Below are 71,554 nucleotides of genomic sequence, written 5' to 3'. Positions count from 1 at the left end.
CGTTTAGGTGCCTTTCGCCTTTCTCCTAGCGCTCGTTCTAGACTCCCTATATATATCTACGGACCGCGTTCGTTATAGCCTTCCGTTCTTCGCGTCCCTATCCCGCTCCTATTACTAGTATACTACTAGCTAGGGCCTATACTCGGAACCTTACTATTAGGGTTTATTACGTATCTAGCTACCGCTAGGCCTATAATCCTATCTTCTTTTTAGGCGCTATAGATCGAAGGCGTATCGTGATCGCCCGGTACGCCGCGCGGATATCGCCCCCTACCCTACTATTCGCCGTCTAGAGCGTATAGCCTATAGCGAGCTATTAGAGGTAAAGGTCTAGCGGCGCGATCTACGTATCCGCTTCTAGGACTTACGTCGGTATAGTACGGTATACCCCGGTCGCCCTACGTAAATATTCGTTCTATACGTTTTAAATCTACTTTATCTAGCTAGTCGTATAGGATAGATACTAGACTAGTACCCTAAAGGTGATCGCCGGTCGGACGATAGAGCTATATAGCTAGTATACCTTTACGAAGGCTACGCCCTATATAGAGGCCGCGAGGTATATAACTAAGGCTTTATTCTAGTCTCCCCGCTACCGGAGCTACTTTAGGTAGGCGTACTACCGGAGTTACGTATCTACTTAGAATCCTAGGACCCGGATAGATAGCTATAGAGTAATCTAGCTTACGCCGGTCCCGGCCTCGATCGTAGCTTAGAGGTTATACTTCTTCGGGGTCCTCGTAAGGTAGATTATCTAGTACTTCTTAGGTACGAAGACTACCCCGTATCGCGCCGCCTAGTCGTTATATACCTCGAGCGCCGCTTCGAGTTAGCGGTAATTAGTCTCGGTTAAGTCGCTATATATTAGGATATTCGTGTCGTCGACAAAGCCTATATAGGAGTTAGTACCGCCGGCGCTTCTCCTAAGTAGCGGGAGGAGCGTAGAGGCGAAGAAAAGGAAGAGGATCGGAGAGAGCGATAAGCCCTACGGGATCCCCGTTTCTATAGGCCGTATCTAAGGTTTACGCTACTCCCTTAGGACGAGCTACGTAGACCGGTTACTAAAAAAGGACTTGACGAACGCGACGAGCTAGCTAGGTAGACCTTTCGCCCGGAGGTTATAGAGTAGTCGGGCGTAGGAAACTTTATCGAACGCCCCCGAGATATCGAGGGATAGTAGGGTAGCGACCTATTATTAGCGTATTACCTAGATTATATAAACCTATTCTATAACGAGTTCTAGGGCGGTCGTCGTAGACCGCTCTAGTCGGGCTCCTATCTACTCGGCTAGGAGGAGCTAGTACTCCTCGGCTAGCTTAGAGATACGATTAGCTACGATACGCTCTAGCGCCTTACCGATCGTACTAAGTAGGGCTATCGGGCGGTAGGCCTTCCTAACGTCGTATCTAGCCTTATCCTCCTTACGGAGGACGACTATACTCGAGTACCGGAAGGGGGTCGGTACGTATAACTACTAGAGGTATACCGTAAATAGCCCCGCGAGGTACGGGGCGAGCGTCTAGCGGTAGTACTTAAGGAAACGGTTAGGGATCTTATCTAGTCCTAGGGCCTTATCTAGTAGCGCCGCTTTTAGTACTATTAGTACCTCCGCCTCCGTTACTTCTTAGCTAGTCTCGAGCTCCGTTAGGTATACGAAGCCTTCGATATCGTCGAGTCGGGAGGTAACCGGGGGAGAGAAGAACGCCTCTACTAGCGCGTTAGCTCTACCTTACTAGGCTTCCTAGAGGACCCCTTACCTATTACGGATAGGTAGGGACTATAGTAGTAGTAGTAGCGTCTCTAGCTTCCTTATACGCGCCTCCCTAGCGAGCTTCTAGACCTTACTTTAGTCTCCTATAACTTCGCGGACGGCGTTACGCTACGTAGTATTACCCTAGCGCCTAATAATCCTACCCTTCTCGTTATCTAGTCGGCGGTATCGGGCGTATATAGCGTCCTATTTTATCTCGTTCTACCGGCGCCGCGCCGCTACCGTTATACGGACTATATCTATACATTCCTACGACTAGGCTAGCGACGCGTACTTCGAGGGTCGGGTATAGGGGATCTTATCCCGGATTACTCTTACTATATACTACTATAGGCTCCTTACCGCCGCGTCGATTTCCGCCTCTAGGCGGAGGGGTGCCGGCGGTACGAGGGCCGTTTTTCGTTCTTATAGTACCTTATTAATCTCCTTCTAGTCTACTCTCTTCTACTAAGGCCGTAGTTCGAGGGCTAGTAGCGTCTATAGATATATTACGTCAAACGTCGTATAGATAGCTAGGTAGTCTAGATAGCCGGTATCGAGTTCTAGGTCCGTATCGTAGAAGATAGTCCGCTAGGCTATCTACTATATCGCGAAGGTTAGGTTAATCGTCTAGGTCGTATTTTTCTACTAATACGTAGCCGTACCTACGGGTAGTACTAGGCTAAGGCCGGATACCTCTACTAGACCGATAAGTACGTCTACGGCGCTATAGGCTAAGAGTACGCTATCGCCTCCCTATCTTAGGTAGTAGAGGTTAAGGTCGCCGACTAGGATATTTATATTAGCTTCCTCTTAGAGAGCTTCTTAGAGCTAGTAGAGGGTGGCCGACTAGCTATCGTCTTCTAACGAGCCCGGTACTAAGCACGGGTTATAGACGTTATAGATAGCTACTGTCTTACCGTCGGCGAGGCGTAGCCGTAGAGAGGCTATATCGCTAGAGTAGGTATAGGTCGTCTACGTTATTATCGCGATTTCTTTACTTACGTAGAAGTAGACCCGCGCTACCGGCTAGTTACCTTAGGGTACTATAAGGTAGTATCTCGGGTCTCCGAGTATCGTCTTCCCGTTCGTCTACTATTCCTAGATAGCGACTACGTAGTATTGGCTAGAGTATAGGAGGCTAAGTAGCGGCTTCTAGGCCTTATTCTTACTCTTAATAGCGTTATACTATACGATAGTTAGCTAGGTAAGCGTACTATATATAGTTAGACTATTATATTAGCTATAGTTCCCTATTCTATCTCTATAGGTTTACTACTATATTATCGTCCTCGTCGCCCTCGCCCTCGCCTTTATTATCCTATCGCGGGGCCGGCGTCGCTAGCGTAGCTATCGGTAGGGGCGCGCTACCTCCGTAAGGGCGGAATATCGTCGTATCGAGGCGCGTCTATCCGAGGCCCTAAGCCCGGGGGTCGGTAAGCGCTAGTCGACCCGATCCGTATATTAATCATCTATTACTATTTGGCCGCCTCCTTTTACTCCTATATATAACCGGCTAGAAGCCGTCGGCGTCGACTCTTAGATAGTATAGTACTATCGCTATTACTATCGCTATTCCTCCTCTTTCCTAGTATATACCTAGGCGCGCTCCTACCGCCTATTCCGCTACCTACCTCTTTACTCTATATCCGCCTATCTACGCTTTATAGTCCCCGCCGTAGTGAGCGTACTTACTTATCTTAGGTTAGGGGTATTCGCGGGTATTATATACCTTCGCGTAGTAGCCGTAGTAGGTCTCCTACTAATAATATTTTATAGTATACCCAAATCCCTAGTACCGGAAGTACTAGGTTACTTTATAGGTATAGTCGTGCTTTTTAACGTAGTAGTATAAGTAGGCTAGGACTAGTCCCTTCTCTATAGCCTAGATCCTCTAACTATTATTCTTAAATACGGGTACGAGCGACGAGTATTTCCGCTCTATTCGTTCCGGCTTCTTTAGCTAGTACGCCCGGGTAATAACGAGGCCTAGGATAGTGGCCTAGTTATCCTTTATAATAGCCTCTTCTATCGCTACCGGGCTAGTGTCTACTAGGAAGGTATTAACTCGGACACCGTATATAAGGGCCTAGTATACTAGCGCGACCGGCGCTACGCTCTTCGCGTTTAGTACCTCGACCGCCTAGGCTACGCTCTATAGTAGCGTCGGTCTCCCTACTATAGTTACGAGCGTATAGCGTACGTCTCTACTCTTTAGCTTTTAGGCTATAGTAATGTCTTATTTACTAGCCTAGCGCGCCTACTCTACGAGGCGTTAGTACAATAGTACCGCTACCCGCTCTCTTTCTTTAGGGTTGTCTATATATATCGTGACCTTGCGCTAAACTAGCCTAACGCGGTATATTAGTTACTCTACGGCTACTATAGCCGCTTAGGTATATATCGCCGGCCTAGCTCTTCCTAGCGCCTAGATCTCTCGTAGGAGGTCCGCGTTCGTCACTTCCTTTACTAGCGCTAGCGCCTTCGTCGCCCGTAGTAGCTCCTAGGCTACTTTAGCTAAGCTCTTAAGGAGGCTACGGATCGCGCGTTTATAGGGTAGATTAGCGCTCGCGACGGTAGCTATAATTTCGTATTTAATCGCGATATATTCTACCGTGTCTATACCGTGTTTCGTATACTAGTTCGTCTAGTTAGTAGCTTATAGTTTCTATAGCCGTTATAGTAGATAGTCTCTATATTCCGTTTCTCCCGGGCGCGTCGTCGCTCCGCGCGTTTCCCTTCGTTCGCCGCCTTTCGAGGGCGCTCTTTACTTTTACGACGCTATCGCCCCTTCGTTTATTATCGTGTTCCGTTTAATAGGTAGGTTCTACGCGGCCGATATAGTATAGTAGAGAGCTGCCTACCGATATTAGTATTCTACCGGGAGCTTAGACAGGTCGGCCGGCTTCTCTTTACGATCTAGCTTCTCTATAAATATATTGTAGTCTATAGCATTCATCGCGTATACCTCCGCCTAGTACTCCTATCGGCGCCGGAGGGCGTAATAATAGTCCTTCTTAACGTATATTATATAGGTAAAAACTAAGTTACCTATTATAACCTTACGAGCTATTATAGCGTATAGGCCGAGTACTTAGGCCGTAACCGGATCTACTATACTCTTTATAGCGTCAGGTTCTCGCGGGTTAATATATATTATATAGACCTCTATACCGCGCGTACGGTACTTCCTACGTAGCTAGTAGATATAAATCTACTCGATATTAGGTTCTCCCCCTCGGCTAACGTCTTTAAGCCCGACTCCTCTAATAGCTAAAGGAGACCGGTATGTTTAAAATATCTAGTCGCTTAAGCGTATCGTAGTCGGGTATTATAAGAAAGTCGGTAAGGCGTAGGGAGATAACTAGTAGTATAATATTGTTATAAAGGGAGTGCTCGCTATAACCGGAGTCGCTAAAGGTAATTCTAGACTTACGCTAGTCCTTATATAATATATATTTAGCGTGCTATATAAGGCTAAGTAGTATATTATACGTAGTATTAGAGACGAAGTATTAGATACGCTCTATATAACCGCTAAGATTTAGCTCGATATCTATAGCCTAGGTAATAATCGTAGGGACTTATAAGCTATCGCCGAGTCTAAGTATAGATAGTTCGACGTTATATATTAGAATGTTATATTTACGTATAAAGGAAGTGTTTATAATTTTAGTATTAGTACTATTATTAAGAAACGTGTTTATAGTATATCTATTTGCCCTACCCTTAACTATAAAGTGATATAAGATCTTAGGTCCTCTATCTACTACTACGGGAGAGGGTATGTTCGCTCGGGCTTATAGTCCTAGGCATAGTTTTTAAAACCCCTATTCTTCTACCTTTCCTTATTAGGAAGAATATATCTACTACTTAGCGTAGCTTACTACCTAGTATATCCTCTATTATTAGCTATTGCTACCTCGTAGCGCTCTCGTATACTCTTATATAGATAGATAGATAGATATTTTATTAAGCTATTATAGTGCCCTTTGGCCTATATAGCTATACTCTCTTGTTTTTATATATATAGAGGGAAAACCGTATTAGTAAAAACCCCTCCTCCTTCCCGCCTATCTTTTCCCCCTCGTTCTTATCTTAGATTTCCCTTATTAAGGGTACGCTAGTATTATAGGCCTACCCTAATAACTACCCTATCTATAACCCCTCTAGCTTCCGCCTCTTATCTATCTACTCCTCCGTCTTACTAGCTAGGCTAGACTACTAGAGGTATCCCTACTATAGTATCTACCGAGGGATTTGGCGAATATTACCTTTGTCCCTAATAATTGACTTATAGTCTCTCCTCTCTACTTAGTGCCTCTAATTTCCCCTACTACTTGCCTACTACGGGCATCGTAGTAGTATATATTCTAGGTTTTACGATAGGTAGCTATACTAGTAGGCTAGGCTTTAGATATCTAGTACGCGTCTCCTAAATAGATAGACCCTTAATCTAATATATTCGGACCTAATTTAGATCGCTATACTTACTTCGGCCCTTATTAGGTCCCTATATAGCTAGTAGTTATGTCTCTAGAAGGCTCGGAGTACTATCGGGCCTATTGTCTTAGGGGGCTTCCTTTTCTAGTCCTACTACTATAGGTAGCTCGCTATCTATTCCGCTAGGCTTTAGGTCTTAGCCTTACTCCCGCCGGCCTAGCGAGCCCTACGCTCCTCCTCTTTTCGTACTAGCCACTCGGTACTTATTTATACGGCCGTAAAGGTAGTAAGGTCATCCTCTTTTTAGCTTATCCGATGTCTGGCCCCTCTCTAGTAGCGGCTTTCTATCTTATTCTTTACCTCCTAGATCGTTCTAACGGTTTATAGTCGTATTGATTCAAAGTAGCTAGGTACGTAGGAAAAAGGAGCGCGAGGTACGCCGAGGCTATATATAAGCCGAGGTGTTACGCTAGTACGCGCGGTTACGTAACCTACGTACTAGCTATCTATTTACTAGGCCTAGGGCCGTAATACTACCCCCCCTCTCAAAATCGCGCTTAGTCTCTTAAGCTCGTATTATTACCTCTACAAATACGGCATTATCTTCTATATCGTCCTCTATATCTTCTATCTTATCCGTCTCTCTCGTTAGTCCGGTGTCTTACTAACCGTCGGTTATCTTTCTTAAAGTAGCCGCCTACGGGTCTTTATAATAGCCCTCCTATAGTTACTAGGTTAGACGTAGCTATTAACGAAGCGTTCACGACGTCTTCGGGTATATCCTTATTAGAAATCTACCCTAGTAGCGGCGTAAAGCCGGCTAGCCTATCCTTCGTAGGATAGTTATAGTAGAAGTCCGTAATAGAGGCGGCGGTAGTATCTATTAACTCCTTAGCGGGCTACTAAGTAGGCTTACTATAACCTACCTATTATACTAGGTATTTATATCTTCGCTCTTTCCTCCTACTACGAGGTACTAGGCCTAGCGGTAGCGAGCTCTTAACGTCTAGTACCTCGTCTAATACCTATTACGCGCTCTTATTACTATTATCGTCCTCTACTTTGATCGGGGTAGACGGTAGCTAAACTTGACTAGGGACTAGTTCGTAGGCTAGTTAGAGTAGATTAGTATAAAACCCGTTATAGAGATTACTAAGGGAGCGTAGTAGGTCTAGACGATACGTATCGTACGGTAGGACTTCTATAATCGCGTATAGCCCTACGTAGCGGTAGTCGAGCTTCTTTAATATCGCTTCGTTCGCTAGTTACGCGTACTAAGGTAGACTAGATTGCCGACCTCGTATCGTAGTATAATCGTATAGTAATCGTTAGTATAATCTACCTAGCTTACTTATACCATTTCTATTAAATCCCGAAGTCTATGTCTTAGGTTAGTTATACGGCGAGCGAATACGTTAGTAGATTATATATCGAGCCGTTACTTATATAGTAGTAATACTTATAGTAGATTAAGTTTAGTATTAGCGTATCGTAGGTTCTTACTAATATTTACTATAAACGGGCTTAATCCTATAGTCTTAGAGACGTAGTCGTTAGCGGTAAACTCTACGAGAGGTAACTAATCTAGCTAATCGTCCTATATATAGCTAATAAATACGCTTCAATATTGTTCTATTATCTTGTTTATATTTTCGCTTTAACTATTAGTCTCCGGATAGTAATCCGTTAAGATCTTATATTTAATCTATAGTAGCTTATAGAGCCGCCCCTAAAAGGCGGAGATCTACTAAGGCCCGCGGTCTAATATAATTGTCTTTAGTAGGCCGTAGCGTAAAAAGATATACTTAATATAGATATAGACGATATATTCGGCTATTATCTCGACGATAGGAATATAATGTCGCTCCTTCCCTAAGCGGTCCGTAACTATAAGTACGTTCTCGTAGATCTAGCTATCTACTATATACCTCGCTAGGAGTAGATCGACTATAAAGTCTATTACGATATCGTCCTAAGTATCGAATAGAACTAGTAGCGGTATAAGTAGCCCGTATTAAGGTTTATTAATACTACGGTTATTACGGTATGTCCTATAGGCGCGTACGAAAGACCTAATAAAACGAGTTATTCGAGGCTATATATAGTACCGTAATACTAATCTACTCGTAGTAGTCTTTCCTAGGTGTCCTACTACTAGCGTATCGTAGAAGGCTTTAATAATATGTATATAGACAGTGTTCTCTTTATTGTCTATAGGCGGGATAAAAAGGCTATATCCGCTATATCGGTTCTTAATATAGATTATGCTATCGATTAGTATTATATATTTGTCGTCGATCTTGTTCTTACGAAGGAGCGTAACGGGCTCACCAGCTACTAGCTAAGTCGTAGCCTCTATCGTATCTTCTTATTTATACAATTTGCTAATATCGGTAGCTAGTTGTTTATCTACGACTACTCCTACTTCTAAGGAAGACAGTCGGAGAATCGTACTTATAGAGACTAAAAGGAAGTGCTCTAGTTTTAGTAGGATCCGGTCCTATTAAGTATATCTCGGGTCGGACTTGTCTTATAGAGTTATATCCTAAGAGCGTCGTATAAGACTATCTAGCTTTGCCCCTTATACGCCTAGTCTATACACGATCTTAAAGAAAAATTATAATAGAAACTCGGCCTATCTCGCTTGTCGACAATTTAGCTATTTCGAACTTATAAAGTACTCGAGGTTCTTATAGTCGGTATATACGAGTATAGGGCGGCCGCTCGGGTCTTATAGGTTTTCGAAGTCGGATTCTTTATCGATATTACCTACTATAAGCTTAGGTCTCTATTCTTTAAAAGCTTTAATAATAGTAAGTAGCTCCTTATTATAGATGTCGTAATTATATTCTTACGGGCTTATTTTCTTAGACAAGTATATAATAGGTCTTAAGATGTTATCCTTATCGTATTAAGACAGTACTACCGTAGTAACGAAGTCGCTAGTATCTATTTTAAGGACGGTTCTACGCCGTAGAACGAACATTATAAGGACAGTACCTTCTATATCGGTAAACGCTTACTTTAGCCTATTAAAGGCCTTTTAATACCCTTCGGTCTACTACTAAGGTATGTCTTTCTTAGTTAGCTTTACTATACGTAGTACTATCTTGCTATAGTCCTTAATAAAGCGCCGATAAAAGCCGGAGAAGCTATTAAACGTAAGGATATCTTTAATATTAGCCGGTATACCCTATTCTTATATCGCTTACACCTTAGCCGGATCTATTAAGACTCCGTCCTTACTAATAATAAAACCTAAGTACTTAGTAGATTAGGTATAAAACTCGTACTTAGTAATGTCGAGTTATAGGCCGGCCTTGCCGTATTTCTAGAGCACCTTCTTTATATATTCGATATATTCTTCTAAGGTATTACTAAATATTAAGATGTTGTCGAGGTATACCGAGGCGAAGTTATCTAAGAACTCCCTTAGGGTATCGTTAATATAAGACTAAAACGTCCCTAGGGCGTTATATAGACCAGATAGTATTATAAGGTATTTAAACTACCTATATCTCGTAGTAAAAGCTATTAGCCATTCTAATCCTTTAGTAATCCGTATACGATTAAAGGCTACAATAACATCGAGTTTAGTAAAGTACTTCTTTCCTACGATACGGTTAAGAGTATCCTATATAAGGGGAATCCGTTATCTTGACTTAATAGTACGTTCGTTTATACTACGATAGTCGATATATACTCGTAGGCCTCTACTAGGTTTCTTAACGATAAGGACTAGTAAAGAGGCATCTACTCTGCCTTAGTATCGGCGTATACCCTTCTAGGCAAGCTGTTCGTTGACCTAATAGGCAATGATCTTATCTTCTTTGTTTAATATACGGTATAGTCTACTAAATAAAGGAGTCGCGCTAGGTTCGAGCTTAATCTTATAATCTATACCTAGCTAGTAAGGTAGAAGCTCCTTCGCGTCTTACTTTAAGAAGCAATACGCGAAGTTATAATAGATAGGTAGGAGGTGATCCTTTAGATCGATAACTTCCTCCTTCTTCTTTATAAACCTATCTATATCGAACTACGTATATATCTTATAGGCGGAAAGTATCGGACTAACGCGTTACGCTACTAGTATAAACGCCGCTATATATATATCTAGCCGTTCGATAGTCTTGTTATTAGATAGTATCCTATAGCCGGTATTAGGTATATAGGGTACGACATTACATATATTTCGAGTACTTATTATATAAGCTAGACGTATTGATATCTCGCGGAGGACTACCCATCTCGGGTACTAGGACGAGGACCATTCAATCGACAGCCCTTATCAAGACGAGCAATCTACTCAAGCAGTAGCGACCCGCCTGCGCTAGCGGCGGCGCAATTGTGATACAAAAAAACCCCAAAACCGAGGTCCCCTTCCCCTGAAGGCAGACCCTAGAATTGCGGAGTTGCGGAGGACAACTGCCCAATTAGGAAGCGCGACCCCGAACAACAGCGAAGGATGGCAACCAACGAGAGCCACAGCCTTGCGAACATTCTGCACCAAGAGTCAAACCGGGGAACAAACCAAGAAAAAACCCAGGACACAAGCCAAGGCCCACTATACAGAAAGCAGAGGCCAACGACAAACAACACAGCGTGGACGACCCTATATACGGAGGCGGAGAACTTACTAGGGGATGACGAACACCCAGCCCGGGCATATAAGAACACTATAGCACAGCTACTAGGAGCGCTAAAAGCGCTATCATACCAAATCCCGAAGACAATCCAACAAGTAACACAGAAGGCAGCCCAGAAACCAACTACATGGGCAACAGTAGCAGCAGGCAAGAATCAACCCCCTCCGAAGGCAAGTAAGGCGGTACGCCTATACATTACTGATCCGGCGGAGAAACAAGAAATCGCAGCCCTAACAAGCAAGGAGATTGTCGACAGAATCGGCCAAAAGGAGGTAGTTGGGGCGAGGGTAGAGGCAACAGGCGTAGTAAGACTCTTTACCGCACAAGAGTCTGATAGACGAAAGCTGGAGACCTATAAGGAGTGGACTACTAAAGTCGCGAAGTCGGCACGAGTCTCCCACCAACAGTATACCGTCATCGCCCACGGGGTCCCTAGGACATTCAAGGTCGAAGACCTTCCCCACCTCCAAGTACAGAACCAGAACACCTCCCTAGGAGTACGACTAACGAAGGCGGCATGGCTGCACAAGACAGTAGACCGAGAAAAGACGCATTCATCGCTTATCATTTGGGTAGAGACAGCGGAACAAGCTAACCAGATATTAGACAATGGGCTATTCTGGAACTGCGAGAGAATGGACACGGAGATCCATCAGAGCAGCCACAGGGTACTACAATGCTTCCAATGCCAACAGTACGGTCACATAGCCTCAAAATGCGGGGAGAAGACCCCAAGGTGTCCTCACTGCGCAGGCCCACACCAGGGAAGGGAATGCCCAAAAAAGGAGAGCAGGTGCGCATGCTGCGGCAGAAGGCACCCAGCGTATTCAAGCCAATGCCCGGCTAGAATAGCAGCACAAGAACGAGCGAGACAAGCAAGGATCTCTACACCAGCTAGGTACCCCCAACGACAGCAGGAGGGACCTACCGTGTACAAGGGCTTCGAGCCGAGCAAAAGGAAGAGGGCAGAAGAGACGAACAAGGGAACCCAACCGCAAACGCATCCACCTCCCGGTAGGCCTCGACACCTTAACCGGGCTGCCAACGAACTAGGCCAAATGCGAATCTTTGGGGCGCCCCAGCGGCCCCAGGGCCAGCCGGACAGCGAGATACAGGCTCAGGAGACACAGCAGATCAGCACGGAAATGGACCTCACGGATAACGAATGATACTATACGACGACATCACTATCGTACAGTACAACGTAAACAAAAGTAGGGACAAGGTCCAGCGCCACTTTCTACAAGAGCTAGACCCGCTACGGCACCACGTTATTGCGGTACAGGAACCATGGATCAACCCCTACGTAGGACTCCCAGCCACTTGTAATGACCGGAGATACCACACCGTAATCGCGGGCCAACGAGGCGTCATCCCGAGGACATGTATATACGTAAGCAAGACTATAGACCTTGAGTCGTGGAAGGTTATACTACCGCAGCAGGGCAACCTAGGAGACATAATATCAATCCAGATCGACACGACACAAGGCCCTATCCAGATCCATAACGTTTACAACCCGCCACCGCGGGGTCGGACGAGTAGGGAACTAGGAACCCTCGCCCACCTAGAGCGGACCCTAAGCCAAGACACGAAGCAAGTACTCCTCGGCGACTTCAACCTCCACCACCCACAGTGGGGACTCGAATTCACTCCCCCGCACGCATTTCTAGGGGGGAAGCTACTGGACATAACCGCACGCTACAAAATGGCCTTAGTAACACCAAAGGGAACAGAGACGTGGAAGGCCCGTACTAGTGCAAGCACGATCGACCTATGCTTTCTATCACGAGAACTTGAAGAGAGACTAGTCCAATGCCGACCGAACTACGCGCTAGAAGCCTCCTCAGACCATATCCCTATCCAAACGACGCTAGGGGTGAAGGCGATAGAGGAGCCAGCAAACGAACCACGCCGTAACTGGAAGAAGGCACGCTGGGACGACATAAGAGGCTTCCTAATAGCGAACCTACCACAGCATAGAGAACTCGAGACGACAGCTCAGCTAGATCAAGCAGCGGAACAGATTACCTCGGTCATATGGCAAGCAGCGGAACAATACACGCCGTTACTCCGGCCCTCAACGCAGTAGAAGGCCTTCTGGACCCCTGAATGCTCTACGAAGGTAAGGGAGGCTAGAAGGGCAAGGCGACAGTGGACGAAGGAGCACACCCAAGAGACGTGGGAGCAATACTGCCACGCGACACAAGAGAAGAAGGCACAGATAAGACGCGATAAGCTGCAGGACTGGAGAGCGACGATCGGGCTCGTTACAGAAAACCCGGAACAGATGTGGAGACTTGCTAAATGGGCACGACTACCTGAAGAGCAACAAGCCCCTCACTTCCCCCCAATCGTAGACCGCGAAGGGATTGCCCAGGCTACGCCCCGGGGCAAGGCAAAAGCGTTAGCCGACCATTTCTTTTCGACGCAAGTAGAGGCAGACCTTACGGACATCGACCCGAGCACATACCCGGAACCCCTGGACATGGATTGGGCGGTTAGCTCTAACACAGTAACAGGAGTCATAAGTAAGCTAAAGGGACGAAAAGCCCCAGGCCCAGACAGGATACCAAACGTACTGCTAAAAGAGTGTAGAGAAGAGATCGCGCCGAGCCTTGCAAACCTATTTACCGCGTGCCTACGGCAAGGGTATCACCCGAAGCCGTACAGAGAGTCTATGACAGTAGTGCTACGCAAGCCACAGAAGGAAGACTATACTTAGCCCAAGTCGTACAGACCAATAGCACTTCTAAATACGATAGGGAAGGTCCTAGAAAAGATAGTAGCCCAGAGACTTACGCAGCTTGCCGAGGACAACCACGTACTCCCAGCAACACAGATGGGGGGAAGAAGCCAGCGATCGACACTAACAGCAATGGAGCTAATTACGGAGCAAATTCAGACCCTCTGGCACTACGGCAGGAACCGAGCGGCGTCCTTACTATCCCTTGACATCGCAGGGGCCTTCGACAACGTCTCACACCAAAGGCTAATACATATCCTACAGCAGAAAGGCATCCCCCAGTGGGCAACGTCGTTCGTCTACTCCTTTCTCCAGGAACGGACGACATACCTAGTCCTAGGAAGGTACACGTCCGACCCGGTGAAGGCAGAGACTGGAATACCTCAGGGATCTACTCTCTCCCCTATCCTGTTTCTGATATTTATGTCGGATCTAATCCCCCTACTCACCTCTCCGCAAACTTCAGCATCGGGGTTCGTAGACGATACAAACATCCTAGCCTGGTCAGACTCGACAGAAGAGAACTGTCGCCTCCTTGAAGATAGGCACAAGAAATGCGAGGAGTGGGCAAAGAAGCATAGTGCCCGGTTCGCCCCTGAAAAGTACCAACTTATACACTTCAGTAAAGCGAGAACACACCATAATATGAAGGCGGCGGTAAGAATCCAAGGCTACGAGACCAAGCCATCAGCGGAGCTACGAGTACTAGGGATCTGGCTCGACCCGAAGCTAAGCTGGAATGTACAGATTAAGAAAGCCCAGAGTCGAGCGCAAGTCAATGAAGCCTCGATAAAGAGGCTTACGGCATCTACATGGGGAGCAACATTCGACAAGGCAAGAGTAATGTATAAGGCGATCGTCAGACCAGCTATGTTGTACGGGGCACAGATTTGGGGAACAGGAGGCGCAGGCAAGCCGATCCCGAAACGGATAGAGCAACCCCTAAACAGGACACAGGCAGGCAACCTACGTAGGGTACTAGGCGCATACAAGACAACGTCAACAAGCACGGTAGAAATGGAGACAGGAATACCACCAATCGGCCAGTACATCCGGGGAATGAGAATTCAATACGCGGCAAAGACGACAGGTTACCTAGCACAAACCACGATCCAGGAGGTAAAGAATAAGATAGAAAGCCGCTACCGGAGAGGGGCAGGATATAGGACAAGCCAAAAAGAGGATGACCTTACTACCTTTACGGCCGTACAGACAAGCACCGAATGGCTAGCACGAAAGGAGGAGGAGCGTAGGACTCGCCAGGCCGGCGGGAGCAAGGCTAAGACCCAAAACCTAGCGGAACAGATAGCGAGCTGCCTATGGGAGCAGGACTGGAAAAGGAAGCCCCCTAAGACAACAGGCCCGATAGCGCTCCGAGCCTTCCAGAGACACAATTACCAGCTATATAGGGACCTGACAAGGGCCGAAGCAAGCATAGCGATCCAAATCAGGTCCGAACACATTGGATTAAGGGCCTACCTGTTCAGGAGACGCGCACTAGACATCTATAGCCCAGCCTGCCAGTGTGGCTACCCATCGCAAAACCCAGAACATATGCTACTACGATGCCCGCAGTGGGCGAGAGGCAGGGGAAATTGGAGGCACCAAGCGGGAAGGAGAGACTACAAGTCAATTATTAGGGACAAAGGCAACATTCGCCGAATCCCTCGGTGGATACTACAGCAGGGATACCTCCAGCAGTTTAGCCTCGCGAGCGAGACGGAGGAGTGGATAGACAAGAGGCGGAAGCGAGGGGGGTTGCAGATAGGGTAGTCATCAGGGCAGGCCCATGACACTAGCGTACCCCTAACAAGGGAAATTTAAGACGTCAACGAGGAGGAAAAGACAGGCGGGAAGGAGGAGGGGTTTTCACCAACACGGTTTCCCCTCTATATATACAAAAACAAGATAGTATAGCTGCATAGGCCAAAGGGCACTACAACAGCTTAATGAAATATCTATCTATCTATATAAGCTATTAGAGAGTCTATTATACAAAGATCCCCTACTTACTAAGGTTCGTTCTTATCGAAGATAAACATTATATAGGCTTCGGCTCCCTATCGCTTAGCTATCTTCTCGATCGCTTCCGTACTAACTTCCTAGATATTAATATCTAGTAGTATCGGTATAGTTACTTTATTAGTAGTTAGCGTAGTCGTCGGCGATATTAAGTAAGTACCTAGGCGCGGACGCGGCTTTATGATTATGCCGGAGGTCATTATTTATACTAGATCTCCTTTATTATCTTCCTCTATAGTAGCTTAGAAGGGTAGTCGTGTAAGTAATATAGTCTCGAACTTCTACGTAGTAACTATAGGCTCTTATCCTTTATTATTAATACTCTAGGCCTAAACTAGCTTACTATCCTATAGGCAATATTCCTTATAGTGCTCCGAGTTAAGTATTATTATACTAGAGGCGAAGTGGATGCCTAGTTAGTATTTGTCGTACTAGGGCCTTCCGAGTACGATATCGTATTTAAGATAAGTTACCTAGAAAGTTCTTATCTCTACATAACCGTTACTAAGTATAAGTTCTAGTTTTATACGGTATTCTATTATTTCTTTAGCTATTAATCTATTTACTAACCCGAGAGCTAGTAGCTTATTAAGCTTGATTAGAGGTAGGTTATGTTTTTACGTATAGGAGAAGTCGATATATTTAGAGTTAGTACTATTATTAAGGAAAGTAAGTGTATATTGCCTATTAGCTATCCCTAGTATTATAAGGTATAAGCCGATAATAGGGTTATGTTCTATTTCTACTATCCTAAGAATATATAATAATAGCTTAAGCCCTTCTAGCGGCTCTAATAGTAGTACTTCCTCGTATCGTATCTTCTCCTCTTCGTATCTACTACTTATTACGCTTAAATAGCGGACTAGGCATTTTCCGCCGGTAGTATAACGGTAGTACCGCTAGCATTAGTACTAGGACGTACTAGTATCTCGTATTTAAAGAGTTTGTAAGTACGCTACTATAGACAGTAACCGGGCTTACGACACTTCTTATAGAGGCTCTTACGAATATAACGAGTATTCTTAGCTTCGTCTATAGTCTCGCCGAGATTACTCTTAAAAGGTTTAGGACGGGTAGACTAGGCCTTTATTACCGTACCGGCGTATATTTACTTAAACCCGCGGGTACGTACCTAGACCTCGCGCCCGCTAACTAATCCGACTAGCGGCTTAGCGCCTGTATATAACTCTCGCGCCCTCCGCGCCTCCCTTAGATAGAATATCTATTCGACTTATACCTTACCCGACTACGTACTTATACCTACTTATAACACTTCGAATAGATTATTACTAACGTATAGAGAGATACGAGAAGCTATATTCGGGAGATTATAGAGAAACCGCGATAGTATACAAGGAAGTACTAAGATTAGGTATCGTACTCGCTAAGTCGTACCTTAAAGTAAATTATAGCTAATATAGTAATAATAGCGAGACAGACCGGTACCGGCATACTAGGCGTAAGTATAGAGAACACTAATAGACGCGTTCATTGCGCGTCTATTAATAGATTATCCCTCTTTACCCTACTATCCGATCTACCCGATAGCGATAGCGCGAACCCGGCGACGTAGACTTAAGGACGTAAAGAGGATATCGTAAATAGGCTCCTCGACGAGAATAACTAGTACCGTAAGTAGTATAAGAAGGTGTTCGACTAACTTAAGGCGATTAAGGAAGAGGAGGTCGAGATAGAGCTGAACTTAGCTAACCTATATAGGGTGGAGTTTATCGAGGATAAGACAGAACATAAGGGTACTAAGGTACTAAGGAAGAGGAGGGTTACTATTGATAACTTCTAGGAAGCCTTCAACTCGTTAAACGGGTTAAATAAAGACAAGTTTAAGAAGACGGTTAATAACTATCCCTAGTAGATCTATAAGATCCTCTATAATATCGAGTCTAATTACCGACGTACGTATAAACTTAATACTACGCTCGATATAACTAACCGTATTAACCTCCGTAAGGGGTAAGATACTAAGGACTAGATAGACCGACTCGAGGATATAATCGATACGGAATAGGCGACTAGATAGTCCCTAGAAGAGGAGGTCACGCGACTAAAGGAGGAGATCGCTAAGCGCGATAATACTATCGTTATCGACCTAGACGAGCTTACGAGGGCTAAAGATATAAAGAAGGTATATTATACGTAGTGTAAGGTAGTGGAGAGCAAGCTAGTAGAGACCGAGACTAAGCTCGTAGTAGCCGAGAAGCGGATCACTAAGCTTAAGAAGTAAGAGAAGGATCGTAGCCGGTCTAAGGAAAAGTAAGACCTACTACCTTAGTAAACCGAGTCTAAAGAGTTACTAGAGCGTCGGCAAAATAGAGGTAAGCCTAATAAGAAGAAGTCGGACCCGGATTTATCGGACTTATTAGACGACGAGAACGACGGTAATAAGGGCCGTAAGAATAGCTATAAGGACGGTAGTTATAAGAGTAGGAAGAATCGCCCGAGTACCGACTTAGATAGTAACCCTATCTCCGTATATACGACTTACGACGCCGACATAACTACTAGTATCAAGTCCTCTAACGAGCTAAAGGCCCCTACTAAGTTCGATCTAAAGAGCGACGATATTAGATAGATAGATAGATTTGTCATTCCCCTGTTCTAGGACCCTATCCGGCCTATACAGGTATATATCTATTATTATGTACAAAGGGAAACCCGAATAGGTGAAAACCCTTCCCGCCCCCGACTACTCCTTATCTAGTTTAGCTTTCCCTCTAAACGTACGTAGTCTATGTCACTACCCCGTTAGCCCCCGCTCCTAGCCGGTCTCGTCGCGCTACGTCGTGTCCTCTCTTCCTACACTGCTCCTACTAGGCGGTACTATTCTAGCCAGCCCTTCTCTAGTATCCAGTTCGTAATGCGCCGTAGGTCCTTAGCGTTGTTAAGAAGTGCCCTAATCGTCCGGTTCCTCGCCTTTGCCATCCACTCCCCCCTTCCTAGCGACCACCTCGGACAGACGAGGAGTGCGTGCCGTACGTTCTAGGAGTAATAGCCGTAGGGGCAGCTAGTATTCGTGTATCCTAGAACCTTCCTCTATAATAGGTACCCCTAGAGGCCGATGTGTTCGCTTCGTAGTTAGGTTGCTATACTACTCTATGCCCTCGTAAGGCGGTAGTAGATAAGCTTCGGGGGGGTGCTTGACCGCGGATTTCGTAGCTAACTATTCCTTAGGTTGTCCCGCTGGCTAAGGGCGTCCACTATGCCCTATAACCTAGTTGTTCCACCTCTCTTTCTATAGTTGCTCTACAAACGATTTCTTACCTTCCTATTATGTTGCTAGCTGTTCGTCCCTTACCCGGTAGTTCGGCTCGTTTCCGGGTCGAATGCCCCTATACGCTAGTACTGATTCGCGGGCCCTTACGACTATACTAGCGATAACCTTCTATACTAGGTACTGTGCCGACTTGCCTAAGTAGGAGGTCCGTAGTCCCTAGATGTATAGGTCGATCGGCGGTATAGCGGTCTTATGCTTAAGTATCCTCGTTAGTGTCGACTTATATGCCCCGGTGACCTTCCTTAGGCATTGGTTTTGGATCTTCGCTAGCGGCGCGACGAGTCCCTTCGATAGGTAGGCCCTCTCGCCTAAGGACCACACTTGGCTACTATAGGTAAGGACTGGCCGTATAATAGCCGTATATAGAAGTCGTGACTGCCGGAAGTCCGCCCCCTATATAGACGTAGTGAGCCTCTGGCATAATGCTATATTCTGTTTAGCTTTCCGTAATATTGCCTATACGTACTTCCTCTACCGTAGCGCCGGGTCTACCTATAGTCCGAGGATCCTAAGCTGATTTGCCGGGTTAGTCGTATACCCCTATATCTAGATAGAAGCTTACATATTATAGAACCGTGGCCGGCGCGTAAAGTGTATTAGATTGTACTTTTCTAGGGCAAACCGAGCCCCGTGCCTCCTAGCCTAGTCCTCGCAGATCTTGTGCTTCTCTTCTAGTAGCCTATAGTTCTCCTTAGTCGAGGAAGACTACGCTAGGATGTTTATGTCGTCTACGAAGCCGCTCGCAGCGGTGTTCTGGGATTCTAGGGCTAGGAGCAGCGTCGCTATAAAGAAGAGGAATAGAATAGGTGCTAGCGTTAAGCCTTACGGGATTCTAGTATAGACTGCTTGAAATGGGCTTCTGTACTAGCCGACTAGGATCGACGTACTACGGTTTTGGAGGTAGGACCGTACGAAGTTGACAAGCTACTTAGGGAGTCCCTTCGACCTTAGGATATAGAGTAGCCGCGGGTGTGACACGTAGTCGAAGGCTCCCGATATGTCTAGGCTAAGTAAGGAAGCCACCTTGTCCCTATTCTTATACCAGATAGCCTTTACCTAAGAGGTAATAAGTTCTATCGCGGATAGCGTCGATCGCTATAGGCGCGCACCTATCTAGGTGTCCGGGAGTAGGGAGTGTTCCTCTACCGCCTCGGAGAGTCTCGTTATAACTAGCTTCTTAAGCGCCTTCCCAAGAGTGTTAAGGAGCGCAATTGGGCGGTACGACTTTACCTACGTATAGTCTTCCTTCTACGGCTTACGTAGGACTACTGTCGTCAATTGTTTAAAAGCTATCGGGTAGTACCCGGTCTATAGGCAGGCGTTAAAGATCGCTATAACTACTAGGGCTAGTTGATCTCTACACTTCTTTAGTAGCTCGTTTAGGATCCTATCCGGCCCCGGGGCTTTCTTCGCCGGCAACTTCCTTAGTATAGCGGCAACTTCTCCCTTAGACACCTCCTATTAGATCGCGATGCTAGGGGCTAGGGGAGTAGAGCTGTTTATGTCGCTTAGATTAGCCTCGACTAGGGGCGGAAAGAACTTGCTAGCTAGTAGACGCGCCTTGGCCTCGGGGTCGCTAACCGGGCCACTAGGCGATTGTAGCGCTAGGATAGAGAAGGAGGGGCCCTATGTAGGGTCCTGTCGGGCCCATTTCGCTAGCTTCCACATCCTCTCTAGCTTGCCGGCGATTTCTTCTACTATAGCCCTCCAGCCGACTGCTTTCTCCCTTCGTATTATAGCTTTCTTCTATTAGTATGCCTCCCTATATACGTTCTAGGCCTCCTCGCTATAGCTGCTCGTCTATACCCGGCGGGCTCTCCTTGCTTCTCTTACTACCGTAGTGTACTCCGGCGTCTAGTATAGTTTAGACTATGTCGTTAGTTAGGTAAGCGGAACGTGAAGTGAGGTCGCTTTTCTTATTTCGTCTGTTAACCCCTGGACTGCTTCGTCTATCTCGTCTTTACTATTGTATTGCTACTGCGCGATCTGGACTAGCCTCTTAGAGTCATCGAGGTACGCCTAGATGTTAGCCTAGTGGGCCTTTCCCTAGTTTAGCTTAGGAGTTCTCGCTAGTATACGTTATATCTGTGTCGCAATAGAGGTCCTGACTAGTATATAGTCTAACGACGCCTCGAGTTTATGTTCGATCCTATAGTAGGTTACCGTATAGTAGTAGCTATCTAAGATCTAGGAGAGGTCGATCGTGCCTTAGAGTCCCCCTCTCTTCTAGGTACCTAGGTCCTTCGGGGTATTAAGGGCAATTGCGTTGCTCGCTATCAAGTCGAGTACTTCGTCGGCTATAGGGTGCGGCTGTATAAGGCTTTCCTAGGAAGGGTAGTGTATATTGAAGTCTCCTACTACGATGTAGCACCCTTGTCTCTTAAGCGCACTGTCTAGGTGTCTGTAGACCCCTAGGTCGCGGCTAGACCTCGAGGCTAGCGGTTGTATATATAGGTTGTGTATCTAGGTGCTACCTACGTAGAGGGAGGTAATATCGCCCCCGCCTTCTTCGTCTACGTAGTACACTACCTCCCAGTCGGATTCTAGTATGTCCTTGCTAATATAGAAGCACGTACGGGGTCTGCCGTCGCCTCGTAGGCATGTCGTGTAGCCTAGTGACTTGTAGGTCGTTGGTCTCTTATAGTGCGGGTTAATCTATAGCTCCTAGATTATAAGGACGTGGTGGACGCGCGGGTCCGCCTCGTGTAGGAAATAGTTCTAGACTATATCCTTGCTATAGTTAACGTTATACTAGATGATACTAAGCGTATCGAGGCTAGTTATCGGCATCGACAATCATTTCCTCTATATCGTCCTATGTCCTACTGCCCTATACGTCCTAGTCTACGCCTATCGGCTATATACTAAAGGGGAGCCGGGCCTAGTTAGATTCCCTCGCCGTAGCTAGTAGAGCACGTGGCCTCCCGTACGCCCTAGGTTACGTATCCTTTATATCGTTCTCGGCCCTAGGGCGCTTATGCCCGACCGCCGCTAGTTAGTTCCGGTGTAGGCTAGCCTCACGGTCGCCGTAGAATCTTAGGGCGACGGTTCTATTTGTGATTGCCTTGTTTTTCGCTAGTTTCCGCTATAGGCATTCCGTACTATACGATAGGTAGTGCCCCGGACAGTTCGCGTACCGTCTCGTAGTCGATATATAGTCCCTAGACATATAGTCTCCTATATAGTTCGAGCAGGCCTACTTATTTATACACGTGTAGGTTTGGTGTCTATACTATTAGTATTTGAAGCATTGGAGGACACGAAAGGATAAGGAGTGCTTTTCTACTGTCTTGAGGCTATATTGCTAGACTAGGCCTTGTTCTATCGCTAGATCCGCCGCTTTCGCGTCTTATAGCTATACTATTAGCGCCGAGGCCTTCTTGCCTTCTAGCCATTTCCTATAGAGCCAAGTCGCCTTCTGGATTAGAGAGTTAAGAGTGACCGGGTTGTCCTCTTAGAGAGCGCGTAGGTAACCCTAGTTAGTTAGGTCAAACTCCTTAGGCATATCGTAGACTAGGATCGTGAATTGTTTCGTTAAGACCTTCGCTAATGCCGTAACCTTAGATGCCTACTATAGCTGTGCCTCTAGGTGCCTCCTAGTAGTAGCAGAGCTAGTATAGATCTATAGAGTGCCGTTAGACTATTAGTTCACTACGACCACCCCTAGTTAGTTGATTCGTTAGGCGAGCTCCTTGTTCGATAGCTTCGCAACTTCGGCCTAGTCTTCCTTTACTACAATGCGGATCGTAACTACATCGTACGTTAGGCGGGGGCCTAGTATCGATGCCGCGACCGATGCCTAGCTATAGGGGTGTTGATTCCGGGTGGCCTTACTAATCGCCTAGGACGTCGTCCTCATTTCTTATTGCCCTCGGTAATACGACAGTATAAGCGCCGTACGTAGCTAAGTGATCATTACCTAGAGAGACCGGTAAGGGAGCTGATCGTTAGTTTCTATACTTTTTAGGTCCTCTATAAGTTGCTGCTAGTTATCTTAGAGGGGCTTCGCCTATAGGGCCGTAGGCGCCGTTAGTGCCGTAGCCTAGGCTGCTATTGCCTAGGAGTTGCCTAATGTAGCTAGGCACCTCCGCGGCGTTTGGAGCTAAAGAAACAGGGTGAAGAGAGCTTCAAGCTGTCTAGATTAAATAAGGTAGAACTCCTTCAGTCCTAGGGGCAGTGGCCTGCTTTATATATCGTTAGAATGGCCTTGATAAGAGCTTTCGAATGTGTCTTGTTTTGGCGCAGAGATCGATGAGCGTTTTTTACTTCGACATATACGCCGCTATATTACCTACCGAGCGACGATATTAAGTTCTAAGAGTAGTAGTGTACTACCGAAGCTAAGCTCTAAGCCTCGAAGTACCGTACTATAAGGGACTCCCTTTAGAACGTCTAGAGCTAGTTAAAGAACGGTATATAGACCTATATCGACTTAAAGATCTCTAGTCTTACTAAGTCTACGGAAGGTACGACTACTTAGTATACTTCTATAGATAAGATAATAGAAGATCTAGCCCGGCGCTACGGTACCCGTAATACCTATACTAATACTATAACTAAGCTCAATAGTCTATAGTAGGGTGATAAGGAGAAGTTTGGTAACTTCTACCTATCCTTCCGTAAGAACGCCGACATTATTAACCTTAATAACGGCGCGAAGGAAAAGAAACTTAAGAAGGACTTCCTACTCCGTAAGTTAAACTCGCGGTACGACAACTATATTATAAACGAGGACATAGTTAATATGACCCTTAAGCAAGTCGTATCTACGCTATATAACTACGAGGACAAGTTTAAGGCGTTCGACCTTAAGTACGGTAAGACCGGTAATAGTAATAAGACCTAAGGTAATAAGAAGACTACTAAGGGTAACGACGATAAGAAGGATACGGCTTCGGGTAGTAGCGATAACAATACTAACCCGAACGCTAAGACTAAGTAGGCTAATCGACCTTAGGCATTTTAGTATATCTAACCTTTAGATACTACTCGCGCCTAGGAATATATCGATTAGAATCGGTGCTTAAAATACGAATAAGAAGGTTACCGCCGTATCGATACCGGTTAGTACCCCCTTCGAGATATCGCCCGCCGTCTATTTACGCTAGACTATAACCTTAGTAATAACCGCCGTAACGGTAGTAATAGTAGTAACGCTAATAATACCGGCGGCGTAGGAAACGCCTAGTCCACTCCGTAAGCGCAATACGTAGTAGACCGTACGAGTTAGAGTTACGAGAAAACGAGAAAAAGTATAAACATAAATATAGGCCTCCTAAGAGAGGCAAGGTTTTAAGTATATTGGTATACTCTCTACTAGCTATAAACTACTCTATAGATAAATATAATCCGGTAATAGCTTCTTATCTAGTTATACTATATATAGTGAATAGAAAGATCCCTACTTAAACCCTTTATAATAATAGTACTAACTCTACGTACTTTAATATCGACTTTACGTATAAGAATAACCTTAATATAATATAGCTACCTAATCCGTGAGGGCTAATATTAGTAGATAGCCGACCTACTAGTGACCTTATTACTTATAGAACAACGGTATAGATTCAGATCGGTAACTACGTAGAGACTAGGTCTAGCTACTACGTATTACTAGAATACGATATAGTCCTCGGCCGTCCCTAGTATAACGAGCATTAACCTACGTTCTACTATACGTTAGGAACTATAACCCTATTCTTACTATATTGTTAATAGAACTATATACTCGTAACTGAACTAGTATACGTATAGTCTATTAACGATAAGGGTATTATACTAAGAGGCGTTCTTTAGACCGAGATACTAGTACTAGAGAGTTCGCGACCTTAAGCTCTATCTAATTACGTCAAACCCTACGTAGAGGATAAAGACGAACCTATAGTAGTATAGGAGACGTATACGACGAAGGTAGTAATGCGACATACCGTCGATATCTACGATAAACCGGAACCGTCTTATTACGTCCGCTAGCTACTACCCGCCGATAGGGTTAAAATACTTAAGCGCCTAGCGCGTCGAACAAAGAAAGAACTAAAGGTCGAGACTGAGCCGGAGATCGATATCAAGCCTATTAATGTAGAAGCACTTCGGCGTATAAGCCGGAGGAAGGGCTATAAAGTATATATAATATAGATATTTAACCCGGAAGAAAATCTTAATAAGCAAGTCGCGCGAGACCCGCTATCCGCGTATATACTAAAGGCTTTCGATATAAGAGCGAAGCTAGTACTAGGAGGCAGCGCGGCAATGTTAGTAGATACTAACACTTAAGAAAACATAGATAGATAGGAGAAGCCCCGGGGTGACTATACCTAGCGGTAACTTAACGTCTCTACTATATTAGCTAACGACTATTAACGTTTTATAAACGGTAAGGACAAAGACTAGGATCCTATCCCTTTGTTACTAGTAGAGTTTAGGGAAATAGCTAGGCTATTTAGCCGTAAGGAAGTAGATAAGTTCCTACCGCGACGGCCTAGCGTAGACTATAAGATCAGGCTAAAGAATAGTTAGACACCGCTATTTCGAAGACTATACTCCTTCTCTATACGAGAGAATAAGGTGATTAAGAAGTAGATTAACGACTGACTTAAGAAAGGTTTTATTTAGAGAAGCGTATTACTAGTAGTAGTACCTGTTCTAATAGTTAAAAAGCCGGGTAGAGGGCTACGAGTATACGTAGACTATAAAGCTCTAAACGCGCTTACGACGAAGAGTCGCTACCCGATTCTACTATTTTAAGAGACCTTAGATCGCATTACTAGCGCGTAATAGTTCACTTAGCTAGATATTATCGCGTCGTTTAATCGTATCCGTATTATAGTAGGAGACGAGTAGAAAACGGCCTTTACTACTAGATATAGGCAGTTTAAGTACGTAGTTATACCTTTTAGACTATATAATATACTAGGAACGTTTTAGTTATTTATAAACGATATACTAAGGGAGTTTCTTGATAACTTCGTGATATATTACCTTGATAACATACTTGTCTTTAGTAAGATAAGAGAAGAGTATATCTAATATATCCTAAAGGTTCTACGAAAGCTAGATACCGCCGGGCTCTAGTTAGATATTAACAAATACGAGTTCTTTAGATACGAGACTCCTTATCTAGGTGTTATCAGTATAAATAAGGGCATTAAGATAGACCTAGCTAAGATTAAATACGTTAAGAATTGGCCTATACCCGTAAATATTACCGATATCTTGTTATTTATAGGGTTTACTAACTTCTACCGTAGGTTTATTAAGGATTTTAGTAAGATCTACTTGCCTATAACGAAGCTTACGAGGAAGAATGTCCTATAGGATTAGTCTCTAGCATATTAATAGGCGTTCGAGGTATTAAAGTAAGTATTTATCGATACGCCTACCTTAAAACACTTCTACCTAGGGCGAGAGACTATTCTAGAAACAGATGCCTTAGATTACATAACAGTAGTAGTACTCTTATAACGTAACGAGCGAGGAGTATTCTATCCTATCGCTTATATATCTAAGAAGATGGATCCCTAGTAATATAACTACGATATCTATAATAAGGAGCTCCTAGCTATTATATAAGCTTTTGAGGAATAGCGACTAGAGCTAACTATTAACAAATACGGTACCGACGATTATAAGAATCTACTAGACCCGGAATCTAAGGACAAGCCGACGCTTATATACTCCGATTATTAGAACCTCGAATAGTTTATAAGCACGAAGCAATTGAACCGTAGACAAGCTCGCTAGGCCGAGTTTATCTCGTAGTTCTTCTTTTAGATCGTCTATAGGCTAGGAGTTTAAGGTACTAAGCTAGATAGCTTAACCCGACGTTTATAGGACTTACCGAAGCCTAGAGACCTAGATAACCTACGAAACCAATAGTAGCATTAGGTATTACTAGGCCTAGATCGTATCCTAAACCTATCGTCTACTAGAGTATTATCGGTATATACTAATAACGTTATAACCCCCCTTACGACCGCTATTCGAGGACTCTATACGTAACTAGAGGCTAAGGAAGCCGTTTAATAGCTAGAACGAGATGATCGATACACCTTACTAAGGAAGTACCGTATCGATAACCGTTATATAGTCCTAGTCGGAGGCATAATATATATTAAGATGTAAGGGCGCGCGTACCATAGGGTCCGAATGAGATAGTTGTTGTTCTACGAAGCTACGAAAGAGGAGCGCGAGGCGCGGCGAAGTTATAAAGTAAAGCCAAGCCGCGCTAACCCGATGCAGAAGGTCCGCGGTTCAGCCGGGCCGACGCAGCTACAGTGAGGGGTCGCGGGCTGCCCGTGACAGTACCCCCCCTCCCAAAACACGCCTCAGTCCTCTAAGCGTTATTCACCTTGTGAGGCCACTTGCCTGTCGAGCTCCATAATCGCGCGAACGCCGAATCATCCTCTAGTGCCCTGTCGTCATCCGATAACATCGCATTCGCTCTATCAAGACTATCCTCGACCGGCTTCCTTCGAGAAACATGTTGCCTAGTTAGCTAGCTTGCCCCAGATCTAAGTCTGTCTTCGGCTCGCACTCGCGTATGATCCTTATGACCAAAGTTGGGTATCATTGCAGGCTCTGTAGGCTCCACTCGAGTATCGAATATGTGCGGAGTAGATTCTATTAGAGGCAAGGCTCGAGGCGACTCATTCGTGACGGTGTCTTTCGGAATGACCCTGATCGAGTTGAGCCCGAGTATCTCAGTGGCTGGTAGGGACCAGTCAGATGGAGCTGCGAAGCCTACAGGCGTAGACAACTCCGGCCGGTTATGGTGAAAGTCTGCAACAGCGGCGGCTGCGTGTTCAAGCATGTCCTCTGCAGGTTGCCAGGTCTCACCATCCTCTTCGTTCTGATATCCAGCCCATTTCACCTTGTACCATGTATCTACTTTGCGCTTGTGCCCCTTCTTCACCTTGCCTGCCCGCTTACGGGTGTACATGTCAAGGATCTTTTCCACCTCGTACATGTGCGTAGGTGCTGCCACTACATCGGCTGCTGCATCAGCCTCGGTGGTGTCAGGTTCGATAGTTATCGGTGGTGGCGGCGCCAGATGCTGCCCTTCAAGTGGTGGGAAATCGGGGTGGTCGGCTCGTTGTAGTAGTGAGGTGTGGAAGCAGTTATCAAGTCCTACTAGAGCGTCTGATAGTTTCAGTCGATAAGAGAGTCTGGCCGGCATAACTTCCGTGATCTGGTAAGGGCCGGCATATCTCCTGTCCAGCTTCTTAGATGGTCGAGTCGTGCGGATGTTCTTGGTGCTAAGATACACCCAATCACCCACCTTGTAGTCTGGAGGAATGCTTCGGTGGCGGTTTGCTGCCTCTGCTTGGAGAGCTTGTGACATTCGCATATTCTCTTGAAGGTGTTTGTGAAGCTCGCAAATTCGACGCACAAAGGTTTCTGCTGATCGCGCGTCCAGTCGCTGGAGAGTGGTCAGTCCTCCCTCCTTTCCAGCGTTCAGGTCAACTCGCTCTATGAACTCAGGGTTGTATCCTAAGGTGGCGTAGAACGGCGACACACCAGTAGTCTCAGACAGGTGATTGTTGATCGCGAACTGAGCAAGGCACAGCCATTCTGCCCAGTCATCCTGTGCCTCGTTGGTGAACATGCGGAGATACTGTTCCATCGCCTGGTTAGTGCGTTCTGACTGTCCATCAGTTTCTGGGTGATACGAAGAACTCAGCTTGCGATTTGTGCGGAGCATCTTGCAGAGTTTCTTCCAGAAGGTAGCAACCCACTGCTTGCCACGGTCTGATGTAATGGTGTCAGGAAACCCGCGCCGACAGAACACATGTTTGAGGAAAAGCCTTGCCGTATTCTGTGCTGTCATTGCGCCAATAGGGATCAGCTCGACTTCCTTAGTGAGCCTGTCAGTGACGGTCATAATGTTGTTGTAGACCATGCCGTCAAGAGTGCTGTCTGGGAGTCCGACAACGAAGTCGACTGCAATGTGTTTCCAAGGCCGATCTGGAACAGGAAGTGGCTGTAGTAATCCTAGTGGCTGGGAGTGCAGAGATTTTGTTGTACGGCAGGTGCGGCAATTCGCGGTGTATCTGCGCACGGATCTCGCTAATCCAGGCCAGTAGAATTCACGTGCTACGAGTTCATAAGTGCGAGCTCGTCCTGGATGGCCTGCTGCTGGAGCGTCATGGTTTATCTTGATTATCCTGGTCTGTAAAGCTTGGTCATTTGGTACCCATAAGCTCCAGCCGTCGTATTGGTTTCGAACATATAGCAGGTCGCCATCCACTTTGCAGTGTGCTGGGTGAATCTTCGCTCTCTGTAGCAGTGTAGGAGTGCGGTCTTTCTGCAGGTCCTTAATCGCGGTCTTGAGCTCGTTATCGGTTACGTACGCCGTCGACATTCGATACTCGAGTTCGGCTTCCCGCTGACTTTCACGCGTCGCCGGTTGTTCAGTAGGCGCATCTCGTTCTGTAGGCATAAACTCTTCAGCTTCAGGGTTTAGCGGTACTGGTTCCTCTTCTTCCGGCGCATCTTCTACTGTTGCCTGTAGTGAGGCGATCTTAAGGAATCGCTTAGGAGGCAGCAATGTCTGATGCTGATGCTGGTTCCGAGGGTCGTCCACCCCCTGCGGAAGGTCCTGGCTGCGTCTCGTCAGGCTGTCTGGCTTTGTACCTTGAAGTCCTGGACGGTATATTATCTTGAAGTTGAACTGTGACAAGAACTCAGCCCAACGCGCTTGTCGCCGATTTAGCTGCTTTGTCGTCATGAAGTATTCCAGGTTCTTGTGGTCGGTGTAAATCTTGACTGGCTGTGAGTCCTCATCATCTGCCTCGCAGGCGAGCTCGGGTCTCCATTCCTCAAAAGCCTTGATGATGGCTAACAGTTCCTTATCATAGATTTCATAATTGCACTCCTGTGGACTCAACTTCTTCGAGTAGAAGGCCACAGGATGTAGCACACCATTCTCGTCATACTGCGAAAGCACGCCGGCGTTCACAAAATCTGAAGAATCTGTCTCTATTACTGTTTCCCTGCCTGGCACGTAATGTGCGAGCATGCCGGCTTTGCTGAACGCAGCTTTCAAATTGTCAAAGGCTCGTTGGCAATCTAGTGACCATTGAATCCTTCTGTTCTTGTGATTGCTTGGTCCGTCCGACTTGGTCAGGTTTGTGAGAGGAGCAGCTATGCGCGAAAATGCTTCGATGAATCGCCTGTAGAAGTTGGCAAATCCAAGGAAGGCCTGGACATCCTTCAGGTTCTCAGGAGCTTCCCATGTCTGAATACATTCGAGTTTCTCGGGGTCCATCTCGATGCCGTCAGGGGTTATGATTAGCCCAAGATACTTCACCTTCTGTTGGTGGAATTCGCTTTTGTCGATGTCCACTGTAAGTCCTGCATCGCGTAGCTTGGTGAGAACCTTCCGCACTTGTTCAATGTGCTCCTCCAAGGTGTCACTGAAGATAAGTACGTCATCCAGGTAGGCCGACACAAAGTCGTCTAGGTGTTCTTGCAAGACCTTGTTGATGTATGATTGGAACGATGCTGGTCCGTTGCACAAGCCGAATGGCAACACTAGACACTCGTAGATGCCGTATCGTGTCGCAAACGCTGTCAACCACTCGTGCCCTTCAGCTATCCGTAACTTGTTGAAGGCTGCTACAATGTCCAGCTTTGTGAAGTACTTCTTGCCGTGCATGCGGTTGAGCGTCTCTTGTATCAAGGGAATCGGATACCGGTTCTTGATAGTGATCGCATTCAATCCTCTGTAGTCGATACAAACACGCAGCCCACCTCCAGGCTTACGTACCACTAGCACTGGTGCAGGAGACTGGTTCGTCTTTTGCCCTGCTTTCCGCACCTTCCCTTCAGATGTTTGCTCGTCTAGCCATTTTTTAACTGCCTCGTTCTCCTTCTCAGCTAGGCCGTAGGGCTTGCGGTATGGTGGCTCTTGTGGACCATCAGGCTTAATGTGAATCTCATGATCTACGCCTAGTCGGTGAGGTGGGAGTCCTTCATGATCCTTAGCTGAGAAAGCGTCCGCAATATCGTGGTACATTGGCGGCAACTTCTCCTTCGGGTTGTGATTGAACTGCTTGTTCAAGAATTGGTCCAGATCATCAGCAGCCATTGCACTCAGCTTAAGCTCTCCGCCGTCGCTCTCACGCCTAGTGGGCATGATGTAGAAGCACTCAGCCCCAGGCCGGTGCGCGTACATCCCCCACGCGCGTTGAGAAACGCCCTGGCAGTCCACTTCTTCATCGTCTATGTCTTCCAGGTCATATGATGAGGCATTCAGCTCTGCTCCTCCTGCTGTGAAGCTCGCTACATCTCCAGTGAAGGGCTCTGGTCCGTACCGTACTGGTGCCTGCTTCTTCTTCTCGCGGTGGTTCAGGGATTGCACTGTTGTCGGTGTCTTATTCTGTAGACAGTGACCAAAGCAGTAATCCGACCTGAATGCCACCTCGCCTGTCTCCCAGAAGATGTTTGGGTTGTGCGCTGTAAGCCACGGCAGGCCAAAGACGATGTCGTATTCGAGGTCGGTGACGTAGCATAACATTTGCTCGTGATGATCGCCTATGACTACGTCTACAGGGGCCGCGTGTGTAATCTGCCGCGCAGTGGCCGTTCCATCTCCCAGTGTTAGTCGTCGGCTTTGCGTCAAAGGGATCAGGGGTATTGTGTATTTGCGTGTGAATTTCCAGTCAAGAAAGAGAGAGGTGGAAGCAGAATCTACAAGGCCTCGAGCCTTTCTCTGTTGTATCATTACGGGTAACACTATGTGAGGGTACACAGCTGGCTGTTGCTTATCCAGTGCGCATGCCGATATCTTAAGCTCCTCACTATAGTCTGTTACCGTCTCTTGCGTTCCGTGTCTCTCAATCTCATGCTCTTTCTGTCCTAGGAAGTTCGGGTGACCGCTGTCTACCACGCTTAGGCAGCGGTCGTGCCATTTCCCTGCCGCGGATCGGCGGCTAGGGAACTGAGGTTCGCGTTCGGATTCGGCGTGGTATTGCGTGGACGCGGTGGGCGATAGTCGCCATCGTACCCATACATTGGGCATTCAGGGTTGGTCGACACGTGAGAACCTGTACGGCAGCGGTAGCACTTACCCTGCTTCTTAAGGTCTTCGCGCTGCTCACGGTTGAGCGTAGGCAGGTTCTGTAGATGTGTCGGCAGATCCTCCTTCTTCTTGGTACCAGCGTACTGTAGTGGGCGCTGTACCAAGGCACCTGCTACACCGGCAGCGGCACTAGCAACTGCGTTGCCGTTGTTCTGGTTGTTCTGGCCGCCATTGCTGTTCGAGTTGCCATTGCCCCGGGGGCGCTCCTTCTGCGGGTATAGTCGATCTGTCTCGTAGAAACTCTCGTCCAGTGCGGTGCACTCCTCGATAACGTCTTGCATGCTGTCTAGGCGGCGGTCGACTTCGCGGTCGCCGAAGGTCTTGATGAAGTACTTGCGGTTCAGTCGGTTACGGAACAGCATGAGCTCGGTCTCATCGGTCCATGACATCCAGGCGCGCAACTTCGAGTAGCGGGCATGGAAGGCTACAAAGGTTTCGCCTTGTTCTTGCTTGCAGGTAGCAATGTCAACCATAGCCTTGGTTCCCTCATTGCGTGTGCCATATTGGCGTGTCATCCAGTCTAATAACTCTTCTCCAGTCTTGAACTCGTTGAAGGACTGCTGTCCAGGCACAGGGATCCTCGGCTTGATGCTTCGCTGAGGATCACCTTGTGTCCACCCATACACGAAGCGCAGACCATCTGCCTCAGTGCGGAAGGTTGCTACAGTCAGCTTTAGGAGAACACTGCTGTACCAGCTGTCGAAATTGGGGTCGTCATCGTTCTTGAAGTGCTTAGGGTCGGGCACACCCTTGCCGATCTCCATGCCGCGAGTGAGGGTGCGGTCAATGGTGAAGAGACGTTCTGGAAGGTCAACCAGTGGTGTCTGGGTGCGGGTGTTGCGCATTCTCGAGTCACGACTGTTGTTGGGTCCTGGTCGCGGACGGTCGTTGTCACGTCCTCGGCCATTGTCGCCACGGTCATCGTCGTCTCCATCGTTATCGTTATCACCACCACCGCCACCGCCCCCTCCACCAGCAGCTTCGCGATACCTACGCAATAGCTGCTCGAGTGAGGTCTCGCGTGGGCGGGAACGAGAGGGTCGGCGGCCTGAGCGGCCCCTACCTCCGTTCTGTGTGGTGTCTCCTGCCTCAAGCCGAGCCTTCAGGTCATCGACTTCTTGTTGTAGGGCCTGGTTCTTCGCCTCAGCATCTTGTGCCTTCTTCTTCTCCTTCTCGCAGATCTCGCTGAACTGCTTGCACAGGTTGTTGGCTTCCTTGTATTTCTTCCCCAGCTCTTGCAACTTAGCTGGGTCGCAATCCTTCTTGCTCTTGAGATCTGCTGCCATTTTCTGTGTGACAAGCTCTTCACTTCGCAGCATCTTGTAGATGCGGTCGTATTCGGTGTACAGCGTGGTGTACTGGGTGTTCTGGAGGTCGTTGGCTCGCTCCATTACATCGAGTTGTCTGCCCTTAGTAATTGCCGTGTTGACTGCTTGTAGCACGAAGTCGTGGGTGGTCTTCGGGTGTTGGGATGCAAGGGTCGTGAGGTTGTCTGGGGTGACATTCTGGTATTCGGATGCGAGAATGTGTTCTGCCTCGTCGAGTGATAGATACACCTCGTCTGGGTCGCCGCCTGGGTTCTCTTCGAGCTTGAACTCGAACAGTTCTGTAAAGTCAATCTCACCACCTTCTTCTCGCTCGAAGGCCTTCTGGTAAGCTTTATCAATCTCTTGTTGTAGCGCGACACCGGTGTCTACTGTGACCCGCCGGTTGTCGTCCTGTGTCTGACTCTGAGGAAAAGAGGAGAGGTCGGGGAAAAGAGATGTGCGCTGCTTGCTTTTGCCCTTAGGCTTAGGTGGCGGTCGCATGCCGCCGTTCGCTGTTTGTGAAGTCATGTTGTCTGGGTTCGGGGGAGGCGTGACGGTGCCTGTATCCTGACTGTCTACGAGCGCGCGACCACCTGCTGATGGTGTCGCCGCGTTGCGTTCTCTAGGCATCTGCGCGCTGTGCGCCTTACCGTGTTCTGTGTTCTGATGCGGCTCTGCGCGTTCTCGAGTTCTGCGGTTCTGTCTGTTCCTGTTGTTACGCGTCCCTTACCTAGATCCGCGATCTGGGTAGTAAGGTAGAACAAACTGTAAGGGCGCGCGTACCATAGGGTCCGAATGAGATAGTTGTTGTTCTACGAAGCTACGAAAGAGGAGCGCGAGGCGCGGCGAAGTTATAAAGTAAAGCCAAGCCGCGCTAACCCGATGCAGAAGGTCCGCGGTTCAGCCGGGCCGACGCAGCTACAGTGAGGGGTCGCGGGCTGCCCGTGACATAAGAATATATATAGTAGTTATAGCCTATTCGTTCCTCCGGAGTTAGAAGACAATCTAGATAAAGGTGAAATCCCGGTACGTACTCGTATCGTATAGGCTTTCTACGACTATATAGTAGCTAGTTACTTAGGGGACGAGAAGACGTATAAATTAGTAGCTCGTAACTATACCTAGCTAGGTATCGTACGATTTATTAAGAGCTATATACGTGCCTACCGCGCTTACCGTACGAATAAGAACACTAATATCTAGTACCTAGGGCTATTAAGACCGCTACTAGTACTATTTAGTACTTAGGAGGATATCTCTATTGACTTCGTAGTTAAACTACCGAAGGGAATAAGCGTAGTCGACGGATAAACATACGAGAACATTATAACCGTTATATACCGCCTAACTAAGGAGCGATATATCATTCCTATCACCTCGATAATAGTAGAGCATTACGTACTAGTATTCCTTAAGTACGTGTTTAGTAGACATAGGCTCCCGAAGTCTATTATCTCGGATCGTAGTACGTAATAGGTTTCTATATTCTAGCGTAGGATATACGCGCTACTTAGTATTAATCGAAAGCTATCTTCGTCGTTCTACCTAGAAATAGATAGATAGTCGGAGAACACGAATAAAGTAATAGAGCAATACCTACGTATCTTTCTTAACTATACCTAGGACGACTAGCTAGATTAGACTCTATTAGCTAAGTTTATAGCAAACAATATAGTGTCCGTAATAATAGGCGTCTCGCCGTTCTATACTAATACTAGGCGTAATCTAAGGTTCTCTAAGTTCGACTTAGACTTGCCTATACTACTAATGCTATATAAATAGCGACTAGACGCCGAGTCCGCGGACAAGTTTACGGCTAAGATATAAGAGATATACTAATACTTACGGTAGTAGATAGCCTTAGTATAAGTAGTCTAAGCTAAGTACGTAAACTAGACGCGTACACCTATACTACGGTACGCCGAAGGCGACGAAGTATAGGTAAGTACTAAGAACTAGACGATAGAGAGACCTTCTCGTAAGATAGACGTAAAGTAGTCTAGACCGTACGTAATTACGGAGGTACTACCGGGCAATACTTATAAAGTAGAGCTCCTACCTACTTTAAATATCGATAATCGCTTCTACTTATACCTTCTTATACTAGTTTATCCGCCGGTTATAGGACAGACATAACCCGTACTACTACCGATCCGAATTGTCGACGACGAACAATATAAAGCCGATCCTACCGAACCCGATTAATTAGAAGTTAAGCGGATTCTAGGCTATAAGAAGAGATAGCCGCGAGGACTAATACCGGTAGGAGGTAAGTAGCTATATTAGGGATACTTAGTAAAATATATAAGATATAATAGGCTATCCTATAAAGCTACGGACTAGGTTATCGAGACTACCGCCGCCTCCGTAGCCGACTTTTACTATAAGTACCCGAGAGCGACTAAGCTACCTAGTTTTTAACTACCTATAGACTAGATACCGAATAAGAATACTATAGGTATACGTATAGCGCGCTAACTAGTATAAGTAGCGATAGCTCTAATACCGGTAGAACGAGGCCTCCGGGCTTATAAGAAAGAGAGCGATACGTATAGTCTATAGATAATAAGGTGTTTACGAAGGTAATAAGAGATGTAATAGATACGATAGATATAAGAGGAGAGGAGAGTGCTCCGGAGCGCACTCTAAGAGGGGGGAGGTAGTGTTACCGTACCGGCGTATATTTACTTAAACCCGCGGGTACGTACCTAGACCTCGCGCCCGCTAACTAATCCGACTAGCGGCTTAGCGCCCGTATATAACTCTCGCGCCCTCCGCGCCTCCCTTAGATAGAACATCTATTCGACTTATACCTTACCCGACTACGTACTTATACCTACTTGTAATAGCCTTACGGGTTAGCTTATTAGAGCCTAAGCCCTAGCCTAGGCCTACTAGCTTATCGTCCTTATCCTTACCGTCCTTATTCTTACTATCCTTCTTATTGTTCTTTAGCTTCTCGGAGCGCGGGTATAGAGCGTTAAGGATCTTAAAGTCTTCGTCTACTTAATAGAGGTTATCGATTATCTTAGTTATCGTTAAGGGTCGGAAGTTAAGATACTTATTAAGGTAGCGGATAGTTAGCGTACGTTATAGATTATCTATTACATCTTTACCCTTAAGGCCTAGGATATTAGTATTCTAGCGCTACTTAGAGAAGAAGGTCTAGAAGCTATCCTTATTATCTATCTTAAGATTATTTAGGCGGTTACGAGCCCTACTAACTAGGTTACGGTCTCTATATCGCTTAGTAAGTTCCTTAATTAGGTCGTTAATGCCCTTATACGTCTTCTTACTACTAGTTAGGCTTCCTAAGATAGTAGGGATCTTAGGTCTAACTAACTCCTAGGCGTTATCTAGCGAGGCTAGTAAGTCGTATACGAACTTAAGTACTACCTTCTTATTACGGAAGACTATATAGTCGATAATAGTCTCTAACTCGGAGAAGAACTTCTCGAGGGTAGGTCTAGATAGCTTACTATTAATAGTACCGACAAACTTCTTAGGCTTATCTATACTACGCTAAGTCTTAAAGGGCTAGCTAAGGTCCGGATTGTACTTAACTAGAGACTCGAAGTCGTAGACTAGCTTCTTCTTAGAAGAGCGGTAATAAGTACGAGTATCGCTATCCGACTCCGAGGCCTCCTCTAACTTATTAGATAATAGATCGAAGTCGTTACTATTATCTAGCTTACGTATAGACTTCTTAGCTTTCTTTCTAGTAGTACGGCGAGCTGCCTTATCCTTGTACTTATTACCGCGGTCCTTATTACTAGCTCTACTAGCTCTACTATTATTATTCTTATCCTTAGATAGGGTTCGGCCGTTTTATATAGTACGGCGCTATAATATAGCGCGAGATAGTAAGGATCGTACTCGAGAGCGGCCTCGGCGGTCGTCGAGTTACTTCTTAAGGTTATCTACCTAAGTTTACTACGACTTATTAAGCTACTCGATTTCGCTCTAATAGGTCTAGGCTTCTATATTATATATATTAAGGTCAAATTCGAGGGCCTTAATCTTCGAGTCGTTATTAGATAACTACTAAAGTACCTCCTTTACTTACTTCTTTAGGATGTCGTTCTTTATAGTAAGCGAGCTAATCTTAGCGGTCATTACTATACTTAAGGATGCTCTAGGCTAGGCCTTTAGGTTATTAAGTTCTTACTAGACCTAAGTAAACTATTACTTAGCCTAATCTATTTCTCCTCGTACCGTACCTAGGTCCTTCTAGAAAGCGTCGCGGTACTTAATAGTATCCTCCTTCTATATCTTCTATATATCGCGATCCTTAACTAGTATATCGTACTCGTTACGTATCTACTAATCGTGACTCTTCTATCTCCTAAGCTCTTGCCCGGCTTTACCTAATTGCTCTTAGAGTATAGTTACTATTTATATTACATTCTTATACTCTTACTCCCTACGTCGTAGGATAAAGTAGATAGCCGCGGCCGTCTCGGGCTTCTATACGAGCTTAACGAGTTAATTAGTATCGAGTTATAGGAGGTCGTTAACGGGGATTCGGAGGGTCTTCGCGACTTATTATTATGTCTTACCTTCCTCTCCTTCGCCTTCTTCGGTAGCGCCGTCGTCGTCGTAGTTAACTACCGCCGTAGCTATACTATCGATATTCTAGATCTCGTTATTAGAAAGAAGGTCGTATAGGTTAAACTTAGGCGGTAGGTCGGTGACTAGTCGCTATAAGCTCTCGAGTTTATACTATAAGGCGTCGTCGGTAGTCTACTACTACTACTATATCTATCCTTAAGTCTATATATTATATATAGACTCGCGCTATACTACTAGTTATATAGCTAGTAGCGAGCCTCGCTATCTTTAAGGGCGTACTATATTAGGTACTACTTAGCCTAAGGTAGTAGTCTCTTATACCGAGTCGTACGTTTTTTCTAACGTACGCCGTAATATCTTATTACGGTTATTAATAATCTATACTCTTATAGATCCCGTCGTAGTTCTTCTACGGATAAAGAGACCTAGCTAAGTATAACGGTTTATAATCGTATTAATACAAAGTAGCTAGATACGTAGGAAAAAGGAGCGCGAGGTACGCCGAGGCTATATATAAGCCGAGGTGTTACGCTAGTGCGCGCGGTCACGTGACCTACGTACTAGCTATCTATTTACTAGGCCTAGGGCCGTAATAATCGTAGTTTATACTAGGTAATCTATTGTCTTTACCGCGTATTAAATTCTTATTCCCCGGATATATTAGCTAATTAGTAGTATTCCCCTCTCTATTTCTACCGTACTTATTAAGGTTATCTTATATACCCCTAGTATTCTACGTAGGTTACCTACCTATACCCTATTTAGGAGTTACTCTATCCGTTTCGAGATCGGCTTACCTACGCCTCCTATAACCTAAATCTATACCCCGTATAATATAGCTAGTTAGACAATCGCCTTATATATTACCCTTACCTTATCGAATATTACTCTCTATATAGACGCCGTAAGCCTCTTTATCGAGGCTTCGTTAACTTACGCTCGACTCTAGGCTTTCTTAATCTATACGTTCTAGCTTAGCTTCGGGTCGAGCTAGATCTCTAGTACTCGTAGCTCCGCTAATAGCTTAGTCTCGTAGCCTTAGATTCTTACCGCCGCCTTTATATTATAGTACGTTCTTGCTTTACTAAAGTATATAAGCTAGTACTTTTTAGGGGCGAACCGGGTACTATACTTCTTTACCTACTCCTCGTATTTCTTATACCTATTCTTAAGGAGGCAATAGTTCTTCTCTATAGAGTCTAACTAGGCTAGAATGTTTATATCGTCTACGAATCCTAATACTAAGGTTTAGGGAGAGGTAAGTAGGGGAATTAGATCAGACATAAATATTAGAAATAGAATAGGGGAGAGAGTAGATCCCTAAGGTATTCTAGCCTCTACCTTTACCGGGTTAGACGTATACCTCCCTAGGACTAGGTATATTGTCCGTTCCTAGAGAAAGGAGTAGACGAACTTTGTTACCTACTAAGGGATGCCTTTCTATTATAGGATATATAATAGCCTTTAGTATAAGACGTTATTGAAGGCTCCTACGATTTAGGGATAGTAAGGACGCCGCTCGGTTCTTACCGTAGTACTAGAGAGTCTCAATTCGCTCCGTAATTAGCTCTATTACTATTAGTATCGATCGCTAGCTTCTTCTCCCTATCTGTGTTACTAGGAGTACGTAGTTATCCTCGGCTAGCTACGTAAGTCTCTAGGCTACTATCTTCTCTAGGACCTTCTCTATTGTATTTAGGAGTACGATTAGCCTCTACGATTTAAGCTAAGTATAGTCCTCCTTTTATAGTTTACGTAGCACTACTATTATCGACTCTCTATACGGCTATAGGTAATACCCTAGCCGTAGGTACGCGGTAAATAGGTTTATAAGGCTCGGCGCAATCTCTTCTCTATACTCTTTTAGTAGTATATTTAGTATCCTATCTAGGCCTAGGGCTTTTCGTCCTTTTAGCTTACTTATAACTCCTATTTCTATATTAGAGCCAACCGCCTAATCTATATCTAGGGGTTCCGGGTATATACTCGGGTCGATATCCGTAAGGTCTACCTCTACTTACGTTAAAAAGAAATAGTCGGCTAATACTTTTGTCTTACCCCGGAGCGTAGTCTAGGCAACCCCTTTGCGGTCTACGATTAGAGGGAAGTGAGGGGTTTGTTACTCTTTAGGTAGTCGTACCTATTTAGCTAGTCTCTATATCTATTCCGGGTTTTTTATAACGAGCCCGATCGTCGCTCTCTAGTCCTATAGCTTATTACGTCTAATCTATGCCTTCTTCTCTTATGTCGCGCGATAGTATTGCTCTTACGTCTCTTAGGTATATTCCTTCGTCTACTATCGCCTTGCCCTTCTAGCCTCCTTTACCTTCGTAGAGTATTTAGGGGTCTAGAAGGCCTTCTACTACGTTAAGGACCGGAGTAACGGCGTATATTATTCCGCTACTTACTATATAACCGAGGTAATCTGTTCTACTACTTAATCTAGCTAAGCTGTCGTCTCGAGTTCCCTATACTACGGTAGGTTCGCTATTAGGAAGTCTCTTATATCGTCCTAGCGTGCCTTCTTCTAGTTACGGCGTAGTTCGCTTACTAGCTCCTCTATCGCCTTTACCTCTAGCGTTGTTTAAATAGAGATATAGTCTAAGGAGGCCTCTAGCGCGTAGTTCGGTCGGCATTAGACTAGTCTCTCTTTAAGTTCTCGTAATAGAAAGTATAGGTCGATTATACTTATATATATACGGGCCTTCTACGTCTCTATTCCCTTTAGGGTTACTAAGGCCATTCCGTAGCGTACGGTTATATCTAGTAGCTTCCCCCCTAGAAACGCGTACGGGGGAGTAAAGTCGAGTCCCTACTATAGGTAATAGAGGTTAAAGTCGCCGAGGAGTACTTGCTTCGCGTCTTAGCTTAGGGTCCGCTCTAGGTAGGCGAGGGTTCCTAGTTCCCTACTCGTTCGACCCTATAGTAGCGGGTTATAGACGTTATAGATCTAGATAGAGCCTTATATCATATCGATCTAGATTAATATTATATCTCCTAGGTTACCCTACTACGGTAGTATAACCTCCTACGACTTAAGGTCTATAGTCTTACTTACGTATATATATATCCTCGGGATAACGCCTCGTTTACCCGCGATTACGGTATAGTATCTCCGGTTATTATAAGTAGCTAGGAGTCCTACGTAGGAGTTGATCTATAGTTCCTATACCGTAATAACGTAATACCGTAGCGGGTCTAGCTCTTATAGAAAGTAGCGCTAGACTTTGTTCCTACTTTTATTTACGTTATACTATACGATAGTAATATCGTCGTATAGTATTATTTGTTATCCGTAAGGTCTATTTCTATGCTAACCTACTATATCTCCTAAGCCTATATCCCGCTGTCCGGCTAGCCCTAGGACCGCTAGGGCGCCCTAAAGATTTGTATTTAGCCTAGTTTATTAGTAGCCCGGTTAAGGTGTCTAGGCCTACCGGGAGGTAGATACGTTTAAGGTTAGGTTCCCTTATTCGTCTCTTCTACCCTATTCCTCTTACTCGGCTCGAAGCCCTTATATAAGGTAAGTCCCTCCTACTATCGTTAGGGTCACCTAGCTAGTATAGAGATCCTTACTTATCTCGCTCGTTCTTATACTACTATTCTAGCTAGGTATTAGTTTAAATACGCTAAGTACCTTCGGCCGTAGTATATATACCTACTCTCCTTTTTTAGGCATTCCCTTTCCTAGTATAGGCCTACGTAGTAAGGGCACTTTAGGGTCTTCTCTCTATATTTAAGGGCTATATAACCGTACTAATAGATAAGGAGGACACGATGATAGCGATCGCAGGAGACGACCAGGAGCAGGAGAGTAACGAGTGGAAGGAGGTCTGCAGGAAGGCAGAAACAATGGCAATGGCAGGAGATGGCGAGCACCTAGAAAGAGCACTTAAGGGGATGATTTTGGAGCTCCTTGGAGGGCTAAAGGCTCTAAGGAGCCAAACAGGACAGATCATTAACAGGACAGTAGCAGCAGCAGCAAAGAAGAGGACACAGGAAGGCCAGAAACTAAGCTAACCAACCTGAGCAGCAGTTGCATCCCAAAACCCTCCCCCTAGAAAACAGCTATCAAGGTCTACATTTCCGACCAGCAAGAGCAGAAAGAGATTAAGGGCCTATCAGGCAAGGAGATTATACAGAAGATTGGGATACAAGGCATCATTAGAGCCAGGAAAGAGAAGGGAGGTGTCCTTAAGCTATTTACAGTACAGGAGCAAGACAGGAAGAGGCTAGAGACACAGAAGGAGTGGACAGTCAAACTAGGCAAGACGGCTAAGGTCTCACACCAACAAAATATGGTTATTGCCTATAGGATGACCACAAAGTTTGACATTGAAGGAGACCTTAAGAGGCTGCAGGACCAGAACCAGGCTATATACCTAGGGCTACAGATCACAAAAGCAGCATAGGTCAACAGAAAGACAAAGGACACAAAGAGAGAGTCTTCTCTAGTGCTCTAGATAGGCACTATAGAACAGGCAAATACCGTGCTTAATAAGGGCATCTTCTAGGAATGTGAAAGAATGGACACAGAAATCTATAGAAGCACCTACAGACTACTACAATGTTTCAAGTGCTAACAGTATGGTCATATCTCTACTAGATGCCCAAGCCAAAAGGACACTTGTTCCTACTGTGCTAGTAGCCACAAAGTACAGAATTGCACAGCCCTAAAGAGTGAAGCCAGATGTGCATGCTGTGGAAAGAAACACCCTTCCTGGTCCTAAGACTGCACAGCCAGGATTGAGGCAAAGAGGAGGGCAAGAGAAGCCAGGATCAACACCCCTATCAGATTCTAGACAGGGACAATCACCCAAGAACCCCTAAGGACTGTCTACAACCCTCTAAAAAGAGGCAGAACAGAAGAGACCACACAGGCCTAAGGCCACCCTGCCATAGGTAGACCAAAATCAATTATAGTTGCAGGAAGAGACCCGTCACAAAGCAGGCTCAACCTTACCACAATCCCAAATAGCAGCCAGCAGCAGGAAGCACGAGAAGACCAGCAGGAGACTAGCATAGATAAGTCATAATTGAGACACCCAATCTTACCACTATCTAGTATAATGTCAACAAAAGCCAGCACAAGGTCTAGAGAAGCTTTCTCTAAGCACTGGACCTAAAGAAACACCTAGTCATTGCAGTCTAGGAACCTTAGATCAACAGCAAATCTAACAGACCATCTACTACTAACGACCCAAGGTATCACACACTCCTAGCCAAACAAGGCACCCCTAGAACATGTATATACATCAGTAAAGAGATGGCAACAGACAGCTGGGAACAAATCCAACAGGAAGGGGAAGACATCACCTTAGTCAGACTCAACACCAACTAAGGCAGCATCCACATCTACAGTGTATACAACCCACCCCCAGCTCTAGAAGCAGCACCTAGCTAGGCACACTACAACAGCTGCCAGACATCTTGCAGAGTGACTCCCAACACATCGTGCTGGGAGACTTCAACTTGCACCATCCTACATGGGGATCAGACTTTGCACCTGCCCATCACTTCCTAGCTAACAGACTCCTCTCCACTACCCAAAGCAACAACATGCACCTAGTTACCCCAAAGGGCCTAACTACCTGGTCACAGAGAGCAAGCTCAAGCACTATTGACCTGTGCTTTGCATCACATGACCTGCAGCAGAAGGTCACCAGATGCTGGGTTAACCAGGACTTGGAGTCCTCATCAGATCACCTCCCAATTCAGGTGGAGTTTGAAACACAGACACAGCAGGAAGGAGACCTAGAACCTCAGCTGGCCTAGAAGGCAGCCAACTAGGAACAGATCAGACAAGACCTGGAACAGAAGCTAGCTGGACTAGAGACCAGGAGACTGGAAACAGCCTTAGACATAGACCAAGCAGTGGCAGAACTGGTTAGAACAATGCAGGAAACTGCAGCAGCCCACACTAGAGAAAAGAAACAGTCACTGTACCAGAAGCCATTCTGGACAAAGGAATGCTCAGAGAAGGTCAAGGCAGCCAGGCAGGCCAGGAGAGCCCTTACCCAGAGTCACTCCCAGGAAGCATGGGACAGATACAACCAGGCAACCAGAGACAAGAAGGCCCAGATCAAGAGGGACAAGATGCTGGAGTGGAGGTCAACAGTTGGATCCATTACCTAGAATCCTGAGAAGATATAGAAACTAGCAAAGTGGGCAAGACAACCTATATAGGACAGAAACATGCTGCCCTAGTTTCCAAACATTGAAGACCAGGAAGGAGTAACCTAACACACTCTCCTAGGAAAGGCATAGGCATTAGGGAAACATTTCTTTAGTACACAGGTAGAAGCTGACCTGCAGGATCTGGAGGGCAGTGTGTATCTAACACTACTAGAGCAATCCTGCACAGTGGGAGAGGGAGAGATCAAGAGCATCATTAAGACACTTTCAGGAAACAAGGCCCCAGGACCAGATGGGATTCCAAACTTGTTTATTAAGACATGCAAGGACTAGATCTCCCCTGCACTGTCAAACATCTTTTTATAGTGCATAGCCTAAGGACACTGCCCTAAACACTTCAAGGAGTCACTGACTGTGGTCTTGAGAAAACCACAGAAAGAGGACTATACAAAGCTAAAGGCATACAGACCTATTGCCTTACTCAACACACTAGGCAAACTCCTAGAAAAGATTATAGCAGAAAGGCTGACAAACCTAGCTGAAGAACATAGAATCCTTCCCGAAGAACAGATAGGAGGTAGGAAACAAAGATCAACACTAACAGCTATAGAACTTATCACAGAGCAGATCAAGACCCTATAGTACTTTAGGAACAACAAAGCAGCCACACTCCTCTCACTAGACATATTAGGAGCCTTTGACAATGTCTTATACTAGAGGCTGATCCACATCCTGAAACAGAAGGCTATCCCTAACTAGACAGTCTAGTTCATCTAGTCCTTCCTTAGAGGCAGAACCACAAGACTAAGACTAGGTAGATACAAATCTGACAGCATGCCTATAGAGACAGGAATCCCACAGGGATCAACAATGTCTCCAAGCCTGTTTCTCCTCTTTATAGCAGACCTGCTAGCAAAGCTAAACTCCAGAAACATATCAGCCTTAGGGTTTGTAGATGACACAAACATCCTAGCCTGGTCAGACAGCACAGAAGAGAACTGCAGAATCTTGCAGAAGAAACATAAGGAATATGAGGAATGGGCTAGGAAACATAGAGCCAGATTTGCCCTAGAGAAGTATCAACTCATCCACTTCAGTAGAGCCAGAAACAGACACAATATACAATCCCTAATCACTATTCAGGGACACACAACAGAACCCTCAAGTGAATTAAGGGTGCTAGGAATATGGCTGGATCTAAAGCTCAGCTAGGGACTATAGGTCAAGAAAGCACAGACAAGAGCAGACAACAACAGGCAATCAATTAATAGGCTTATAGCCTCTATATAGGGAGCCACATTTGCGAAAGTAAAGGTTATGTACAAGGCCATTGTGAAGCCAGCTATGCTATATAGAGCCCAGATCTGGTCAGCCTAAGACAAGATCCCAAAGAGAATTACAGATCCCATCAGCAGAGCCCAAGCCTCCTGTCTGAAAAAGGTGCTTAGAGTATACAAGTCAACTCTAATAAGGGTGGTCGAAATGGAGTCTAGCTCCCCACCAGCCAAGCTCTACCTTCAAGGGTTGAGATACCAGTATGCAGGAAAGACGTCTGCATACCCAGCCTAGCTAGTAATCCAGAAGGCAGTCAACAAAATTAGGAGCCAGTGCATAAGAAGGCACAGACAAGCAAGACCCAACCCAGCCCTACAGAAGTAGCAGGACCTGCAGAAGTTCAAAGAACTAACAGAACAGCTGCACCTAGCCTAGCAGGAACGGGACAGAAGGGCTCAAGGGAGAGGATCAGCAGCCAGCTAAGGGAAGAAGCAACAGTCTCTAGCTGAAAGGATGGCAGGACTCCTCTGGAAGACTGAATGGACAAGAACCCTACAGAGGCTAGGAACCCTAAAGGCACTCCAACAGTTTGGTAGCCACAACTACCTACTGTACTCAGACCTGACCAGGTCAGAAGCAAGCATAGCAATACAAATCCGCTCTGAACATATCGGAGTCAGGGCATACCTGCATCAGAGAAAAGTCCCAGGTATCGAAGACAAGAGTTGCCTATACGGCTACCTGTCCCAGAATGTCGAACATAGACTTCTGGTTTGCAAAGAATGGAGTATAGGGAGAGGTGAATGGAGGGCAAGGGCAAGGAACAGAAACTTCGAAGCCATGATCAGCAATAAGGGAGACCTCTAGAGAGTTACAAGGTGGATCATCTGCCAAGGATTTTTGGAGCAGTTCTCTCTTACTAGGGAAACAGAGAGATGGATTGAGGAGAGAAAGAAGGAGGAGGAGAGCAGGAAGAGGGGGACAACTCCAGGGTTGCAGACAAGGGAGTCAGAGGCTAACCACCATGACACTAGTGCACCCTAATAAAAGGAAAACTGAGAACTTATGGCAAGGAAGCTATTAGAGAAGGAGAGGAGGTTTTTGCCTAGGAACAGGTTTCCTACCTTATGCAGCAACATATATAGACATAAACCCGCATGGGCCGGAGGGCACCACAACGGGTAAATGAATCATCTATCTATCTATATAAGCCCGTAAAATGACTTCCTATATAAATAACGTAATAATCGAGCTCTAGTGATATCTACCTTAATATATATACTAAGCTTCAGAAGAGAGCTATTAATACGGAAGCTAGTAAGTTAGTAAGAATACGGTATAATTAGATACTAGATATAGAGCGAAAGTTAGCTTACTATAGCCTATAGTAGAAGATAATAATAGTAAGGTTTATAGTAAAGTTAGCGATAGTAAGGTACTCAAAGTTTGTTAGATTACGTCTATAACGGCGGGATAGATTAGCTAATATTATAGTAGAGATAAGTAACGTGTCCTAAGGCTATAGGGCACGCTAAAGTGTTGTCCAACTCAAGGGCTACTTTCACGAAGGTTAGCGTAGCCTATCACAGCCTCGCTGAGTAGTAGTGTTAGATAGTCACAAGCACGCGCAGCGCCGGCAGTTCGTTACGCCATCTCCACAGCACCAACAGCCTCTGCACCTCTGCTGACCCTTTCCCGAGGTTGTCCTTTGTGGGTCGATCGTCGATTAGAAGCAATGACCAACGTCTAGAACCGCCGCCTTGCGATTTGGAAATTTCGCAGCGGCAACGCTCGGCGTCCTATTTGGCGCCTGCAAAATCTGACACGCCCGAGGACGAATAAGCAGGTGGGTACTAGTGATGGTTCGTGGGTCCCCCTCCTCCACCTCCTACCTCCCTTCTCGCCGACGGGTGGTTCATGTTCCGTCATCGATCGTGAAAATGTCTAGAAATCGGCTTCGATTGCTGTGATGACTGTTGGATGGATTTGCAGCGGAGTGCTGGTTCCGCCGAAGCGTTGGAAAGAGATTGGTATGGAATTTGCGGGATGTTGTGGTTCAATTGCGGGCGAGCTGCGGGTGTTATGCGATTGTCATGCGATTGTCATGGATGAGGATGTTCTTTCGGCTTCTGGGTCGTGATTGCGACTTCCTGACGTCGGTGTCATTATTGTGACAGAGAGCTGGTTGTTGGATGCGAAGTCTTCTCCACTCAAGAGGTGTTCGTGCAAGTTGGCTGTGAGACATTTGGGTCAGCGTTTTCGAGGGTATCACAAGCAGGTGGCAGCGCGGTGAGGATTGGTTAGACCATGTTCTCTTCATCGCTGTCAGGTAAGACCATTTTGTGTCATGTTTCACAGAGTTTCACAGAGTTTCATAGCATGAGGACGCTTTGAGATGTGGCTGGTGAAGCACCCAACGATCAGCGCAAAGGGTCAGACCAGGATCTTCATGAGACCCTGCATCCAAAACCGACTTCACGTAATCTGGAGAAGAAACGACAGAGACGTAGGGCGCGTGGTAAGTTGTTTCATTTGTTGCTAGTTGCTGTAGTCAGAGCCAGCTCTCGTCGCGTTTTCGCTTGCTGGCTTCTTTGAGCCCATTTGCTGAATCACCCAGTGATCATCATCAATCGACAGATCGTTCTTTGCGACTGTCAATTTGCTCCCAGCCTAATCGTGGCAAGAATGCGCATCATAACATATAACAAATCGGCTGTGTTCAGGCCGCGACGGCGGTATGGCGTCTCTGTATCGTTGGAATGCTCGAGGCTTTTCCAAGCCTCTCCCTGTTGCTCCGTTCCCGCCAAAACAATTCTGGGTATATACGCTTCGCTCTAAAACAGTCCGTTACTCGATGGTAGAATTAGTTCTAATGAGGGAGTCGAGGTGTGTAGTGGCGATCATGGAGTTTCGTGTTGCGGCGATTCTGATGAAGGACTTCGGGACGATTGTGACTTGTCCGACATCCGACGGCTGTGTTCGCTCGCTGCCAACGCCAGGCTATTCAGTCCGTTAGACAGGCCTGGTGACGGGTAGCTGTAGTGGAGTGTGTCGGGATCCATCATTGGTGCAGCTGGTGGAACAAATTCGAGCGAATTTGCGAAGCTGGATCGATGGAGTTGTGGTCGGATCGCGTTGAGCTCTGGCATTGCCATTGGGAGTGCTGGCACTGGGCCTGGATCCATGGTGTTGAGGAAGTATGGCCCGCTTTGAGGCAGGCCTCCCAGCATGGCGGCCTCTGCTGCTTGCTGCTGCTGTTGCTGGACTTGTTGGGCTTGCACCGCCTGTGCGACAGATTGCACCTGAGCGGCTTGTGCTTGATCTGCTAGTTGCTGCTCTACAGCCGCCTCAAGCTGTGGCTCAACCTTCGCAGCAGTCTTCTTGGCAGGCTTCGCGGGCTTCTTCACCTTCGAGTCGTCGGCCGTCCGAGATGATCCGCGGCCGTTCTGATGCGTTCGTCGGTGCTGCTCCATGTTGTCCTTCCTCGTGAATGCCTTGTTGCATTCAGGACAGAAAGCGTCCTTCTTACCAGTGTGCTTCTTCGCGTGTCGTGCTGCGTGGCCTGATGTCGTAAAGAAGTCGGTGCACCCCACTTGCTTCGCCATTGGACACGGGTACTGGTTCTTCTTCGGCTGGTTCTTGCTGTTCGACTGCTGCGACACGGTGGACACGCGCGATGGCTCAGAGGATGGTGAATTGGAGCCGCGGTAGACTGCATGTTGCGGCGCTTGCTGCTGTGGCAGTGGTTGTTGTGCCAGATGCGCGGGCATCGGGTACGCTGTGGGCATCGCAACTGTCGGATCTGGGATTGGCGGGTACATGGACGGGTTCTGGTCGTCCATTTTGGCGTAGTGGTTGTTGGTTAGGTAGTATTGCTGGTGGTGCTGCTGTTGGTGTTTTGGAGGGAGTGCGCGCGTCGCCTGACCGAAGCTTTCCTCAAAGTTGGGTGTCAGCGGAGACGGAGTCGAAAAGGCGCGCGAGTCGCTGGAATCCGAGCGCGACAGCTGTGGCGTTTGCGGAGAAAGCGATGGCGTCGAGGTGCACGATGTTGTTCGCGAGTGTGCTGTCAGCTGTGGAAGCTGGACTTTGGTAGGCACAGCGGCTACGTCACCACTGTCGTTGAGTAGTGATATCTTGCGTCCCGTTGCGTTATAACCGTCCATCATGTGATAGCCAGATTTGTGACGATGTGTCAGCGAGTGAATGAGAACAGCGTCGAGTCGGAAGCGGGCTGTTGGTAAGAGACTCTGGTGGAGACGAGACGCGGACAGGATTGTATTGACGCGTCGTTGGGAGTAGGGCTGTTTGGGTGGTGGTGTTTTTGTTTCGTTTCCTGTGCTGCAGAGGCGTGCTGAGGGCTGGCAGAGGTGTTTGGGCACAAGAGTATCTGCTGTGGGCTCAAGAGAGGGACGGGCGGTACTTGAGACCTGCGCGTGGGAGCTGGTACAGTTTAAGAGCACAATGCGGGACGAAGGTTACAGGCCAGCGGCAGGATAGTAGTGAGCAGAGCGTGCATCATATCCCAGCGCGTGCCGACGGGACATGAAGGTAGCTGAGGCGAGCACGAGATGGTCCAAAGCAGAGACCCTGGCGGATATATGCAACATCGAACCGCGTGCTTCCGTGGCAGTGGAGTGGCTGCTGCCAGGCCGTGGAACAGGGCAGCAGCCAAGTCCAGTGCGCCGAATGCCTCTCTGCAGCAGCGCTAACGCACAACCTTATTCCTCAACACATCCTGGCGCTGCTCCCCACTTCAATCGGCGATGAGCAAACCATGTCAGGGCAATAATTGTGGCATGTGGCTAGTATGTACGTAGGTAAGACGTGCGTGCGGCTCTGTGCGGCGGGGCAACTACATCACATGAAAGGGACGACAGCAGCGTGAATGCGCAGGCCAGGCTCGCACACCTACATTGAAAAGTTGTTGTAGATTCCCAATCGTGCTTCCAGCAGTCTGCGGTGCTTGCAGCTTCGATCGCTGCGTCTGCGGACAGCCGCTGCGGTGAAACAGGTCCGCCCTGGTCGTGGTCCACTCTGGCCTGTCGTCTCCAGATCGAGATCGTAACCGCCAACACTCGCCATCACGGACTCGCTGTCTCGCAGCAAATTTCCTTCCATCCTGCCAAGTGGTCGCGCACGAGAAGCTGGTGACAGACCCGACGAACCTGAGTCGGAACACATGCGATTACTGCACTCACGTTGCAAGGCAGCGTGTTGTCGACATGGCAACATTGCGATCCTCAATCGACATCCACGTTGATGCTTGTTCTAACTCATGCAGCGTTTGCAGCCACGATGAGAACCTCAGCCGTCCCGCTCGTGGTGGCTTGACGAGTTTAATGTCTCTGGCACTTGTGACACCTGCGTTGCGGATCCATTGCTTCCCCTTCATCTTTCACCAGCCATGCACGTCCTGCTTCATCCAGAGTCGGTGGCTTGCCTCACTACTGATTCGAAGCGCATGCACCGGGAGTTTTGTAGCATTCCGCGAAACCTTCTCCGTCCGAGCACACGTCACAACAACTCGTCCGGCGTCGGTGCCGTGCTGCCAGAGTTGAGCCATTCTCTGTTCCTGGCGAGGAGGATGCCAGTCGTTCGGGTCTGCCTTGCGCTTGAGGATCCATCATCACCGACTTTTCCCGTCTCGGCTCCGCCAAATGTCGTCGAGCTCCATGCCGTACCTTAGCGGCCGCGACACATGGACGTTGGTCCGAGGGGTCTGCAACTCCCGATCCCTCTGCGCTTTATCGATCGAGCTTGTGTTTCTTAGCTGCGCGTGCGAGCTCGACGCCCCTGTCACATTTGAGAAGTCGCCGGCCACATCTCCGCGCATCCCAAGACTCTGCTGGCATCTACGATGCCCAGCATGACCCTCCGCGGACCTGGCGCCCATGCCTGCTTTGCAGCTCGCCACTGGCTCTTCACAGCGTTCGCCAGTGCTCAGCACCCTTGCTGGACGCGTGGTTGGCACATCCCAGAGTCGGCAAAGCCCGAAGAGACAGGGGACTCGTGAGTAGCGTCAGCCACAGTGACAGTGGCTCTCCCACGTTTGCCCCGAGCTGCGCCTAACGTCATCTCCAACGGCTCATCTGAGAAACTGCTGATGCTTGGTCAAGATGATATCATTGCCATTATTGACTGTACCGACAATCGTTTTGGCGCGCAGCCAGAGTTTTTGCGCGGATGTGCACGCTCGACTCGGGGCTGTCCAGCACTTGCAACGACCAGCAGCAACAGCGAGTCACGCATTGGAATCCTGACTCGGGCCGTACCAGCTCATCACAGACAGAGTCTCAAAGCGAAGGAGCTGTTTCACACAGCTGTCCCCCTCCTCGTTATCACGGCGACCTATCAACACCAGTGAAGTAATAAAATCCTGTTGCGACTACACACCAATGAGACTACCAACATCCGCGTATTGACGAAGTAGCTCATATTTGCATTGCAGTTCCTACCGTGCAGCGTGCCCGAGAAAACATATACTGTAGCTCGTTCTGGCGCAGTGTCTGTCGAACTCAATTCTGCCCGGCCACGACCCTTTGCGGCGCATTCTCTTCATGACCGGCTGCGACAACGGCAGCGCTGCATCGACGATGGAACTCCCTTTAGTCCATGGGTCCTTTTTGGTAACGAGCATGTATCGTTCTTCGCAGTTGCACTACTGGCATATGATCATCACTGATTTCATGCTCATATGGCGTGTCCCAGTCTTCGTATGGCGATAGTGTGGCCAGGAACGACCTTATCATTCGCCAGACACAGATCTGAGATCTTGTATGAACGCAATCCAGGAGGATTCCATGCTGAAGACCGGCGCTATCGGAAGACCGTCGGGTTACCGTGCTTGTGCTGTGGAACGGGTCCTTGCACTGGCCAGAGAAAGCAGCAGTGCTGTTTCCTATATGGTCGTCGCACCGGAGTAGAGAGCATACTTCGAGGTATCACTCACACACAAAAGGTCTGTTCGCGCACAGGAGTCTACTCTACTCGGACGACCGCTTGAGCTAGGAGCAGCACCACGGTGAGCAGTACTGGTCAGCATAATTACCGATACCTGATGTTGGATCTTTGCATGCCAGCGCACCTTGCATGCACATGTTATGCTTTGTAAGATGACGGACTTTCTCCGTACAAGGGTTCACCTTCACGAAGGCAGGGACATCCAGCAGACACCCAGAGTGGTGGGTTGTCGCTTACGCGCAGTAGCGGTGGCTCATCCCAAGGGTCATCTCAAGGCTTCAAACGGGCTTTTCTCCGCGAGCTGCACATCTGCAGATCCCTTTACACAGCATCACCGATTTGTGCAAGACAACAGGCCGAGCCACTCCAGCGAACGCAATGACCATTTGCAGTGGCGCAGGCACTTTCTCGCAGTCGGCGATATCATGACAGAAGAACACCACTAGTCCTGTGAAGCAAGAGTGATGGGCCGGCAGTGGCGCTGTGATTGCTTCGGGTTAGGGATTAGAACGGGAAGAAGTGGATGTTGCGCTCAATCTCCCAGCCTTCTGACTTGACTCAGGAGTGTATGGCCTGCCTCGAAAACTGGACCACTCGATTTGTGAAACACTGGTATGCGAACAGACACGAGGGCTATGCCATACATCAGTGATGGACTGTTCCTGGACTACCTCGTGTTTCGAACTATCCGAGGACTGAGTCTGTTAGACGTCCAAGCTATGTGCTTGATGGTACCTATAAGTCGGCGTTGTTATTTGGCGGCGTGCTGTAGTCGGGATGCATGTTGACTCGTAGCAGTGTGCAAGCGGTGTCGCTATGTAACGGCCTAGATCATTGCTGCTCGGCGCATGGTTCGTGAATTTCGTGTTTGGAGTCTGTTTGAACATGCTTCAGGGTTAGAGTGAAAGCCAGAACCACGTAGCTTTCGTGCGTCTCGCTGGTAGCCTGAAACTGGCGCTGTAGCGAGAGCTTTCGTTTCGTATCACTGGCAGTGAGAGAAGTTGGATGTGACCGAGGTCTTTCTAGCTACTGGGCAACTGCAAATATATCTTCCGGCAAATGGTAGCTGGCATGTTCAGACAGCATGTGAAACATAACAGCTGTGTTGGAAAGATCTCAGCCGGTCTAGCAAGCTGTCTATCGTTCCCGTCAAGACTGCCTCTTTCTATGGCAAGCCTCCGCCCGAATTGATGGCCTCCCGTACTTGTGATGTATTTGGCCTGTTTTCAGCGTACCTCTCGTAGCTGTCCAAATACAGCTCATCGTCACTCGTCGTTTTCTTCACAGGCTCGCTGTCTTCAACAGCACGAACCCACTTCTCCCAGCGGCTACCAGGCTCCGGATCTGGCCAGCTGCGATATGGTTTGAGCACTTTGTCCAGCCGTACTATCCACGGTGCAAGTTGAACGTCAACAAATGACATCTCGGAGCCGAGGAAGAATGGCCCCTGAGGATCTGCTGCATCTACAGCTTTCGAAATATGCTCCTTGAGGTTGCCAGCGAACTTGATTTGATCATCGGGATCTTGTGCTTGGAGGTACTTGTAGAAAGCTGGAATGATGTTGCGGTTGATGTGGTCTGACCACAACCTCGAAGAAGCTCGTAGCTTAGCGTCCTTCGGCAGGAGTGCTTGCCCTTGCTGGAGATCTTCAAGATACTCCATCAGGACTGTGCTCTCGTAGCAACCCCAATCCCCATGCCTGAGCGCCGGAACCAGTCCTCGTGGGTTGATGTCTAGCAGCAACTTTGGCTTACGATATACATCGACCTCGATGTACTGGTAGTCGAGGCGTTTGAGCTCGAGCGAGATCCATACCCTATGCACGAATGGGCAAAAGCAACTTCCGTAGAGCTTAAGATCGTGGTCCGCGGAATGGGCTTGAACAGTCTTCCAGGCCTCTCCGGTGGCTTGCTTGTGATACGTCTTCTTCGTGCCATCGCCGCCTTGGTTTGGGTCGAGATCCTTCCCGCCTCCACTGGTGGACATCTTGGCTCTGGAACTGATTGGAGCAAGTATACTGTGAAGCGTGAAGCTGTGAAGGTCTGAAAGACGTGCTGGTGCTCCTCGCTGTAAGACAAAGCTGGTGGATAGTCTGAAGCTCGCTGCTGTCAGCCTCTTGGTCAGTAGCATTGAGAGCAGCGTCACGATCACGATGTTGCTTTAACAGCAACATGAAGAAGTACGTGTGCTGGGTGAGAGATGATGCAATACTGGCCCCGCGATCTGCCGACAACGCTGTGCTCACGAGACAGGCGCGTACTGTATAGCCGATATGGCGGGAGGTGAGAGCGTTACTATGCATGTGAAGCATGTCGCGCTGGCCGTGCGCTGATATCATGTGTGTGTGTGTGTGTGTGTTCGACATGTGATGCCTCGAGATTCGATGAAACAGCAAGGCGTGCGTGCTGAATGCAAAGTCGCAACCCGCGCCAAGTCCGAGGGGCTCCTTCCTTGGGGAGAGAACAATCCGCACTCGGGTGAATTGCGGGGCGACCTTTCGAAATTCTGAACTTCACGCGCCGTTCATGTGCAGCCAGCGACCAGACACGCCTCCCCATCCATCGCCCTAAATCCACCGAGAGCGATCGCAGAACACGACGAGATCGTCAATAACATCAACCACACACGATACTGCAATCATGGCGGAGATATCGGTCAAGGACACTCCCATCGCAGAGGTGAGGATAGAGGCACTGGTGGTTATGCGCATCATCAAGCACGCCTCGCAGACATTCCCAACACCAACGACTGGCTTCCTGGTCGGTATGGACCATGGGTCGCAGCTCCAAGTCACCAACTCGTTCCCGTACCCAGCCGCCGTCGCAGAGGCGCAGGCAAACACAGATCCATACCACCAACAAGACGCAGCGGCGCTCGCAGCAGCAGCCCCCCGTGCAAAGAGCAACGTCGCATATCAGGCCGAGATGGTCAAGTTCCTGCGGGAAATCAACACAGACGCGCAGAGTGTGGGGTGGTACATCAGCACGAGCATGGGCAACTTTGTCAACCAGAACTTCATCGAGAACCAGTCCTTCTTCCAGCGCGCCACAGACGAAAAGACCGTGGCACTTGTTTTTGACGTATCTAGGAGCAGCCAGGGCAGCTTGTGCTTGAAGGCATACAGATTGTCACCAAGCTTCATGGCTGCATACAAGGAGGGCAAGTTCACCACCGAGAGGTATGTGCCGAACTTCTGCAAATTTGTCATCGGGATCACTTTCTAACATCTTGAACAGCATCCAGAAGTCCAAGCTACGATACCAAGATATCCTTGTGGAGCTGCCACTTCAAGTCCACAACTCTCACCTCCTGACTGCATTCCTCCACCAACTACCACAGCAGCCACCACAAAAGTCCGAGCTCGAATTCCCATCATCTCTTGCCGAGCTTTCCCGGGACCCCAGCATCACATCCACGCCACTTGCACCAAACCTCGAAAGCCTGGATCTTTCGATCGATCCATTCCTCGAGAAGACTTGCGATCTCCTCCTTGAGAGCATCGAGAACCACCAAACCGAGAACAACAACGCACAGTACTATCAGCGATCCTTGGCGAGAGAGCAGGCCAAGATCCAGCAATGGCAACAGAAGCGCAAGTCCGAGAACGCTCTTCGTGCGCAACAGAAGCAACCACCTCTCCCAGAAGATGAGTGGCAAAAGCTGTTCAAGCTTCCACAAGAACCGTCACGCCTTGAGTCTCTGCTTGTTGGCAGGCAGGTCGAGCAGTATGCCAGACAAGTCGATGGCTTCTCGGCAACTGTCAGCGCAAAGATGTTTGGCGTGAAAGGCAACCTTCTTCCTGGCGAGACTGCTTAAGCTTGTCGGTGTTGTGTGAAGGCATGGGTAGGTATTGCATAGCGAGGCGTTCGAGGGGTAGAATTGCCGAGTGACGGCATCATGGTCAATGGAAAGGGGGCTGATGGTACCGGCTAGCGATACTCTCACTGCAGTGAGAATGAAGTCGAGGCCTACAGCTGGCCACGCTATGGAAAGCACGATTAGACGTTCGAATCGACCCTGTACTCGAGGACATTTTGTACTTTCGTCCCGTTGCACTGATGCTTCTGGCCAATGATGCTCCCACCATAGCAAGAAGGAGCGAGGAATACAGCCGGACCCGGCATGAGAGCACGATTGAATGTTCAAGTGGATTTCACAAACCAGTAGCTTTCTTCTCTCACCCCGTCAATTATTCTACTCACGCTGGTCAGAGCTGCTCTCGTTGCCTGCAAAGGAAAGAGGAGCCCACAGCTGGCTCACTATGGAAAGCGCGATCACATGTGTAAGCCACCCTTGGAAACGAAGACCTTTCGTCTGCCCCTTTCGTATCTCACTACGCACCACACTTTCGACATCACTGCTGGACCACCACATAGCACGTTGAAGCCATTGTCCACCACCAATACTACACCAAAAGCAACGTCCTTACCTCTTTCCATCGACTGTCACCACCATGTCGACTCTCTCGAAGCAGCAAGAGCAGGGCGGAGATGAGCCAGAGTTGAGTGAGTCGGAGCTTGGTAAGGACCTTCCAGAAAGATCAATGGAAGCTCCTAGCTGATAATTGATACAGACAGCTACATCATCTCTGTTCCAGACCTGAACAAGTCAAAGAAGTCCAGCAAGCCAAGCAAACTGCCCGCCACTCCAAAGAAGGGCAATAAGAAGGTCCAGCCCGTCGTTGATGCCAGTACTCCGAGCACCGTCAACTATAGCAGTCCCGCAAAGTCCTACACAAGTACATCCACCCCAGAGAAAGAAGGGACCCCTAGTAAGAAGAAGAACATTGGCTGGTACGTTCACACAACTGAACAGGATATCGTTTTGACACACTTGCTAACCAGTATAATAGGTTCGGCACTGACGCCAGAGTGTTCAGTAGCCCCCTCAAGGGCTCTTCCCGGAAGGCCTAATCGCATATGGTATGGACAAATAACGATGGGTCATGGGTACACACAAAAGTTTTGAGGAGTGGTTTATATGTACGATAAGAGAAGGATGCATATCATAGCGACAGTCTGCCATCTTGGAACACCTGGCAATGGCTATGATAGTGGTAGTACCCTGACCCAGAACATCGTATCCCATGCTGCCTTTCACACTATACATTCTCTGCTTTCACCTCCCCAACCCCATATAGTCACGGTACATCTGGGAAAATAGCGCGTCGAGCATTACTCATATAGTCCTTCACGAACGACCACGCCATCGACTCCAGCTGCCGTCCTTTCAAGCGCGAAAGTCGCGCACGTATGGACGTTCGCGCCTCCTGTCTCGGCTTCCATTCTGAGTGAAAGCTGACGTGAAAGACTGCCTGATCCAGGTGAATTATGGTCATTTTATTCCGTAACAAGGCGGTTGGTTACCACATCATAGGTCCAGTAATGGATCTCCACATGCCAAGTCGCCAATCCTCTCATCCTCTTTCACGAAGTACCTCTTCCACTTTCACACTCCGCAGTTCAGAAGTTGACGCCATATCTGGCAAGAAAGCGCGCCTGGCTCACATATTCGAAGTGGAAGGTGTCCCCAGATGTGTTGAAGGATGGCGAAGATCGAAGAGCGCGTCTCATACTACGGTCCGAGCACCGGCGCTCGACTTGTCTACAGCCAACTGCAGTAGCCTCGCTCTGCTGATGTACTCGAAGCAAAAGCGCGCCGCGCCTGCTCCATATACGCAGTCCCCAGCGACCATGCTGTTGAGATGCACTGCCGCCCGTGTCCAGCAGTAGCCATGCTGGTGTATACTCGCCGCGCTGCTCTTTTACTTCGCTATACACTCATATCCTCCAAGCATGTTTCACATCAAGTAACAAAGCTGACCGCGGTGCGCTTGGGTCCCTCCAGATTGACCCCACAGCTCAGACGTACGAGCGTGCTCTCGCGCGGCGTGGAACGTAGTGAAGTGCGCCAGACGACGGTCTGTCCCTCGGGTCTCGTAGCATGCAACGACTTCGTGCTCGAGCTTCGCATACAGTACTCGGCGGCCTGCATTGTGGTACTACTCTACATAGCAGGGGCTTGAATGTTTCGATTACTGCCGAAGGAGACGAAGCGCGCTTCGCGCACAGTGATTTTTCTCTCGCGGGAGCGTTTATTCAATTTGCTGCTGGCATCTTCGCTGATTATGCTGGTGGTCACGGCATGTCCAGTACTGTACACAACATCCACATCTAAACTTCCAGCAGCTCCGGAAGCCCCGAAGAAGCCTTCTTCTGCTCCTTCTCGAGCTTCCTCTCCGCCTTGCCTCGCTCCTTTGCTGCGATCTTCTCATCGTACATGGTGTCCACCTTCTCTTTCAGTTCTGCCCTCAGCTGTCTCCGCGTAGATTTGATCAGCATCTTGACCTCCTCATCTGTGATCACACCTTGACCTGTAACCTTCGCTCGCTGTTGCCTCTTTTCAAGTTCCTTCTCAAAGACCTCCATGCGCTTCTCGACGTACTCTGGAAAGGCCGACGATGCAATCCTCTCCTTCCTCTTGGTGATGAAGTATGATGGGTCTGGCCTTGTTCTCCTCCACCCATCGGCTGTGAGCATCACGTGCTGGCCTGGACCGACTCTGAACTTGATAATGGGTGTAGCCACGTCCTGGTCGACCTGGAAAGCATCGTCCATGATGACAGATTCTGTCTCTTCGAGGAACTCTGCCTCCTCGTCCGGCGTGCTGTTTTCGATGGCTTCCGTCACAGCCTCGAGGTCCTCTCGCTGCGCTGGCAGACCCAACCGCACTCTCTCCTCTGCGAACCTCTTCTTGATGCTGGGGGTCTGCATAATCGCCCAGCGCAACCACCAACCCGATACACCAAGCTCTTTTATCCGCGCTTCCTTCTCTCCCAGCAGATACTCGTCCAGTCCACCGAGCTTGTCAATGGTCCTCAGCACTCGCGCGCTGACACGGACTTGTACATTGCGATTGAGCGCTCGGCTGAAGAGTTTCCGGGTGAAGATGTTCGGGTGCCATTGTCGTCGCGTCTTCACCTCATACTTGTCGCTGACATTGTTGCCTGTCTGCATCCGCTGGTCCCCGTACAGACCTCGATTCGACTGCTTGTACCAGCGCGACTCGCCGTACGGGTAAGGAGGAAGGACTTCCTTCAATGCTTCCGCGTCATTCTTGTCCCATTGCAGACTGACCGCAAGTGGTGTCGAGGTCGAGAAGGATCGCTGGCAGTGGCAGATCTGCCGTGACGAGCGGCGGAAGAGCGCTGCCATGGGGTGGTGTATGGCGTGGATGTAGATGTAGATGTGGTGATGCTGGGGCCATACATGTATCGAGATGAAGCTCCGTCTCAAAGGAGGAGATGGCCGCAATGCCGCCAAGACAGACGACAACCATCAACCTCGAGACATTGGCCAGACCACTTTCTGGACTTTCTGGGCTTTCTCCATACGACCCGTCCGGATCGATCACATTCCCTCACAATGGTCTCCCTACCGCAACGGATGCGAAAGCTGCAAACGAAACTGCTCGCCATACGACTCGGATCCGGTGCCCTCGTGCTGCCCAAGGAAGTTAAGCGGATACACATGCGCTTTGCGCCTCAAATCAACGGCGGGCATATGGGGCCTAGGTGCGATATCCGAAGCAAAGCTGTGGGTTACAGCATCTAATACTACATCACAGGAAATTCTGGCGCCACGAACTCGTCCGCCTGAAATACCACAACCCGGCCGTCCCCATGACCATAGATCGCAGCATCTTCCAGGACGATCCCGCCGTGATGTCCGTTCACTTCGGTGAAGCAGGCTCCGCTCCTACTTTGTCATCACAGCCCTCGGTGGACGAGCGGGTAGAAAGGATCAACATGACGAACTACACAAATTCTGAGATTCTGGATGCTTTAGTACGATTGACGAAGGCGCAGCCTGTGGAACCCACGGCCGAGGAGCATGAAGAGTTGGCGAAGCTGGAAGAGCAGAGGAGGAAGAGTGAGAGGAATAGTAAGCTGAGTCAGGAGGTGAGGGCGAAAGTGAAGAGGGAGAAAGAGCTTTTGGAGCAGGCTCGGGGTGACCTCGCAGCGCAGGCCGCGTGAGAGGAGAACGGGGGGTGTAGGGTCATGATGGCAAGGAAGTCAATGTGTACAGATATCATGGTCGAGGCCGCCTGGAAGGCACAAGGGGCATAGCATGGCGTCAGGTGTTCATTACCCAGCAGATGCTGAAGATGCAAGACAAATGATACTCACCCGTCGCGTGGCAACTGGTCTGCCTCCCACGAGGGGTTGAAACCCCATCGGCCATGCTACGTTCTGGATCAATGCGATTGGTCTGAAAGTGCTCCGTGGCTTTTGGACTTGCTCCTCCGGCCTAGAAGGACCTCACATAAGCTCTTCCATGCTGGGCCCGCGAGTTCTTTGTTGTATGCAGAGTTATGGTTGGGAGGGACTATGGAGGTTAATGCGGGACCTTGGAATATACACAACACGGATTGGCTCCTCCGGACAACTGCTACAGCTGGCCGCAAATCTGCTGGCACCACTAAGATACGAACAAGTTCTACTCAACCTTCCTGGGCGCGACCAAATCGTGTCCAGTGAGTCTTGCACAAGTTCAAAGCCATCGTTGAGTGTCACCTCACAGAGTCACCATCACATCGTTCGAACGAGCCCACTCTTGTGGCCACGATCTGCTCTGCCCGTGGGTTCAGATTACCCGGTGCGCGTTCTTGTCTGTCCTTCCAAATGACCTTTGGCATCCATGAGTTCGTGTCTGTTCAAAAAGCACCAAATCTGCCAAGCCAAGCGGTATCGAATCGTGGAGGAACTACAAGACACATGAGCGCGTGTGTAGAAGGTCGCGTCTGGGCCATCTCGGAGAAAGGTATCACCTTCGGTGATGTGGTCCGATGGCTCTGCTCTTTGAGACCACAAATAGCAGATGGAAGGGTGTGCGAAAAGGGGCTTCCTTGAGATCGTGGACGAAGACGGTCGCTACAGGTTACAGGGTTATTTGGCCTGGGGCAGGTAGCAAGTTGGGCCTATTCGATGTCAATACGAACGGTCGGTGAAGGTCGCGAGCTACACTGCGATATCGGCTGTCAAGTCAATGTGGGACTTGACGGCACCTGTAGCGATGAGTGGTCTCCTCCAGGCCGAAGAAGCTACGCACTGCCCATCTGACAGACGAATGTCCTGAAGTACGTGGGAAGGATTTGCGGCCGGAAAATTCTAGTAAACGCGCACGGAATGCTGTACGATACGCTGGAAGCTCAGCGAAGGGTCCTGAGCATCAAGCTGGTGTCGCATTGCCTGTCCACCATGCCATGCATCCCAGCACGAACACGACTACCATCACATCCGCAAAGACAGTCTGTGCGATCGTGATGTACCGGCCAGCGATCCGTATGTAGTTCGCGTAGGGCTGAGGTATCATGCCGCTGTTCACTATACCCGCGAGCATGCCTCCACTCTGCATCTGTCCTTTCTCCATGAAATACCTCGTGCTCTGCAGCACAAGCTCCGCCGATGTGAAGATGACGAAAAGTCGTGGTCCAAGCCCGTATCCTGCATCCTGAGTGTACACGTTCTCACTGCGTGCAAGCTTGCTTCCGTTGAATGTCGAGGTGAGGCAGATGTAGGACGCAAGGACGAAGGAGAAGATGGCGTGTACAATGCGCCAGATGTATGCCGAGCTGGTGGCTGGTTCCTTCACGTCGTCTGCTTTCTGCCCGCTGAGCATATTCGCAAGCATAGGTGGTAGCTCTGGAGGCTTCGAGTTGGGATCATTTGGGTCTCCTCCACCTTGTCCCATGATGCTCATCATCTGCTGCATCATCTTCGCCATGGGATCTTCCTCTTGCCCGCCCAGGAAGCCTTGCTCCTGCTGCATTCGTAGCATGGCTGCCGCGAGCGGGTCATCTGATGCATTCGCTGGTGTTCGTCGTGCTGAGGGTGTGTTGGCAAAGCTCGAACCTTGGCTGATGTCGACCTCGTCTGGATCGTCTACGATCGAGGCTTTCTGTGGTACGGCAGCTGCTGGGATGTCAGTCATGTCACAAGTGAGTACCGCAATTTATGTGCTCTTACGACCTCCAACGACCTCCTCGGGCGGCGCAACACCACCGTTGAGTGCTTTGATTTTACTTAACCGTGACTGTCTGACGGCTTCACTGTATCTCGGCATTGTGTTAGTTGAGCGAAGGGCAGCTTGAAGGGCATGCGTGAGTGAACGAGGCGAGCTTGCGAGCCGGAGTGAACGGAGCATGTCCGTAAAGCTCCCGTAGCGAGAACAACCTACCTCCATTTTCAGACCCGAGGGCAGCCAACTTCGGAAGCCACCCGCAATTAGCGTGTTCTAAGCAAATTTTAGCGCGAGAGTTAATCAGTTAAGGATTTTAGCCAATTAGAGCACGTGGATTAGTTTACTACCTATAGGTCTAGTAGCTCAACGCGTCTCTTTACTAATATAGTACTTATAGCTATTACTAACGTACTTTACTACCGAGCGGGCCATACTATCGAGCGGGCCACTTTTGCCAAGAACTGTACCACTTCTACAGATACAGCTATGCAACCACTATTATAGCGTATATTGTCTTTAAACGAGGCTAAACTGACCTTAGCTATCTAGGCTTTAAAACGCGATACGATAATTACAAATCGACTTGCTATAAAGGTATACGACGCGTCTCGAACTACACTAGGGTATCGATTGAATATACGACCTCCTCGGGGTGACTACGAGCCTAATTCGAAGAAGCTTATAGAGCTAGAAGAGAGGGTAATACTTAAGTATATACTCGAGCTAGATCTTAGAGGTTTCCCGCTATTAAAGGCTAGTATACGAGTAATAGCCGATTTATTACTATAAGAGAAGGGTCTCAAGCCCGCTAGTCTTAATTAGATAGATAGGTTTATTAGGTAGTATCGTAAGCTAAAGGTTCGTATAACACGTAGATACAATTGTTAGCGAGCCCTAATAGAAGATCTAGACGTTATCGAGAAGTAGTTCCTACTTATATATAATATAAAGGAGAAGTATAGCATCCTTAACTAGGACACTAATAACTTCGACGAGATAGGGTTTATAATAGGTATTATTACGTCTTAGAGCGTTATTACGGGCTTAGAAAGGCGTAGTAGAAAGAGGAAGGTCATTTAATAGCGTAATAGAGAATAGGTAATAGTAATTAAGACTATCTATATAGACGGAATAGCGCTCCTACCCTACGTTATTCTTATAGGTAAATAGTATATTAGTACCTAGTACTAAGACGGTAACTTAGGTCTAAACTAGATAATCGGGCTAATAGAGAACGGCTAGACTAATAATAAGTTCGGTATACGGTAGCTAGAGCATTTCTAGAAGTATACTATAGCTCGTACGACTAAGGTATAGAGACTACTTATTATCGATAGCTACGAGAGCTATAACTCGAAGGCATTCTAGAATCTATATAAGGAATATAAGATCTTAGCCCTATATACACTATCGTACGCCTCGTACTTACTCTAGCTATTAGATATAGGTTACTATTCGCCTTTAAAGAAGGTATACGGTACTTAGCTCTCGGGCTTAGTACGTTAGCGTATTACTTATATTAATAACGTAGAGTTCCTACGCGCCTTCCGGGTAGTCTATAACGCTATATTTAGACAGGAGAATATCCTATCGAGCTTTAGAGGCGCTAGTTTAGTTCTATTTAATCTATAGGTAGTAATAGACAAGCTTAATATTAAGCTACGTACGCTAACCCCTCTAGCTCTGGACTCTACCCCTTAGGAGTCGAAGACACTACGAACTACAAAAGAATTCGACTCTTAATCGACACTAGTAACGAACAGAATGCGTGCCCGGGCAGGTTTATCGCTAAACTTGTTATAGGAAGGGGTGTTTTAGCTTATAAAAGGGAGTAGAGAGATAGCGTATTAGATAGCTCTTATACGAAGCGAGATTAGTAAGCTACGTAAGTCTAACGAGGCCCTTATATAGCAAAAAGCACGAAAGCGCAAGTATATTTAGTCTAGAGGGTCTGTAACCTTCGATAAGGCGTCGTAATTAATACCTCTAGAGGATACTAGGAGGTAGGAAGTAAGTAGAGAGTCGCTAGATAGTGTTCGGCTAGTACTAAGGCTACGACGCTATAAGCGATGTAGTGAGTCGGGGCATAACGTACGTACCTATTAAGTAGACTTACTAGATAACGAAGAATCTGAAGAGGAATTGTCCTCCTAGTAACGATTCTATAGGATGTCGTCGTATTAAGATACCGTCGTAATTAAAGTAGAAGTAGTAGATAGATAGATAGATAGATTGGTTATTCCCCTATTCTAGGACCCTATTCGGCCTATATAGGTATATATCTATTGTTATATACAAAGGGAAACCCGAATAGGTGAAAACCCTTCCCGCCCCCGACTTCTCCTTATCTAGATTAGCTTTCCCTTTAAACGTACGTAGCCTATAGTACTACTCCGTTAGCCCCCGCTCCTAGCCGGTCTCGTCGCGCTACGCCGTATCCTCTCTTCCTATACTACTCCTACTAGGCGGTACTATTCTAGCTAGCCCTTCTCTAGTATCTAGTTCGTAATACGCCGTAGGTCCTTAACGTTATTAAGAAGTGTACTAATCGTCCGGTTCCTCGCCTTTACTATCTACTCCCCCCTTCCTAGCGACTACCTCTAATAGACAAGGAGTACGTACCGTACGTTCTAGGAGTATTAGCCGTAGGGGTAGCTAGTATTTATATATTCTAGAACCTTCCTCTATAATAGGTACCCCTAGAGGCCGATGTGTTCGCTTTGTAGTTAGGTTACTATACTACTCTATACCCTCGTAAGGCGGTAGTAGATAAGCTTCGGGGGGTACTTAACCGCGGATTTTGTAGCTAACTATTCCTTAGGTTGTCCCGCTAGCTAAGGGCGTCTACTATACCCTACACCCTAGTTGTTCTACCTCTCTTTCTATAGTTGCTCTATAAACGATTTCTTACCTTCCTATCGTATTACTAGCTATTCGTCCCTTACTCGGTAGTTCGGCTCGTTTCCGGGTCGAATGCCCTTATACGCTAGTACTATCTCGCGGGCCCTTACGACTATACTTACGATGACCTTCTATACTAGGTACTATACCGACTTGCCTAAGTAGGAGGTCCGTAGTCCCTAGATATATAGGTCGATCGGCGGTATAGCGGTCTCGTACTAAAGTATCCTTATTAGTATCGACTTATATACCCCGGTAACCTTCCTTAGGCATTAGTTTTAGATCTTCGCTAGCGGCGCGACGAGTCCCTTCGATAGGTAGGCCCTCTCGCCTAAGGACTACACTTAGCTACTATAGGTAAGGACTAGCCGTATAATAGCCGTATATAGAAGTCGTAACTACCGAAAGTCCGCCCCCTATATAGACGTAGTAAGCCGCTAGGATGATACTATATTCTATTTAGCTTTCCGTAATATTGCCTATACGTACTTCCTCTACCGTAGCGCCGGGTCTACCTATAGTCCGAGGATCCTAAGCTAATTTACCGGGTTAGTCGTATACCCCTATATCTAGATAGAAGCTTGTATATTATAGAACCGTAGCCGGCGCGTAAAGTATATTAGATTGTACTTTTCTAGGGCAAACCGAGCCCCGTGCCTCCTAGCCTAGTCCTCGTAGATCTTGTGCTTCTCTTCTAGTAGCCTATAGTTCTCCTTAGTCGAGGAAGACTACGCTAGGATGTTTATATCGTCTACGAAGCCGCTCGTAGCGGTGTTCTAGAATTCTAGGGCTAGGAGCAGCGTCGCTATAAAGAAGAGGAACAGAATAGGTACTAGCGTTAAGCCTTACGGGATTCTAGTATAGACTGCTTAAAATAGGCTTCTGTACTAGCCGACTAGGATCGACGTACTACGGTTTTAGAGGTAGGACCGTACGAAGTTAACAAGCCACTTAGGGAGTCCCTTCGACCTTAGGATGTAGAGTAGCCGCGGGTATAATACGTAGTCGAAGGCTCCCGATATGTCTAGACTAAGTAGGGATACTACCTTGTCCCTATTCTTATACTAGATAGCCTTTACCTAAGAGGTAATAAGTTCTATCGCGGATAGCGTCGATCGCTATAGCGGCGTACCTATCTAGGTGTCCGGGAGTAGGGAGTGTTCCTCTACCGCCTCGGAGAGTCTCGTTATAACTAGCTTCTTAAGCGCCTTCCTAAGAGTATTAAGGAGCGTAATTAGGCGGTACGACTTTACCTACGTATAGTCTTCCTTTTACGGCTTACGTAGGACTACTGTCGTCGATTGTTTAAATACTATCGGGTAGTATCCGGTCTATAGGTAGGCGTTAAAGATCGCTATAACTACTAGGGCTAGTTGATCTCTACACTTCTTTACTAGCTCGTTTAGGATCCTATCCGGCCCCGGGGCTTTCTTCGCCGGCAACTTCCTTAGTATAGCGGCAACTTCTCCCTCGGACACCTCCTATTAGACCGTAATACTAGGGGCTAGGGGAGTAGAGCTATTTATATCGCTTACATTAGCCTCGACTAGGGGCGGGAAGAACTTACTAGCTAGTAGACGCGCCTTGGCCTCGGGGTCGCTAACCGGGCTACTAGGCGGTTATAGCGCTAGGATAGAGAAGGAGGGGCCCTATATAGGGTCCTATCGGGCCCATTTTGCTAGCTTCTATATCCTCTCTAGCTTACCGGCGATTTCTTCTACTATAGCCCTCTAGCCGACTACTTTCTCCCTCCGTATTATAGCTTTCTTCTATTAGTATGCCTCCCTATATACGTTCTAGGCCTCCTCGCTATAGCTGCTCGTCTATACCCGGCGGGCTCTCCTTACTTCTCTTACTACCGTAGTGCACTCCGGCGTCTAGTATAGTTTAGACTATGTCGTTAGTTAGGCAAGCGGAACGTAAAGTAAGGTCGCTTTTCTTATTTCGTCTATTAACCCTTAGACTGCCTCGTCTCTCTCGTCTTTACTATTATATTACTACTACGCGATCTAGACTAGCCTCTTAGAGTTATCGAGGTACGCCTAGATATTAGCCTAGTAGGCCTTTCCCTAGTTTAGCTTAGGGGTTCTCGCTAGTATACGTTATATCTATATCGTAATAGAGGTCCTGACTAGTATATAGTCTAACGACGCCTCGAGTTTATATTCGATCCTATAGTAGGTTACTATATAGTAGTAGCTATCTAAGATCTAGGAGAGGTCGATCGTACCTTAGAGTCCCCCTCTCTTCTAGGTACCTAGGTCCTTCGGGGTATTAAGGGCAATTACGTTACTCGCTATTAAGTCGGGTACTTCGTCGGCTATAGGGTACGGCTATATAAGGCTTTCCTAGGAAGGGTAGTATATATTAAAGTCTCCTACTACGATATAGTACCCTTGTCTCTTAAGCGTACTATCTAGGTGTCTATAGACCCTAAGGTCGCGGCTAGACCTCGAACCTAGCGGTTATATATATAGGTTGTATATCTAGGTACTACCTACGTAGAGGGAGGTAATATCGCCCCCGCCTTCTTCGTCTACGTAGTACACTACCTCCTAGTCGGATTCTAGTATGTCCTTACTAATATAGAAGTACGTACGGGGTCTACCGTCGCCTCGTAGGTATATCGTATAGCCTAGTAACTTATAGGTCGTTAGTCTCTTATAGTACGGGTTAATCTATAGCTCCTAGATTACTAGGACGTAGTAGACGTACGGGTCCGCCTCGTATAGGAAGTGGTTCTAGACTATATCCTTACTATAGTTAACGTTGTACTAGATAATACTAAGCGTGTCGAGGCTAGCTCTCGTTATCTACAATCATTTTCTCTATAATGTCCTATGTCCTACTACCTTATACGTCCTAGTCTACGCCTATTAGCTATATACTAAAGGGGAGCCGGGCCTAGTAAGATTCCCTCGCCGTAGCTAGTAGAGTACGTAGCCTCCCGTACGCCCTAGGTTACGTATCCTTTATATTATTCTCGGCCCTAGAGCGCTTATACCCGACCGCCGCTAGCTAGTTCCGGTATAGGCTAGCCTTACGGTCGCCGTAGAATCTTAGGGCGACGCTTCTGTTTATAATTGCCTTGTTTCTCGCTAGTTTTCGCTATAGGCATTCCGCGCTATACGATAGGTAGTGCCCCGGACAGTTCGCGTACCGTCTCGTAGCCGATATATAGTTCCTAGACATATAGTCTCCTATATAGTTCGAGTAGGCCTACTTATTTATATACGTATAGGTTTGGTGTCTATACTATTAGCATTTAAAGCATTAGAGGACACGAAAGGATAAGGAGTGCTTTTCTACTATCTTAAGTCTATATTACTAGATTAGGCCTTGTTTTATCGCTAGATCCGCCGCTTTCGCGTCTTATAGCTATACTATTAGCGCCGAGGCCTTCTTGCCTTCTAGCCATTTCCTATAGAGCCAAGTCGCCTTCTAGATTAGAGAGTTAAGAGTGACCGGGTTGTCCTCTTAGAGAGTACGTAGGTGACCTTAGTTAGTTAGGTCGAACTCCTTAGGTATATCGTAGACTAGGATCGTAAATTACTTCGTTAAGACCTTCGCTAATACCGTAACCTTAGATACCTACTATAGCTATACCTCTAGGTACCTCCTAGTAGTAGTAGAGCTAGTATAGATCTATAGAGTGCTATTAGACTATTAGTTCACTACGACTACCCCTAGTTAGTTTATTCGTTAGGCGAGCTCCTTATTCGATAGCTTTATAACTTCGGCCTAGTCTTCCTTTACTATAATACGGATCGTAACTATATCGTGCGTTAGGCGGGGGCCTAGTATCGATACCGCGACCGATACCTAGCTATAGGGGTGTTAATTCCGGGTGGCCTTACTAATCGCCTAAGACGTCGTCCTTATTTCTTATTACCCTCGGTAATATAATAGTATAAGCGCCGTACGTAGCTAAGTGATTGTTACCTATAGAGACCGGTATAGGAGCTGATCGTTAGTTTCTATACTTTTTACGTCCTCTATAAGTTAGTACTAGTTGTCTTAGGGGAGCTTTGCCTATAGAGCCGTAGGCGCCGGTAGTACCGTAGCCTAGGCTACTATTACCTAGGAGTTACCTAATATAGCTAGGCACCTCCGCGGCGTTTAGAGATAAAGAAATAGGGCGAAGAGAACTTTAAGCTATCTAAATTAAATAAGGTAGAACTCCCTTAATTCTAGGGGTAGTGGCCTACTTTATAGATCGTTAGAATAGCCTTAATAAGAGCTTTCGAATATGTCGTATTTCGGGGTCAACCTCCGTCGTCTATATCGTCTATCGATAATATACTCTAGAGGTAGATATTAGCTTCGACCTTCTTTATATTAAGTAGAAGTAGTATAGTTCTTAGTAAAAGTAGCCCGCTCGGTAGTATAGCCCGCCCGGTAGTAAAGTACGTTATAATCTTTAAGATATATTAAATAGGTTCGGATTAATAGTAGCGGAGTAGAGTAAGAGATTAATCTTTAACTAACTAATAGTACGAGTATATAGCAATATATTAGGAACTAATATGTTAATTATATTAGATGTCTATCTAAGCTAAAGGGGAGAGAAGGTATCTCCTTATAAGCTAAGTCATTATAGATACCTTAGGCTATGTTACCGTACCGGCGTATATTTACTTAAACCCGCGGGTACGTACCTAGACCTCGCGCCTACTAACTAATTCGACTAGCGGCTTAGCGCCCGTATATAACTCTCGCGCCCTCCGCGCCTCCCTTAGATAGAACATCTATTCGACTTATACCTTACCTAACTACGTACTTATACCTACTTATAACACTTCGAATAGATTATTACTAACGTATAGAGAGATATAAGAAGCTATATTCGGGAGATTATAGAGAAATCGCGATAGTATACGAGGAAGTACTAAGACTAGGTGTCGTACTCGCTAAGTCGTACCTTAAAGTAGATTATAGCTAATATAGTAATAATAGTAAGATAGACCGGTACCGGCGTACTAGGCGTAAGTATAGAGAATACGGACAGATGCGTTCATCGCGCGTCCCTTAATAGATTATCCTTCTTTACCCTACTATCCGATCAGCCCGATAATAATAGCGTAAACCCGGTAACGTAGCCTTAGGGACGTAAAGAGGATATCGTAAATAGGCTCCTCGACGATAATAACTAGTACTATAAGTAGTATAAGAAGGTGTTCGACTAACTTAAGGCAATTAAGGAAGAGGAGGTCGAGATAGAGCTAAACTTAGCTGACCTATATAGGGCGGAGTTTATCGAGAATAAGATAGAAGATAAGGGTACTAAGGTACCGAGGAAGAGGAGGGTTACTATTAATGACTTCTAGGAAGCCTTCGACTTGTTAAACGGGTTAAATATAGATAAGTTTGAGGAGACGGTTAATAACTATCCCTAACGTACTTTACTACCGAGCGGGCTATACTACCGAGCGGGCCACTTTTGCTAAGAACTATACTACTTCCACTTTAATTACGACGGTATCTTAATACGACGACATCCTATAGAATCGTTACTAGGAGGTCAATTCCTCTTCAGATTCTTCGCTATCTAGTAAGTCTACTTAATAGGTACGTACGTTATGCCCTGACTTGCTATATCGCTTATAGCGTCGTAGCCTTAGTACTAGCCGAACACTATCTAGAGACTCTCTACTTACTTCCTACCTCCTAGTATCCTCTAGAGGTATTAATTACGACGCCTTATCGAAGGTTACAGACCCTCTAGACTAAATATACTTGCGCTTTCGTGCTTTTTGCTATATAAGGGCCTCGTTAGACTTACGTAGCTTACTAATCTCGCTTCGTATAAGAGCTATCTAATACGCTATCTCTCTACTCCCTTTTATAAGCTAAAACACCCCTTCCTATAACAAGTTTAGCGATAAACCTGCCCGGGCACGCATTCTGTTCGTTACTAGTGTCGATTAAGAGTCGAATTCTTTTGTAGTTCGTAGTGTCTTCGACTCCTAAGGGGTAGAGTCCGGAGCTAGAGGGGTTAGCGTACGTAGCTTAATATTAAGCTTGTCTATTACTACCTATAGATTAAATAGAACTAAACTAGCGCCTCTAAAGCTCGATAGGATATTCTCCTGTCTAAATATAGCGTTATAGGCTACCCGGAAGGCGCGTAGGAACTCTACGTTATTAATATAAGTAATACGCTAACGTACTAAGCCCGAGAGCTAAGTACCGTATACCTTCTTTAAAGGCGAATAGTAACCTATATCTAATAGCTAGAGTAAGTACGAGGCGTACGATAGTGTATATAGGGCTAAGATCTTATATTCCTTATATAGATTCTAGAATGCCTTCGAGTTATAGCTCTCGTAGCTATCGATAATAAGTAGTCTCTATACCTTAGTCGTACGAGCTATAGTATACTTCTAGAAATGCTCTAGCTA

At 47.2% G+C, this 71,554-nt stretch overlaps 7 protein-coding genes across 7 annotated transcripts; 3 read left to right on the top strand and 4 right to left on the bottom strand.

Moving 5' to 3' along the window:
- Positions 1-48,169: 48,169 nt before the first annotated feature.
- On the bottom strand, positions 48,170-49,435 carry CLAFUR5_00899 (uncharacterized protein; the record flags this gene model as incomplete). The annotated part of the gene is made up of 1 exon (XM_047900047.1): positions 48,170-49,435. The coding sequence occupies one exon, from the start codon at positions 49,433-49,435 to the stop codon at positions 48,170-48,172; it is 1,266 nt and encodes a 421-aa protein (XP_047756835.1).
- A 3,959-nt stretch (positions 49,436-53,394) lies between these two features.
- Positions 53,395-54,216, bottom strand: CLAFUR5_00898 (Glutathione S-transferase U17; the record flags this gene model as incomplete). Its single annotated transcript, XM_047900046.1, has 1 exon — positions 53,395-54,216. One exon carries the CDS (start codon positions 54,214-54,216, stop codon positions 53,395-53,397), a length of 822 nt encoding a protein of 273 aa, XP_047756836.1.
- A 653-nt stretch (positions 54,217-54,869) lies between these two features.
- CLAFUR5_00897 (Eukaryotic translation initiation factor 3 subunit H) lies at positions 54,870-56,046 on the top strand (the record flags this gene model as incomplete). Its single annotated transcript, XM_047900045.1, has 2 exons — positions 54,870-55,408; positions 55,467-56,046. 2 exons carry the CDS (start codon positions 54,870-54,872, stop codon positions 56,044-56,046), a joined length of 1,119 nt encoding a protein of 372 aa, XP_047756008.1.
- Positions 56,047-56,683: 637 nt separating this feature from the next.
- CLAFUR5_00896 (uncharacterized protein) lies at positions 56,684-57,143 on the top strand (the record flags this gene model as incomplete). Its single annotated transcript, XM_047900044.1, has 3 exons — positions 56,684-56,750; positions 56,804-57,023; positions 57,083-57,143. 3 exons carry the CDS (start codon positions 56,684-56,686, stop codon positions 57,141-57,143), a joined length of 348 nt encoding a protein of 115 aa, XP_047756009.1.
- A 1,260-nt stretch (positions 57,144-58,403) lies between these two features.
- On the bottom strand, positions 58,404-59,444 carry CLAFUR5_00895 (54S ribosomal protein L24, mitochondrial; the record flags this gene model as incomplete). Its single annotated transcript, XM_047900043.1, has 1 exon — positions 58,404-59,444. One exon carries the CDS (start codon positions 59,442-59,444, stop codon positions 58,404-58,406), a length of 1,041 nt encoding a protein of 346 aa, XP_047756006.1.
- Positions 59,445-59,654: 210 nt separating this feature from the next.
- On the top strand, positions 59,655-60,265 carry CLAFUR5_00894 (uncharacterized protein; the record flags this gene model as incomplete). The annotated part of the gene is made up of 2 exons (XM_047900042.1): positions 59,655-59,803; positions 59,857-60,265. 2 exons carry the CDS (start codon positions 59,655-59,657, stop codon positions 60,263-60,265), a joined length of 558 nt encoding a protein of 185 aa, XP_047756007.1.
- A 1,195-nt stretch (positions 60,266-61,460) lies between these two features.
- CLAFUR5_00893 (uncharacterized protein) lies at positions 61,461-62,354 on the bottom strand (the record flags this gene model as incomplete). Its single annotated transcript, XM_047900041.1, has 2 exons — positions 61,461-62,203; positions 62,258-62,354. The coding sequence occupies 2 exons, from the start codon at positions 62,352-62,354 to the stop codon at positions 61,461-61,463; spliced, it is 840 nt and encodes a 279-aa protein (XP_047756140.1).
- Between the last annotated feature and the right edge of the window lie 9,200 nt (positions 62,355-71,554).

The sequence above is a fragment of the Fulvia fulva genome, chromosome 1, assembly GCF_020509005.1.
Source record: "Fulvia fulva chromosome 1, complete sequence".
NCBI lineage: Eukaryota > Fungi > Ascomycota > Dothideomycetes > Mycosphaerellales > Mycosphaerellaceae > Fulvia > Fulvia fulva.
This window is presented reverse-complemented; position numbering and strand designations above follow the sequence as displayed.